The sequence below is a fragment of the Medicago sativa genome, chromosome 7, assembly GCF_051527215.1.
Source record: "Medicago sativa cultivar Bolivia chromosome 7, Bolivia_mono, whole genome shotgun sequence".
In the NCBI taxonomy this organism is placed as follows: domain Eukaryota; kingdom Viridiplantae; phylum Streptophyta; class Magnoliopsida; order Fabales; family Fabaceae; genus Medicago; species Medicago sativa.
This window is the reverse complement of record NC_140755.1, coordinates 7,377,116-7,449,204: the sequence shown is the minus strand read 5'-3', so window position 1 is coordinate 7,449,204 and position 72,089 is coordinate 7,377,116. Positions and strand designations below refer to the sequence as shown.

The window sequence follows — 72,089 nt, the reverse complement described above, 5'->3', positions numbered from 1 at the left end:
TTCTTCAAACGTTGAAGTTGTTCATATAAAAGAGAATTCTTCCTTAAAAAAAACAGAGAATTCTCAAGTATTTTTGGGTAACATATTAGTTGATAGTTCTCCAGATATTATATTTTTATCTTACATTTTTGTGGTGCAAACTATTCATGTATGTTGTAGAACAAGACCGACCCCTGCGAAAATGTAGAAAATTTATTTTAGTTATTTTTTTTCAATGAATTTTATCTAAACCTCACTATTTTCTTTATTATTTTCATTTGCTCCTATTCAAAAGAACTGATTTAATTTATTAAGTTTTTTCGTTTCTATTGTCAATCACTCATTTTCACTAAACATGGCGTTGATATATATTATTTCACATAAATTATTTTAACATCAAATCTCATCCATTCATTTCATTTGATAAATTAGTTCACATGCATCAAATACTCTTTATCACCTAATCAAGCATTCCACTTTTATCTCCCCATATTTATTTATTTCTGCCATCAACACATACTCAAACTTCTTTGTTAATTTTTTTACAAATTGCATGATAAAACACATACTTATGGTTGTTTGAGTCACTCATCAACATCGATAATATTTATTTGCCTTTATTTCATACCCATATTTTTTTATTTATTTTAAAATTATATTAAAAAAAAATACAACAATCTCGGCTAAACTATCAATATCTATATCCGTATCCTTATCTACATCTACAATCTACATCTACATCTACAATATAAACAAGTGAAACCATTTTCATTCAAAAGTACATGTGGCATGTTATAGTCTCATTCTAATTAATGTCAGGTTAATTAATGCTAGAAAAATTCAAATTTCCATTACATGGTATATGCTTAGCACCTGGTATTTCAGTCTCAACACATACTTCCATATACTGCCTCTATTTTAAGAAATCATTCGATTTATTATTATGATCAAAATGATATCTAGAAATTTAATTGCCTGATATCAAATCAAACAAGAAACTGCCCATAAAAAAATCAAACAAGAAACTATCAACTGCCAAATAATGAAATTAAATTCAAATTATTCAACACTTATAACAGTCCTAAAAAAGAATGTTGACAATTGGTCTAATTCAAGACTATTGTTGAATTGTTTCTCACCTATTAAAATCAAATTAAAACCAAAATAAAATAGTGAAAGGTAATGATTCTTTTTGTCACAAAAAGGAAATAAACTAGCTCAGATCTTTATCTCCCATCCTATTCTCATCACTATTACTATTTTTCAAAAATGGTTTTGATAACGGTAAGAAGATCAAGAACACCTTTAGTTCCTACAATTTCATCAAATTTTATTGTTGATTGCATCAGACCGTTCCCCTTCATCATGGTTTGTGACCATGGTTTTGGATTTTATTGCTAATAGTTGGATTTTTAGCTGTACAGGAGAAAATAAGAGGGAGAATGTTAGTTATCAAATAATTTGTTGAGAAATTGATTTAGAAGCTGAAGAAAGGCATAAACGAAAGGGATCTTGAATCTTCTCTCATGATTTATAATTTGTTCCAATTCTCTCATGATTCATATTTTGTTCCAAATAATTGTCTACTATATATCATTTTTGAAAATGCTTCATTTGAGACATTATTTTCATCATATAACGATATGATCTTATTCATTAAATTTCTTTTGCTATTAATGTAACATATTTATTTTCCCATATATTTGTTTGTGGATAACCATATTGCTACTCAATGTTCCTCAAATTTACAAAGAACTTATTGGATTTATAACTAAAGTATATCTCAGTTTAATCGACGTTAATTCCTTCCAGTTTGGTTGTGTTTCTTCTAATTGGGAGGAAACTCAACATTATTGAAATATCTTTTATCGGTTTTGTTTAAAATGTGTTCATTATTTTGCAGAGACCTTTATAATATTGAGAACAAAGTAGTTTCCTATCTATATATTCAGTTCAAGGTCGCGCATCCTATATTAACTGTCAGGGCCAAACTTTAGTTTTTTTTGTAATTTGTCATTTACTCATTTTATACCACGAATCATATGTAATAAGTGTGTATTTTAGTCTTTTTAAGGCTTTTGTTTATTTTTCTTCTTTGTGTTGTTTGGATTAGTGTTACATTATAAGAATTTTGAATTAGGGTTTCATTTTTCTTTGTTACAGCTTCTCTTCTGGATTCTTAAGTTTCTTTTTTGACATATTCTAGATTCTTACGTTGCAAAAGTTTTTCTGAATTTTATTACTATGATTATTTCGGAATTTTGCTAAAAAAAAATCTAAATTTTTATTGCAACTTTATTTCTGAATTATGTGTTCTCGCGGAATTTCATATATTTTATTTTTAGTATTAAATAAATACAAACATTTGAAGAAAAAAAATTCCTCTTTTATTTTTTTTTGAGGGAATTCCTCTTTTATTTAAATGCAGTTTTGGTCGAACCAAACTGTACACCATCGATTCAGTTTGGTTCATTTTCACTTTTAAAAAATGCTAAAACCCAAACCTCATTTGACTTTGAAGAGCATGTAAATGGTAATTTAAAAAAATCATTATAACAATCAATATTTTGAATAAAACACGTTTACTCAATAATATAAGTATTGTACTACCTCTCATACAAACAAAGTTCTAAAGAGTGTATATACACATTAATCAAAATATATCTATTTTAAAAGGGGCACTAGCCAACAAATGTGTATTTTTTTTTTTTATGTTAATTTTAAACCGAACCTCCACTAGATAAAACTAGAAAATTAGGTGTAGAACATATACAGTGGCTAGACCTATGGGTTTTTAGATGCAATATTGCACATGTTAAAGCAACTGAAAGTAATAACTTCTTATTGAAAACAACTATTATTTATTAAAAAACTACACATTTAATATAAAATGCACAACAATTATTTATTACTAAGACCCATTTAATATTTTTTGAAGTGTTGAGTTTGAGAGATTTTTTATTTTTTTAGTTAAATGGGGTTCAATTATGAACCAGCTGCATCACTTTATAAATGCATAAATAAAAGGAAACAAGAACAAAAGGAGTTGGGGGATGGACCAAAACCTTCTCAATAAAGCTAAGCAAAAAGCTGAGGGGCAAACACCAAACCAAGAAAAAAGTAAATAACAAGAAAATAAAAAGTAAAGAAAACCAAAAGAAAAATAAAAGGAACGAACTAAGAGAAAGTCCTTGAGTTATTCTGGTAACATATATACTCCTAGAGTTTGAAAGATTAAATCTTATTAAGTATTAATTATAAGAGTAAGTGACATGTACATAGAGACTCATTTAAGCAACCAAAAGGAGAGGTCCATTGTGGATGCTCTAACAATCAATTAACTTATTGATGAAAATTTTTGGTCGAAAATAATACAAAATAAATGCTTGCTGAACTTATCAATTTTTAAATATTATTGTTATTATTATTATATTATTATTAATAATAATAAATATTGATTTTTAATGTTTATTAGATATACTAATTAAATGTATCAATTAAGTTTGGTAACTAATTTTATATTTGATATTTTTTCGAGTTATCATGAAATTGGTATAAAGCTTACATCACCGCTTAGCAGTGACTAATCTTAGTTGGAAAACCTGTGGGATACATAAGACGAGTTCTCTCATCTCAGCCGAATATTTTCCATACACATGAGGCAGAAATTGAACTGCTATCCACATACTTACGAGGCTCTAATCTATTATCAATTTGACCATTTTTTCCTAGGGTCATAGCTTACATGTTAATTCCAGGTGTTCGTACAACCGGTTCATCCTTCAATATTCCATTGAAAATCAATGAAGCATTGATACATGAATTTGAAAAGAAAATATGAGACCTTAAAATTGATATGAAGGCAGCAGAGAGAATCAAACACGAGACCTTAAAAGTAGTCCCAGGCCAAAACAAGTGGGTTAGATCAAACTTATTCATTGTGTTCCCTTATTGACTTTGTTTATCCAAACAATTTGGAAAATATATAGATCTCCAAAAAAATCAAGAGCGAGGGATACTTGCTCAAACTTTGGACCCATTTGAGCACTTTAACAATATTATTCTATCGTTGTTTCCAGAAAACGAGAAGGAAAATATTAGCTTTGATTTGGTTTGTCAATCTGACCAAAATAAAAAGCTAGAAAGCAAATGGTATTCAATTGAGTTCTTGAATGATATTAACAGTTGCATATTTCAAACCACAAATTAAGATTTAAAGTTGGATGTCCAATAATATTGATGAGGAACATATACCAAGGTATTGTGTTTCAAAATGAGAAACCCCACATCTTCATCCAAAACCTTAAGACAATATGTATATTACTCATCTCATTTATATGTTCATAAATATCAAATCTTGCTGGCAATTTAGAATTTTTACTCACACATGACAAATTAGCATTTCTCCCTTAAACGTGAGACTCTCTATATCTATGATATGATGAAATAGTCAAATAAGGCCAGAGGCACAACATGGTAAAAAAGGTGGCTTGGTGGTGGTTTCATAGAGATGTGTTTTTTTTTTTCTCATTTATTTTATGAGAAGAGAGAAATTAAATTAGAAAAATTATTCGAACTAGAAAGAAATGACAAGGAAAACGAGTGAGTTGTGCGTAGTTTTATGAGTTTGTTGAAGGAGTTGGATATTACTGAGTAATTATTCTACCAAAAATATTAGACTCATAAAAAATGTCACATCAATTTAAAATGTACAATAAACATGTATTTTTCAACTCAACATAACACATAAACGTTTTTCCTTTGTCATATCCCACTAAAGACTAAAAGTGAAGGAACTTAAAATAATAGAGGTTAAATAAAAAAAAGTTATCGCCTTCACAAATAAAAATTGTATGAAAGCGAACAACTTCCAAAATATAATATTTAACATAAGAAAATTAAACAAATGACATTCAAAAGCTAACAAAACAAATCATCATAATTTCGGGACTGCAAGTGTAACCTACATTGGGTTGTATCTTTGCATTAGGCTAAAAGAAACTAGACAAATGATATCGACACCACAATTTCTCCCAAATTATTTAGGCACACGTTTGTGAGTCATCTCACTTATATCTTATTCAATATCTACTATTCCTTTCATTGTAGAACTTTAACTCTTATTTTAAACGATAACATATCTCCCTCAAGTGTGACATTCTCTGTGTCCGTAATTACGTGACATAGCCAAATAAGGTCAAACCGATGTACAACATGATCAAAAAGGTAGATTAATGGTAATTTACTAAAAGTGTGTTTTTGTTCCTTTATTTCATGAGAAGAGATCAAAGAAATTAGAAGATGAAAAATAAATTTGAGATTGAGAGAACTGATACCGGTTAAAAAAAAATAAGAATTGTGTATTTTGTCCATGAAGTTATAAAGAACGAAGTAAGTTGCAAGTGATTTTATGAAATTGTTGAAGGAGTTGAAGATTTTTGTGTAATTAATTTACCAAAAAGTTAGATTGCGTTAAAAAAACTAATTTACCAAAAAGTTAGATTCGGGTAAAAAAACGCAACAACATATAAAGAATTTACTAAGCACATATTTTGTTAACTCAGCATAACACTGAAGTGTTTATCTATGGTTAAATTCCACCAAAGATCAAAGGATAAAGAATTTAATATCTTAGAGATTGATTAAAAAACATTGCATGAAAGTGAACAACACCCGAACATAAATTTGATATAAAAATTAAATAATTGGCATCCCAAAACTAACGAAACCGTTTATCGTAATGTTGAGAGTTCTAAGGGTGTCTACAGTAGGTTGGACTATCACATTAGGCTAAGTGAAACCACACAATTGTGATTGACATGACATCATTATCCAAAACCTTAAGGCATTAAGTGTATTGGTCATCTTCCTTATATGTTTATCAACGTCTACTTTGGCATCCAATAATGTGGAACTTTAAGTCACAATTTACACATGAACATATATCTCTAAAGTGTGAGACTCAATGCGTCTGTAATTTGTTGATAGTCAAATAAGGTTAGGCGAAGGCACAACATGGTTAAAAAAATGGATTAATGGTGTTTTTGCGGAGGGAAGTTTGTGTTCCCATCTTTCATGAAACGAGAGATATAAATTTAGCAACAATAAAATAAAATTAGAATATGAAAAGAAATTTGAACATGAGAGAAATGATAAGGGAAAAAAATAGTGTGTGTTTTATCCATGGAAGTATCGGAAATATAGCGAGTTACTGACAATTTTATGGGTCAGTTAAAAAGTGTTGGAAATTTAAGAGTAAATATTTCACCAAAAAATAGACTCGGTTAAAAAAACGCCACATCTTTATAAAATGTTTAATAATCATGTACTTTTTCAATTCAGCATAACACATTTGTATTTTTCCATTCGCATGTTCGTTCACCCAAAGACCAAGATATAATATTAATTGGATAAAAAAATTGTATGAAAGCAAATGACATCCAAAAACTTATACTTGATATAAAAAGTTAAACAAATGAAATTCAAAAACTAATTTTTTTTTTAATTTTTAGAGTTCTGAGGGAGTCTACAATGGGTTGGACCATCACATTTGACGATGAGAAACTCCACAAGTGATATTGACAACACATCTTTTCGTAAAATCTTAAGACATTAGGTATATTGTTCTTCTCGCTTATACGTTACTCAATGTATATTATTGCACACAAGTTTAACTCACTATAATGTTTAGAGTTCTGAGGGAGTCTACAATGGGTTGGACCATCACATTTGACCATGAGAAACTCCACAAGTGAGATTGACATCACATCTTTGCGTAAAATCTTAAGACATTAGGTATATTGTTCTTCTTGCTTATATGTTACTCAATGTATATTATTGCACACAAGTTTAACTCACATATGAAACATAAACATCTCTCCCTTAAGTGTGAGACTATTATATATGTGATCTGGTGAGATATCACATAAGGTCAGAGACACGACATGGTAAAAAAAAGTGGGTTGGCGGCAGTTTCATAGAGGGGTGTTTGTTTCTTTCTTTCATGAGAAGAGATAAAGTAAATTATAAAAGAAAAGAAGATTAAATATGAATTTGAACTTGATAGAAATGAAAAGAGAAAAAAAAAGGAGTGTGCGTTTTATTCGTGAGAGCATAGGAAACATAATGAATTGCTGGTGATTTTATGACTTTGTTGAAGAAGTTGAATATTACTGGGCAATTATGCTACCAAAATATTAGATTTATTGAAAATATGTACATCTATTTAAAATGTCTAACGAATATGTATTTTGTCAACTCATCATACATATACATTTTTCCATTGCAAGATCCCATGAAATACCATAAGTGAAGGAATTTGAAATGACAAAGGTTATTTTTTTGTGTGCATGAAAGCTAATCACATTCAAAAACTAAAATATAAGATGAAAAATTAAACAAATAACACTCAAAAAATAACGAAACAAATCATCACATTAGGCTAGGATCCTACAATGGATTGTATTATCACATTAAGCTAAGATCAATCACAGAAGTGAGATTCACATCCTTTCTTCTTTCAAAGTCTTAAGGCATTAAGTATATGAGTCATTTCACTTATATGTTTCTCACATCTACTCTTGCATACAATACGGAATTTTAACTCACACTTGAGACATTAACATCTCTCCATTAAGTGTTAGGATCTTTGTGTCTGTAGTCCACCACCAAGAACAACTCTCGATCCCCCACAACGTCGAACCCGGATGTGCTACCACCGTTGGGCTTTCTGTGGGAGCCTACGTTGATGTAGATCGACAATTTGGATAAAGAGAAACCACACAAGTGATAATGATACAACCAAAACTCCATCTAAAATTTTAAGTAACACCTGATACATCACAATATTCCCTCCATCAAATATAACGACATTCTAGCCCGTGCTTGGCACGGGTGTCCATGCTAGTTAACCTAGAAATACATACATTCTATAATATTATATAACCAATTCGTTGGAACAAGCATTTCACTTAATACAATTCATATATCAACCGGTTTTAATCGTTTTAGTTCTCTCACATTATTATTTATAATTTTTCTGATTTTTTTTTATTTCTTTGATAGGGTAAGAAGAACAAAACATCACAAATCATTAGCCGTAAAACAACTTTTGTATTGTATATCGTCCAACACAAATATAATAATGTATATTTACTACATTGGCATTTATAATATATATTAAAGGCTTAAAAAGAAACGAAATTATTTTTGAACTTAACTATTAAATGCAGTAACAATTATTATAAATACACTTTCCAACTTTAGGATCCGAACACAAATAATTTGGACAACCATCGTCAGTATCACATTTACGAGATGCTGTGATATGAATCAAGTATAGAGCAATATTAGCATAAAAGAAAATGAAATATTGTGTATAAGGTTAATAAGAAGCTTAAAAAGGTGCTTACCATCGACATTTATTATAGCAATAAACAGTGAAAGAAAGAGGACCATAACATAAACCAAATTGAAAATTCCGGCCATATTTTACCTCTTTTGTATGTAATAGAAACAAAATGTGTGTTTAACTCATTTATAATGTAAAAACCATCGTACAGTGATTACTTTTTTTTTAATAGAATTGTCACTTGTTACAAGAGATATCATATGTAAAATTAATTTTGTTTTGAGGGAACGTAAAATTAAAATTATCATAACATGTCTGGTAAATATTTCAATATGACATGCTTGACCCTTCATCTCACTAAAGAGATCTAACATACAAATATTGTTGGCAATAAGATTTCGTCCATTTCTTTATGACTTTTCATGATATACAATGGAAAAATAACAAAAGAACAATAATAGTTTTAAGTATTTGAATAATTAATTGTAGAAATAATATACAATTGAGGCGACCATATATTTATAGACAAAATTACGCAATTCGTCCCTTAAATTAATTTTAAAAAACTCTTTCGTCCTTTATCTTTTTTTGTCTCGATTTAGTCCTTTATGTTATATAACGTCAACATAATTATATCTTTTTTTATTAAAAAAATCAAAAAACTAAAAAAAAAAAAAACTAATCAAACTCATAAACAAATCCAAATCTTCATCATAAAACCTAAAAACTCAGAATTCATTGATAAAATCTCAGAAAATGATAAGATATTGACATTTTATAATATAAAGGACTAAATTGAAACAAAAAAAGAGATAAAGAACAAGAATGTTACTTAAAATTAAATTAAGGGACGAATTGTGTAATTTTGCCTATATTTATACATTAATTTTTTTTGGAATAAATTTATTTTAAATTGTTGTATTGCGTGTTAATTGAAATATTATTTGTAATTTGCATATATTTATAACAAAATATATATATACACAACATCCCTCTAAAAAAACAAAAAACACGACACCTTTTTATTTTATAAAATAATGGAAATAACAGTTTTTAAAACTATCCCCACTCTGTAACTCTTTCACCAAACCAACTATATAACCCCTTATTTGTTAACTTTCATATCTTTAGCATTGAGCATTCTTATTTATCTGATAAGAGCAAAGCACATTATCTATTAAAATACATTAGTTATTTCCATGCAAGAAATGAGCTTTATTCTAGAAATTGATTATGGATCATACTAACAAGTGCATTTGGATCTCTATGTTTTTTTAACTAGTGGCATGGAAGCATCTGTTAGCATTCTTCAATGATTATATCCATATGAAATTAAATTATGTTCCTTGTTTGGATGATTTACCATAGAGTTTTGTTACGTAATGAGATATCTGTTAGAGCAAAGTTGATAGAATACAGAGATAAAAGAGTGAAAGAGAAAGAACAGACACAAGTAATTTATATTAGTCCCCCCCATAACACAGTAGTACTCCAGTTCTCATGCACTTTCAAGGGATTTACTATAATCTCACATATTGCAATTTCTCAAGGACACTTCCAAGAGACTTCCAAATGCTCTAGGTCACTACCAAGAGACTTCTAATGCTCAATCACTACTGAAAGAGACTTCCACTGCTCAAGCACAACTGCAAGAGACTTCCAATACTCAAGGACAACTCCAAGAGATTTCTTATGCTTAAGCACTCAAGCAAGATATTTCTATTTGTTTACCATATAAACACATTTGTTATTACACTTTATATACACTTAGTAGTGTAAACTGAACAATGTTGAACAGACTCTCGAGACTTTAGGATTTATAAGATATAAACTTCGATAAAAAAATTCCTAAGTGTTTTTGTGCTGTTGATTTTGATAGAGTAATGACACTGTAAAATAGCAGAGTCTTGTTGATTTTCTTCAGATCTTCAGTTCGTTATATAGGCAGGGATTTGAGAGACGTTGGTGAAGAGTGTCAATGCATTATGAGTTGTTGAGAAGCTTCAAATCAAGGACGTTGGGTCATTGTCTAATATTGATAATTTCGTTGAATTGTCATTAGAAAATCCTTTGTGAAATTAGAAGTATCCCTTCATTCTCTTTGTCCATGAAGTTCTTTGTCTGTTTTTACACGTGGTCAGAAGAAGCCAAAATTTTACTCAGATCCTTGATAGAGACATCTATAGAAGATGACAAATCAGATGTGGAGTATGGATCCATCTGGATCTGCTGAGTCTACATGACTTCCAAGTTTGATGGGGTCTTTTCAGTCTGATGATCTTCACAGAGTCTGATGAGTATATTCTTTAGCTTCTGAGAGGCGTCATTTTCTTCTGATCCAAGATATTCACTTTTGGTTGACCTTTCTTCATATCTTCTATCATACTCTAGTGCTTCTGATGCTCTTTTATATGTTTAATACTATGATGGATAAATTATATATATGATCCTGCACAATTGAACATATATTAGCATATCCAATTGTTCTTCAATAATTTTTATCATCAAAACCTTAAAGGAATTGTGCAATCCAATTTTGTTCCAACAATCTCCCCATTTTTGATGATGACAAACACAAGTATTTGAAAAAATTGTTGTTAATCTAATTAATAGGTAGACTTAAGAGTCAGAAGTTTGTAAGCTCCCCCTAAATCCTAAAGTGAGGTTTGTAAGCACTATTCATTAAAATAATTACAATATATTTAAAAAAGAGTTCTTAATAAACTAAGAAACAGAAATAAAATGAAACCCTAATATTTTGAAATCAGCATCTAAACTTCCATTAATCCTTGAGTCCTATTTTCTCTTCTGCTTGTTCTTCTTAAGTTCATCTAGAGCATCTTAAGACATAACTCAATCTTCATCTTCTTGACAATAGTAGGAAAGGTAACTCCAGAAACCTTCACAACGTTGAATATGACACTGGAAATGTCACTTAGAGTGAGATCTTTACGTCCAAATCCAGTAGCCAGGTCTTCATTGTAGTTCAAGCAACCATCATTTGGCACAAAGGTAACAATTTTCTTCCCATTCCTAATGAGTTGAACCCTAACACCTTTACGAATAGCAGAGTTGGATTGCTAAGTCTTGATATCAAACTTACTCAAACTGGACTGAGTAAGTGTCAGTTCAATCCCCATCTCAGTCTCTTGTTCCTGAATTGCATTCCTTGCAACTTTTTCTTTAGTCCTGAAACTTCTTTCAAAGGTTGCGCAGTGCACTCCATTCAGGGCTTCAGAGACATTCATCCATCCTTGTTTTGCGAACATAATTTTCATATTACACTCAGCCACCGTGTATTTCTTGTGAATTTGTCTCCAGCTTTTTATCTACATGTAAATCAGCCTTGTGTTGCTTAATATCAATATGGAGCACCAAGTTTTTGGTTTGTCTCTAGGTGATTTTGTTTGTTGTGAAAGTTTTCCTTAAAGATATAGTTGGGAATTAACAAGTGAAGGATTTGTAACGCAAAGGGATATTGTATTAGTTTCTTAGAAATTTCTGTCTTATATTTCCCTTTTCAAATGTTGCGGTAACTCATCCAGTTTTGTTACAAATTGGAGTTTTTGGGATTCTATGAGTGCATTAAAGATGAGTCAAAGACTATGCCAAATTGGCCATTCATATTTATGGTTGTTCTGACATGTCTCTTAAGGTTGCATTCGATTGTTTCTTTATTCTTTTTTTTTTTTTGGGTACAATTCTTTATTCTATATTTTATGTGATATCCATATTAAGCACAATCTGAGTATTGATGCTTCACTCAATAGCCATCAGCCATGCTCCTTTGCTTATTTTCTGATATGAATTGTTGAGTCCTCTGATGTGCTAAGTAACCTTTAGCACAACTTGTGTATTGTTGCTTCATTTTGTAGTTGTCAATGTTGTAAATTTTGAAGATATTTCAAAAGTTTAATTACTTTTTCTTTAAATGAGAAATGTGAAAAATATTTTAGTAGAGAAATATTTATTTTATTCTTATTATTATTATTAATAAATAAATATATGACGGTTTGTTATTCTCCCATCTTGCTAACCAAAATTCCTAAAATCTCTCCATGACTCATTAATCTTGTTACTTCCCTTTTATTTTGACTGAGTCATATATTTTGCTTGCAACACGTTTTCTTTCTACTCCAAGTTTAACCGTTACATGCTTGAATAAGTAGCATTTATTTTCTAATTTATCGGTTTCAATTTCAACTTTAATAGGAACTTGTTTTTACGTACATGTATATACAAGATATATATGTGCATTTGAGGAGAGAAAAAAAAAGTTGGTAGTGTATAGAACATGCATATTAGCTTATACTTTTCTTACTTTGTCCTCTAATAACAAATATACTTTACTCTTCTCCCAAATATTGGAATTCTGGGTTGCATCTCTGTGTTTATCAGATACAAGCTGTTCTGTCACCTCTGATGTGATTCACATCACGGAAGAACATGTTATATCCTAGAAGGATATGCGCTTATGAGGCGGATAAATCCTTAAGGACAGTGACTTTGTCACGCCTCATGTTATATAATGGATTACTGTTTGGCAGGTTATCTCCTTTCATTGTTTCGTGTTTGTTTACTTCGATTTCGCCGACGTCAAATCACCGCAATTTCAAGAAAGATAAGTTTAATTGTTATCCCTCTTGTTTATTCTCTTTAATATTTAATTGATGATTTTATTTTAACAATGATTATTATTTATAGAGAAAATTTATTCCTAATTTTTACAACAATCTTAAGGATTTATCTTTTATTAATTGTTGAAACTTGATACTCAAAATTATTTGCTCTCGTGACAGATAAATGGGAAAGGAATTGCTTAGCCTAAAAATGTTAACCGGTCGTCTCTGAAGCCGTGAGAATAGAGAGGGCCGATTTGGATATCAGGCGCAAGGTTCTTAGTGTTGTGATGTTAAATGCAAAGCCTTTCATAACCAGGTCTTTCGATCATTATTTTAATTTTATGCAATCATGGCCCAATGCGTTTTTGTGATGATTCATGCGATATATCTCTGATGATTATACATAGATAAAAAAAATTGTAATTTTGATTATGTAGCTGATGTGTGCATAGCATAAAATATTCTCAATAGGTGTCTGTTTTAATTCTGTACTAGTTTTAATTATTTGGATTGACATGTTCAATTGTATGTGCATGATATTTATTTGTAATCATATGGGTTAGTCTCAATCATTGATCCATATGCTTATATTAATTTGCCAACAGTAGAGGACCGTGAATATAAAAATAAAATCTTTTTATGTGGACGTTGCTTGTGTTTGTAAGGTAGTTATTATTGTTATTGTAAATTAAAAGCTCTAACTTGCGAGGCTTTCATATAATAGATATGGAACATGAGACCAGAATTTAGATTGAGATATATGGACTGATTATGGTTAAGTATGTTTGTGAATTTCTTTGTAGTGAATTTAATTTTTCTATGAAGAAAAGATAATTATTTATTACATGGATGGTCATTATGTTATTGTAAAATTTGTCAGAGTGTGCTTGTTTACCATGTCTTATATTTATCACAATTGGCACTTATAGTGCATATGTTTGATTTTATTGTATAGAACATATACTTTAGCTATTATTAACAAGCATATGAATTGTTACTATAAATCGTCTGTCTCGTTTTATCTCGATGATTTGTAATTGTAAGATGCTTCCTGTCATGGTATTTTATTGCATAACATGAAACTCATACTTATCCTGCTTAAATTGTGCTTATGAATACTTTGATAATGTAGAGAATCATGTGTGTAGTTTTGAGTGTGTGTCATTCTCTTGTGTAAGTTCATAAGGATGTCTCTAAAATACATTTTAATGATAAATTTATGAAAATATATGTTTATGGGGATTTATTTTTTCATTGTTGAAGTATTGTCACTTGAAAATCATTCAAGTAGACCTAAATAGAAATCTACCTATTTCACGCAATGTGGGGGTATTGTCGCCTGAAAGTTTTTCAAGTAGACATGTATAATAAAACTAATCATAAATTTATTTCTCCCTTTGTGAAGATGTTGTTGCTTAGGATTTATCTAAATAGACCTGATGAAGTATACTATGATATTGTTTACAGAATGGATAAACCTTGTATTAAAATAATACATAGATGTCAAATAGATATGAATCCAATGAGAATAAATCTATAAGTAGATTTATCTTATTGATGATCACGTTGTCGTTTAGTAGACAGTGACTGATATTAGTTTATTGTGTAATCCAAGTTTATTTATATAAACTTGATGAAATATGAGGTTAATTGACTTAGAGACGTCTTAGTCAATATTTGTGAATTTAACGGATCCGTATATAAAACCCCTTGGGAAGAAATTTAGGGAAATGAGACTTTGCCACTCGAAAACGACAAGTAATGGGAACCCAACCTTTGTGATTGGAGATCCCATGAAGAAGGTTCAATGGGTAAAAACAAGTAACTTTTAGCACTAAAATAACTTTGTCTCTTTCCTATAGTGTATGATAATGGATGAGATGTGCTAAATAATATAAAATTGATGGGTAAGCTTTAAAGGCTTTTAATGATTACCATAAGCCCTTATGGGTGGTGTGTGGTTGTAGCATACAATAGATGGAATCACCTATATGAGTGTCAAGTGGGGCCGCTTGCATGAGACCATGGCGGGTCTCTAAAGCACTCATGAATACCAGGCACGCGCATGGCCTATTAGCGCACAACAGCGTAACAGTAAGAATTGTGGGGGTGTAATGTGATTGTGAGACCTCTTGCATACAACAAGTGTCTTGGGTTCCATAGCTTGCTAAACCAATTCACTGTGTGTTAAGTCTCATTAGTCTAGGACGGGTTCCATAGCTTGCTACACCGTTCCGATGCATTACATCTACGATGTTTACCCAGAAAATTTCTCTTTGTCCTTTTTCAATTTAATTTTTTAACTTTTAAAATATGTGGGGGATTGTTGTAAATTTTGAAGATATTTCAAAAGTTTAATTACTTTTTCTTTAAATGAGAAATGTGAAAAATATTTTAGTAGAGAAATATTTATTTTATTCTTATTATTATTATTAATAAATAAATATATGCCGGTTTGTTATTCTCCCATCTTGCTAACCAAAATTCCTAAAATCTCTCCATGACTCATTAATCTTGTTACTTCCCTTTTATTATTACTGAGTCATATATATTGCTTGCAACACGTTTTTTTTCTACTCCAAGTTTAACCGTTACATGCTTGAATAAGTAGCATTTATTCCCTAATTTATCGGTTTCAATTTCAACTTTAATAGGAACTTGTTTTTACGTACATGTATATACAAGATATATATGTGCATTTGAGGAGAGAAAAAAAAGTTGGTAGTGTATAGAACATGCATATTAGCTTCTACTTTCACTACTAGAAAACTCAGATTTAGCGACGGCCGGATTCCGTCGCAAAATATGCTAAAATCCGTAGCAAACGACTTTCTGACGGATTTCGCGACGCTTCTAAAATCCGTCGTAAATATGGGGGTCGGAAAAAGTTAGCGAGGGAAAATCAATTCCGTCACTTATTGCGGTGGTCTTCATTCGGTCGCAAACATAAAATTCCCGTCGCTAAACCTCAAATTAATTAGATACTTGTAACCCAGTTTTCCGTCACAAATTACCGACGTAATAAATCTGGAAATTTCCGTCACAAATTTCTGAGGGAAATAACCGTTGCAATTTAGTGAGAGAATACTCCCGTCGCTAAATATCTGGAAATTTGTACAGCGTCCCACTAAAAGCCGACGCTACTACGCAAGGACAATGATTTTGTGACTTTTAGACATTCCATCGCAAATAGCAATTTTTTTTTTTTTTGCCTTAAAATTAATTTAGGAAATATCTCAATTCTTTCTCAAAACACATTTGGAATATAAAAAAAAGTTGATGAAAAATCACAACATAAAATACATTAATATTTAATGAAAAACCTTTTTGGTGTTCACAAGAATCACACTACTTATCTTTTGCATCAAAATATATTGAAATAATTACTAAATAGTATTATAACATTTACTTTAAACTAAAAGTTCTCAAAATAACTACTAATCAAGTTCTCAAAATAATATGATAAATAATCAAGTAAGTGGACCCATATGTTGATCCTAACTCGAAGGATGAGGTCAATATGGAGGTAGATGTGAATGACCTTGTGCAAAAGACTCTGAATTTCTGGAACTACTCTCGGTGCAATCGCGAATCCTCCTGTGACTGCTCTCGAAGCAAACGTGACTCCTCCCGTGATGCACGAATCAACTCCTCATTAGTCTTCAACCGCTCCTTGAGTTCCATGTTTTCAACTGACATTTTAGACATTGCAGTCCTCATATGCTCATATTCAGATGGTGAGATGCCTTCGGATGATCTGAATGAAGAAGATTTGTATTTTCCTGCCTATGCTCCCAAACCATATATGTGTCCTTTCTTGTCGACTCCTCCAACTACGTCTAAGAAGGTGAAGTTGTCTGCCTGATGGTCATTAGACACATCATCCCACTCTGTTTGCTGTGAGTTCATTTCAAAAATCAGTCTTTCATATTCATCCTACAAAATTAGTTCAAAAGAATTCTTACATGCAAAAATATGAAATTAAATTAATTACTACAATTACCTCAATTAAATTCATATATAAACCAACCAATAAAAACTTAAACAAATTAAAACTAGGTTTTAATTAATAACCAAGTTATCATGACTTCTTTCCAAGTGAAGAAACATAAGATTATCATGTTCAGATGTCAGAACCTGATAAACAATAATAAGCATGCATAACATTAAAAACTATAGCACAAAAGCAAACAACATACAACAATATACATGATTAGATAACAAAAAACAATTATAGCACATGATGGCAGAGTTATAGTATAGCAACATGCATCAATACACATGAGGACAATTATAAATACTAATTTTAAAGTACAGTTAAAACTCTATAAATTAATAATGTCGGGACCGGAGAAATTTATTAATTTAGAGAGTTATTAACTTATCGATAAATTAATAATTATTAATTTAAAGAGTTTTTAAGTAATTATACTGTACATACCAAACAAAAAGACAAATTAGTCTATGCCTCTTAGAATTACGTTGCAGCGAACCTTGGGACTCAACGTAAATTAGTAACTACTGTAATCAATAATGACTTTTGAAGTACAGTAAATGTAAACAAGAGGAACAAATGTGTTCAATGTATTCTTAATATATATTTTTTTCAGTTTCTATGAATTATTAATTTATGATTTTCTTGAGACCGAAAATTATAAAGGGATCTCCCGAAAAATTATTATCTTATTATTTTATCGAGTTTTTCAATTTTTTACATTGGCCCAAGTCGGTACCGGACAAATTTATTATTTTAGAGAGTTTATTAATTTACCGAGTATTAAATTAAAGAGTTTCTACTGTATTTTCAATTGTTTTATGTTTATTTAACAAAAGGCTAGAAATGATAATCTTATCGAATTGTAACTTACCGCAACCATCTGAGATTTGGAGAATACCCACTTTGATGGATCACCTTTCATTTTGTGTCTTTTGATACACCTCCCAACAGCTTGGAGTCATGTTTGAGTCAGTTTTCTATAGTACAAAATAAATAGATTAGTATTATTATTAATTTAAATCATTATGATTTACTGCAAATATAATTTGTTTACTTACTAATCTTTTAGAATGCTCGGTTGTTGGAATGGACCCACAAGTGTGCAATGGACTATCAGAGGATCTTCCATTTTGCTTATTAACTTCTTTCGAGTCCTTCCATTTACCATCTTCCCAATTTTGTTCCAATCTTTCAAGCAATTAAACAGGGATCCGTTACCCTTTGTCTATTCCTTTTCGTACCCGATACATTGTATTCTGGTACCTAGTAGATGCCTTATGATGATACGTCTTCTTTATGTCTTGCTCATGCTCAGCAAGCCGCTTATATATCCTCTGCAATACAAGCAATGTAAATAAAATAGGATAAACCGGACATCAAACTAGGAGCTGCAAAGCAGTTGAGGCTGTAGGACTTACGCTGCAAAGATACAATTTTAATCTTGTACCTTCTTTTCAATATTAAATACTAGAGTAATAGACTACATTGCCTCCACGTTTTTTTTGGAGGAATTAGAGGTGGAACTAAATTTTAGTTAAAATCAAAAATATATTCACAAACATAGATATACATTGTTGTATCTGTGACATGTGAACAATTTCATAACAGCAAAGTACATGACTCCTTGAGTGATAAAACTAACATTGAGAATACCGAACATAAGTTGCAGGAAGATCAAATAATAAGAGAGTAATGGAGTATCTTCCTTATCTCTAAGCAAATGACCGGAAAGAGAATATTTGAAAATAAATATTTTCTTACTAAAAAAGTTATTCAAATTCCAAAGAGTTTATTCACAACAAGGTAAATTAAAAATTAGTAACTATATGGAGAATTCCTACTAACCAGCTACCAACAACTAATAGTTGGAGTTACGTTAATATTATTCACATTCTCATGATATGGACTAACAAGTGACTTAATTTTATAATTTCACAATCTAACCATTCATATGGTCCCAAAGTGTTAAAGAAAAAAAGTAGGCTTTTTTTTTTTTTACTAAAATAAAAAGATTTTCAACCAGCAACAAAAAATTTTAACTCAAATTATTGTAGTTTAAGAAACCAAACTGACTAGCGAAATATAAAATTAAAAACTAAAATGGTTGTTTAGTCTATAATAATCCAATCAGTTAAGAAAATACAACATATATAATACACAGTAAATCCTAGTGCTAGCCTAAAGTGCATATGGTCCTAAATTTAAAATTGTTCTATAATCAAAGTTATATATTACAAGGGGGTTAAAGCAGGGTACTCGTAGTAAAGGAATTTATAATTCTCTAATACTGAAGGGACGGTGTCCTGTCGATTTTGGGCACTGACGTTTGTTTTTAGATGATAAAATATCATGCCTTCACTATACTTTATTTTCAATATGAACTACTAGAGTAGTAGAATACCATTCCTTTACATGTTTTTAGAGGAATTTGTCGTGGAACTAAATTTTAGTTAAAATCAAACATATATAGGTAAACATAGATAAACACTGTTATCTCCATATCATATAGATATTTTATAACAACAAATTACATGATGTCTGGAGATAACTTCAACCGACAATTCCAAATAAAAAATGGACTGGGCGACAAATCTAACATCGAGAAGGTTAAACATAAGTTCCAGAAAGAGAAGGACAGTACCTGAAACTCGTTATACCACAAGTTCGCAGGATCCTTGTCATATTTCTTTATCTCTCCATGCCATGCCCAAGTCCCTTGAAACAAACATTTCATAATCTTTGTCATGTCACGTGTGGGTTGAATAGCAGGCGCAAACCTATAAAAACAATATTAAACAAGTAGTAAAGTACAAAATATTTGTAGGTGTTTGAGATATGGGATGATGTGTCGGTTGCCCTTTAGGTTGGGGGAGGTTGGATATTTGAAGATATTTTAGATGTAAGATGGTGTGTAGGTTGCCTTGTAGAGTGGCGTTGTTTGGTATTTGTAGGTTGCCTTGTATAGTGAGGTGGTTGGGTGTATGCAGGCCTAGATGCTTGAAATATGGAAGAATGTGACAAAGTAGTTTTATGCTTACCTCTCTCTCTCTTTTCCCCTAACTTTGTTGATGCCTATACCAAAACCTCTTCCACTGCCCCTTGTGTTATCATTGTCTTCCATCTATATACATATAAAACTAGGTAATTAACTACTGTACATCAAAAAATTAAAAGGCACACACAAAAAGTATATGGGAATTCCTTGAACCCAAGACCACCCATTCTCCCTAATTACTCATTAAAAATAAAAACAAAAACAAAATTAACTATCCAAAATCTGTTCTCCCTGACTACTAATTAAAAAAAAAAATCAACTATCCAAAATCCATATACACTAGTTTGAAGCAAAAAACACAAAGGGGATTAAACTGTAAACGACAGACCAAAAAATCTTCACTAACTAAAACATATAAATCTATAAAATAATCCAAATCACCACCAAATTGACAAAATTTCAGAAATAAAAATCAAAACCTTAACAGATATGTATTCAATTCGTGGATACCCAATTCAGTTTCATAATTTATAGCATAAAAACAAGAGAAGGAGATAAAATAGTTTGGAACCTGCTTGCATCAGCCAAGTGAGATGAGCTTAGTGAGCGATGGGCTTGGCGAAGTGAAGGATTTGAGAACCTGTTTGCGGCAGCAAAGTGAGATGAGCTAAGTGAGCGATGGGCTTGGCGAAGTGAAGATTTGAGAACCTGTTTGCGGCAGCAAAGTAAGATGAGTGATTAGCCGATCGAAGTGAACTGATGAGTGAAGGTTTTGGGAATTAGATTGTTGAAGTGATGATTTAGGGCAAATGAATTTGGGAATTATAGAGGGAAAATTAGATTAGGAACCGAATGGGGGACATGTTTGGAAGTTAGATTGATGAAGGACGAATGAATTTTAGTATATGTTCCAAACCTGATGAGCTATTGCTGAATGATGGGTGAATGAGGAAAGATTTGAGTTTTGTTATGTATCTATTTGTTACAATAATGAATGATGTGAGGGAGAAATTGAGTTTTGTTATTTCTTTTTTATAATAATAATAATAAAATTCTTTCAAAATAAAATAATAATAATAATGATGATGATGATGATGATTATGATGATGATGATGATGATGATGATAATAATAATAATAATCTATCATAGTATATAATTGTGAGCAAGAATGTTCTATTGTTTGTGTTATTGAAAATATAAGAATTTTTATTATATATTTTTAAATAAAGAATTTTTTTATATTTGTTATATTATTGTTAAAAGATTAACGTATTTGTTACATATAATAATGAAACCATCATATCTATTTGGAAAATTCAAGTATGTTAGTGGAAGAAAATGAGAGATTTTTCATAAGAAACTGATATAATAATGAAACCATCATATCTATTTGGAAGATTTTTTTTTCTTATGATTTTCAAGGCGTTTGTTAGTGGAATAAAATGAAAGGTTTAAAATAAATGTTATAACATAGTACTAATTAAAACAAATTGAACCAAATAAGCAATTGTTGGTTTTTTTTTAGATTCTTATTTTGTTTTAAATATGTAACAAACTGGTATAAAAGGGATTATTAATTGAATTAGACTAAAACTAACCCTACAAGCACTGCAACTTAATTCAATGGTCAACAACAATGAGTTCAATGACTAATTAATCAATGCAAAAAGAAGTTTCAAAGATACAAACATACTCATTCCAAATGCCACGGTAGCACAAATTATATTGATCTCATCTTTATTCCATTGCCTTTGAACACAAGCACGTTGATCAGGATCCATGCTCCCATGATAAAATGCACATTTATGCCCACATTCCTAAACAATGAATTCACAAGCCACACAATTAGATGCCACCTTCTCATTTACATAAGACTAAAAGTGCAGGAGGTCACGAGAGTGCAGTCGTGGTTTATTAGATCTCATATCAGATAGAGACAGTGAAACACAAAGTAAATGCGACCTTTTCAGAAGAAAAATCACAGACAGCAGAAGAAAATACCAACCTGTAATTTTTCAGCGACCTTTTCACAGTCCATTCGTGAAATACCTATGCTAAATAAAGATTAGAAAAATAAAAGGTCCACAAACATACATGTACACTGACGAATAAATAGGCACGATGCACATACACATGAACACTGTGATAACATGTACCCCAATAACGTACAAAAATGGAACACAATGTTTCACAATACTTATATTTCCATGATAAAACTTTTCAACTTTCAAAAAGGAATATTGTGATGAAAGCTAGTTGACTCCTATGGCATGACGTTACATCTTATTTTTTCTTTGCAAAACTTGGGTTGTAGTGTTAGAATAGTAACATTTATATTAGAATTTTTAACATTTGAGTATGTAGTCTACTCCATTTTATTTGAGCTGATCAGATTAGAATAATTAGTTACTAATCCGGTTTAAATCGTCCAAACAGCGGTAAATTCAAATACTTACTGTGTAGCATCTTCTTGATGCTTATGCAACTTCTCATAAAACTTGACAGGCAATGACTCCACAACATTGATAGGTGCAGGAATAGATCCAATAAAAGATACATAAGGATGGGAAGATAAAACCACAGATTGCTGGTGAATTTCATCCAGAACCTAATTAAAATATGTACAAAAGATTCAAATTGTATAAATAATATTATTAATCTTGATCAAAATATTAAGCATTAATAAAGTTACCTCAAATAAGGCTTCTGCAAGTACAACAATTCTCGATATGCTAGCTCTAACACCAGTGTCGTCATTTGAATTATTAGTGTCACTGTTTTTGAATCGACACATACAACGAGCACTTCTATGTTGACCAGACAAGATACATGATCTCTCACGTGCAGATTGATTTTCATACTGGCCACCCAACCTCGGAAGAGAACGGACCCGTGACCGTATTCTTCTTCTCTGTTCAAGGAAATTGGACCTATGCTCCAGTAGATCCTGATACCTACTTTATCGCAATCGTGATGTCTCAACGCCGTAGTTTTGATTGCTAAACATGGAGTTAGACAAACTCGATAGAGGATATCTTGATGTAGAAGAACAAACATCACTATAATCCGATGGTGACACTCTTGAATCTGCCTCCAATGTTTGCCTTAGAGTATTCTGAATATCGTCTCTCAGTTCTCTCTCTTGTTGCAGAGGGAAAAAGGTAACGTCAAATAATGTTGATCGACGAAGGACTCTGTCACGAAGTCTACCAACACTTAGTTCGACTAAAATGAACATTCTCTTCAACTTGTTCTCGAGCTCCATTTCTCTGATCTAAATGTAGTGTAGTCTCAGTATGTACTGTCTACGTTTGAATTTTCGGAGAAAATAAGTTTAGGTCCAACTCATCTCTTGCACCAACGCCACCGATGCAAGGCAAACCTGATCCTGAGGCATTTGACCTTATATTAATAGGAGTATCTTCATGATACCGTGTTGTTTCATTTATGTTAATCAAACTGCTACAAGGTCCTGGATGTAGATTATGCTCAACATCATTGTCAAATATTGAGAGTCTTGTAGAAGAAACAAGACAAGGCCTCAATGACCTTGAATCGGTAAATATGCGAACTCTAGAGCTTTTATTACCAGGAGTGATGCCAAATCGAGAAAGGAATCGACTAGTATGACTCAACAAATTAGTTGAAGAAGTGTTAACATAGCTGCAAGTATTGTCACTGTCACTGGATTTAACCTTTCTAAAAGAATTTGATTTCACCTCATCTGAGTCAGATAGATTTCCATTATCAGCATATGTAACATCATTGCCATTTACTTTATTCTGATCACAAACCACATAATGAGTTACAATTAGGACAACATAACAATATCCCAATCAAACAAAATTGTCCTTAATACAAGACAGTCCTATTGAAATGGCACTAATGGTTATTTTACTGCTATCTCTAAGGGGATTTGAACTCTGTCTCTTGAAGTTTCAAGTTCAAATTTTTACCACTACTAGTGGGACGAAGGGAGGAAGAATATTTTTTAAGCAAAGCTTAGTTAATGAAAGCGATCAAACTCGAGACTCCAGATCGATTAGGACTCATGATCTATTCGACCTTATATGAAGCTCATTGACCACTTAAGCTATAAGTAAAACACAACTCCTTTATCCACATTGTACCACATGATAGCGTACCCCATCTATTTTTATACATAGGAAAAAAACAGAAACTCCTTATATAAAAACGAACACAACAAATCAACTTACCAGCATCAATTGAGGCCCACCTGAAGGAGAAGGCATACCAAGGATCTTTTATCCAAGAAAATATATAGATATAGGTTCCTTTTATTTAACAGTGTACTTTTTGAGGTCTTCCAATGTCAATATCCCTCTAGCCTTCTGAACATCTTTAACTAAATTAATGCCAATTATTCCACCATACAAAGCTTGTGGACCAAACTTTGCAATTGCACTTAGAGTTTCTGCTAGTTTCTTATTGTAGAATATTTCATCGGCCTTCAAGAGTTTTCCATGTGGTGCAAAGCCACTACTATGACCAACGTCATTCAATATATTTGACTCTGTTTTTTCATATGCATATGAAGGTATGGTGATAGTTTAAACCCTCTACTAGCAAGAATCAAAATGGCATTACAAGTCTATACCATGGAAGCTTTCCATGTTGTTCCCATGCCTTGTAAAGTCCAGCTAGTTCTCCTCGAACTGCTACTGAGAGGCCACCATTCGCCTTCAAAGTAGTGTTGCACTTGCCACCATACATATCCTGGAAAAAATGGATGTATCATATGGTATTGAAGAGTGATTTCAACAAATTTATTCACTATAGAGTTAAATTTTTCTGAAAAATTAATGAGAAGAGAAAATTTTGAGGTTTGAAATGAAGATAATTAAGGGTCTTTTTACTTCTGGTGTTTCCTGTTTTCATTTCCATTGGTATATAAATATTAGAGAATACATAATGGAAGGTTTTGAAAATGTTGCAAAATAGATTCAACATTTTTGAAAGAATATTATTCTCTGTGGTTAGCTTTCATATTGTCTCTATCACAATTAAAAAGAAAAATTCCTAACCAAATGTCAATTATATCATCCATTTACTAGACTTTTCTTAATAGTTTCCTCTACATGTCCTTTTCATTTCTCTACACCACATGATTTTTCCAAACAAATGTCTGCAAGTATGCAATTTAGACTATAACATAAAGTGTTTTGATTTGTCAACGCGGTCAGCATAACCGCGATTGAGGCTACATCAGATATCATGACATGATCGCTCTTGTCCACGGCCTATATTTAAAATCTTGGAAACTATATGCAAAGGAATAATTATAGTCTGTGATTGAAAGGTACCTTGGGAGCAAGAAGAGGAGCAGTTTCTCTCATATCAAAAGCCTTTGTTGCACCATTAGCTAACCTAAGAAGCATAAAGGCACCACCACCAATACCACTTGAAGCTGAAATAACAACCCTTGAACAAAGAGCAGCAGCCACATCTGCATCCATTGATTGTCCACCTTCATGGATAGCATCCATTCCAATCTTTGAGCATCGACGGTCATCAATTGCAACAGCTCCATGATAAGCAATGATTAATTCGTTTCATCTTTTTGTGAGTCCATTTTTGGCAGGAGCAGAGGCCAAACTGGGAACAACGAGGAAGCATGCGATGACATGTCATAATAACATAACTGCAGCCATATTATAAAGAATTAAGATGTTAATGAATTGTATATTTTCACTGTGTGGTACAAGACCAATTAGATACAGGTTACAACAATAACTTGGTTTGTCAAAAAAAAAAAAAAAACAATAACTTGGCTGATCACAAATTAAAGTCAGCACTAATTTAGAGAGATATTCTCTAATTCAAAGTCAAATATTGTTAGATGAATATCTGCATATATAATAATTGCAGCAATCAGTTCACTGATCTTACACATATTGATATATAAAGGCATCATCAAAATTTGAATTCATCTAACGTGTGCTGGTGTGTTAACATGCTAGTATCCTCTATTGACTACTTTTCTGTTCTAAACAAATTTCAGAACCAAAATAAGTGCTTTAACATTGTGCTTCTAACTCACAGAATGAGGGAAATAATAAAGCAAAACATTAGTTCAAAAGATAAATTAAGCATCTCATTAAAAAAAAGTTCAAGTAAAAAAGCAAAACTGTTCCATAAGGCCAGTCATTGAGGCTCATTGGATTCTGAAGTAATAGAAGAGAGTATAATAAAAAAAATCAAAGGTAGGAATCCAAAAAATAATAGAGTGCTAAAATGTGAAAATAGTCAAGAGATTCTTTTAGAAGGGATATTGTCTTCAATCCTAAACAATTGAATTTGTTGATAATATTGATACAAACAAAGTTACATTTATAAAATGTTACTAATACCAACAATGACAGTACCAATAACAACCGGAATAAATTTTTATATGGAACAAATTACCCTTTAACTAACCACACTATACTATCATCACCAAAACAAAAGTATTATTAATAGGAAAAAGACAAATGGGAAATTTTGAATATAATGGACTAACAAACATAACTAGGAAGCAACATCGTCAATTCCAAAAATGTCACATTTCTAAGACATTAAAAATTACAGTTCATTCTAAAGTGAAGGTAAAGTTTGCAACTTTATCCAAAATGCTGAAAACCCAACAAGTAAAAAATGCATTTTGATAGAAGAAAAGTACATACATTAGCAAGTAGAGCACAAGAAGTGTCAATGGTAATTGGATCCACCATTGATTTTCTTATTGAGAATGAACCACATGCATATGTTACTGCAACAACAACTTTCCTTGCTAATTCTCTTGGCTTTGATGTTCCTCTTCTTCCTCCACCTTCCCTCATTCTCTCTCTCTCTCTCTTATTTTTTGTGTTAAGCTTGTCGTGTGGCCCTCTGAGCCTGAGGAGTGCGAGAGGCTTTTGTAATTGTAGAGAGAGAGAGGAAGGGGTTCTTTGTTTGAAGATTCGTTTTTCAGGAGAATAAAAGAAAGGCCAAGGCTTCGGTGAGCAAGCTAATGAAGTCCCTTACCGTAAGAGACCTTCATTATACCACAAGATATATTACTTTTTAATTGGATGTCCAAGATTAAAGAAAGGCAACCTTTTGCAACAGTGCTACATTGGTTTTAGCATATTATAAGGTTATTATTAGATGAATATTTCAAATATTGGATTTTTTTTTCTTTTTTGGTAATAAAAGGAATGAATATGTTTTTGTATTTCACTTAGTAAAGATTCGAAAACGTTGTGGGGGAAATTGCAACCCAGAAATGAAAATGTAACACTTAATTCTTTATAGATTTTTTTTTCTTTTTTCTTTTCAAGTTTCATAATTAATAAAAATAATAATTTCTACATCCCCATGAGTTTAACTCAGTTGGTAAGGATATTGCATATTATATGCAGGGGACCGGGTCCAAACACCGGACATTCCACCTCTCCACATTTTAATGTGTGGGCTCTAGCCACTACGTTATTTGACAAAAAAAAATATCAATTAATTTATTGCGTTCACATATTATTTTTTCAGTATACATTACTTTACTACAAGAGATATTCCCTAAATAAAATTACTACAAGAGATATTTAATGAGAAACTTAATATGAATTTGTTATATTTTAAAAATAATTGTGTGATCTTTTCTTTTGAAAAAATATTAATAAGTATTTGTTATATTAATTTTTTTTTCTGTTATGTTCGAATTTAGCATTGGACATGCAACCATGTTAAAACTCTTAGGGAGTGTTTGACCCCAGTTGGGTCCCACAATACTCGAGGGATTAGTTTATGCAAGTTATGCAAGGATGATACCTGGTTTACACAAAAAAATAAGTTGTTGTGGGAGAATCTATTATCTTAATTATGAAATTCAACAACTATCAAGAACACAATTTTGTTTCATTTTAATCATTTGACACCACATCATATTTTTACCCTTTTTTTTGGACAAGAAATTATATTTAAAGAAAAGATGAAAATAATTGTCAAAAGATTGTGGTAACTTTATTAAAAAAATATTTTTTTTTATATAGTCATATCTAAACAAACAATATTGTTTTAAATTTTAATAAAAAAATAAACTCCCATTAAAATAGAATTATCCCACTATAACAATAACAATGTTTTTTTGTTTGTTTTAAGTGATAAATAAGATTTCTGTTAAATAATAAATTTAAAACAATATTTCTATTTTTAACGGGATCCTATTTTTTTTATGTGAAATTCTGTTAAAATAGACACATCAGATAATAACCTTGTTTCATTAAATACTGCGAATAAATAACATTTCTGTTTTCTGTATAAAAAAAAAATATAACATTTGTGTTTATTATAAAATTGGGTTTCATTTCAGGCATTTGTTAGTGGAAGAAGAAAATGAAAGGTTTTTAAAAAAAAAAAAAAAAAAAAAAACTTCTTTCAAAAAAAAAAAAAAAAAAAACTGTTATAACTTACTACTAATAAAAATAAATTGAAAAAAATAACAATAGAGGCAGCATGGCGTGTTGGTAATTTGCTCATTCTGTCAATGAATGGTTGCGGGTTCAAGTCTCAGCTAGGCCAAAATTTAAAACTATTTTACACTTTTGAATGATTAATAAAAGAAGGCGAAATCCCTTTGTGACGGAATACAAGTAGGTCACTAAGCTTTAGGGGAATCTTCGACGGAATATGTGACGGAATAATTAGAGATGGAATAAAACCGTCGCTAAATCCCTCACAAAACTTGGTAATCCCACATTTCTTACGGAATTATGACGGATAACTAGCGAGGACACAAACCCTCGCAAAATCCGTCGCTAATGACATCTTAAAAGTATCCCTCAGAAAATCCGTCACAGTTTGCGACGGAATTTATACCCTCACAAATTTCCGTCGCTAAAACTGAATTTTCTAGTAGTGTTTTCTTACTTTGTCCTCTAATAACAAATATACTTTACTCTTCTCCCAAATATTGGAATTCTGGGTTGCATCTCCTGTGTTTATCAGATTCAAGCTGTTCTGTCATCTCTGATGTGATTCACATCACGGAAGAACATGTTGTATCCTGGAAGGATATGCGCTTATGAGGCGGATAAATCCTTAAGGACAGTGACTTTGTCACGCCTCATGTTATATAATGGATTAATGTTTGGCAGGTTATCTCCTTTCATTGTTTCGTGTATGTTTACTTCGATTTCGCCGACGTTAAATCACCGCAATTTCAAGAAAGTTTAATTGTTATCCCTCTTGTTTATTCTCTTTAATAGTTAATTGATGATTTTATTTTAACAATGATTATTATTTATAGAGAAAATTTACTCCTAATTTTTACAACAGTCAAGACCTTCTAACATTCATTTTTTCTTCTTCTTAGCTTCTACCCTATCGTGGTTAAGAATACTTCCGTTTGTTGGCAGTATTTGATGTTAGCTTCTGTTAAGTGGTTAAACCTTGAGTTGTGACTTCTTAACGGTTAAGCATTTCTCTATATGGTTTTCTTTTATTAGTTTTCTGATAGAGTTTGGACATTGTTTGGATTTGGTTTTGTGGTGCATTTCGTACTCCTATAATTAATGTGTTGGAGGAGTTATATGGACAAAGTTTTCTACCGATGTTAGCCTTTGGAGTCTGTGAGTGCTAAATTTCCCGTGCATGCACCATTGGTATCTTCCTGTTCTTGAGTGGCTATTCATACTTGCTGGAAGTTTGTTTTGCTCCTATGCATTTGAAGTATTATTGAGGTTATGCATTTGCTGGAAAGTTGTTTTGGTTAGTAGTTTGTCTACAGGTTGTTTGATGTGATCTTTGTGTTAATGATCCTTTTGGTTGCATTATGCAAGTGGCAACATCGATTGTAGAAAATTTTTGGTTGAAACTCCCTACCCTTCAGTGTCCCTTGTACGAAGATTGAAGAGAAAATTTTGTTTCCTGATCTTCTTTATTGGAGATACAATGCTTACTAGCTTCATATTTGTTTTGTGGAAAGCCTCAGTTTGATGATTTGATTGACTTCATTCGGGTCATTGTTGAAGGCTTTCTCTTATGGTTTGCAGATTTGTATCAGTTACATTTTCCTCTGTTTGGTATTATCTTTGTAATACAAACTCAAACTAAGAGTTCTCTTACCTTAAGTTTGAGGGAGTGTTGAAATATAGGTAGTTATACTCGTTTTAGAGTTAGTTAGGGTACTAGTTTAGTCATTATATTAATTAGTCACAAAGTTGACTCATTTATATCTCTCTTTCATTTTTGTATATATCATTTCAACTATCATCAATACAATAACTTTGTAAGATTTTACTTTCTATTTACATGGATGCCATATTTCTCAACATTCTCCTATCAATAACATTTTTTATCGTGGACTTGTTTCATCATGTCCATTGATATTATATACAATTTTCAAGTCATTGGATTCGTTGTGTTCTCATTGAGACCAAATTCATACGATTGATTAGGAAATTTAAGAAATTTGCAGGTATGTTTAGGGAAGAAACTTGAATCTTAAAAATCCTATAACTTAATGTTTGATATTATTTCATTATAAATAGTATTTGACTTATTTAAATATTGTTAATAAATCATAAGACATACATCATTAAAATGTTCATGTGAACTCCCATTAGCCACATATATTGGAATTTAAAATCATGGGAAAAAGTGTGGACCAAAAATCTTTTGAGAAATTATATTTGAATAACAAATTTAATGGAGTTAAAAGCGTATTTAACCTAGATACATACATAAATTCTATAATATTATATATTATAAATGCTGATGTAGTAAATATATATTATTTTATTTGTGATGGACGATATACAATCCAAAAGTTGTTTTACGGCTAATGATTTGCGTTGTTTTGTTCTTCTTACCCTATCAAAGAAATCAAAAGATCATAAAAAATATAAATAATAATGCGAGAGAAGTAATAAGATTAACACCATTTGATATATGAATAGTATTAAAGGCTTAAAAAGAAACAAAATTATTTTTGAACTTAACTATTAATGCAGTAACAAATATTATAAATACACTTTCCAACTTTAGGATCCGAACACATATAATTTGGACAATTATCGTCAGTGTCGCATTTTCCTTCAAAAAAAAAGAATCATCAGTGTCACATTTACGAAATTCTGGGATATGAAACAAGTATAGAGCAATATTAGTATAAAGTATAAAAGAAAATGAAATATTCTGTCCAAAAACAAATGAAATATTGAATATAAAGTTAATAAGAAATTTAAAACGGTCTTCCAAAAAGAAATTTAAAAAGGTGCTTACCATCGACGTTTGTTAGAACAATAAACAATGAAAGAAAGAGGACCATAACACAAACTAAATTGAAAATTCCTGCCATATTTTACTTCTTTTGTATGTAATAGAATAAAAATGTGTGTTTGACTTATTTATAAGGTAAAAATCAACGTACACTGCTTACGTTTTTTTTTATAAAGAATTGTCACTTGTTAGAAGAAACCATATGTAAAATTAAAATTATCATAACATGACCTGTAAATATTTTAATATGCCATGATTGACCCTTCATGTTACTAAAGTGATGTAACATACCAATATTGTTGGAAATAAGATTTAGTTCATTTTTTTTATGACTTTTCATGATAGACAATGGAAAAATGACAAAAGAACAATAATAATTTTAAACAATTGAATAATAAGTTTTAGATTAAATGGATGAAAGATTGCATTTGTACAAATAATTTGTTAGTTCTGGTGGCTAGATGTCCTACGGAAAAAGTATCGATAAAGAGACCTAAAGCAAGGAGACCCCTTGCTCCTTTATTATTTCTCTTGTTTTGGGGGTCTCACGAAGTCAACATGTAGGATGCACATGCTCAAAGGCTATGTGATGAGAGATGGGTGTATGAAGGTATCCCACCTTCAGTATGTGGATGATACCTTGTGAATTTAGGAGGAAAATATTGAGAATTTGTGGGATGCGTTGAAGGCTATTATGAGAGACTTCGAAAAAGCACTTGGATTTAAAGTAAATTTTGTAAAAAGATGTCTTATGCGTATAAATGTCACATAATCATTATTAGAGGTGGGGTCAGACTTCCTAAGTTTTAGTCGTAAAATGATGTCATTTAAGTATTTCGGATCACCAATGTGAGCTAAGCCTAAGAAGCTTTCAACATGAAAACTTTCCTCCACTTCACCCAACAAATTTTCCTACCTCCCCGCACTACCCCTCCCAATTTCAATGTGTTTGTTTCTCCCACTTGTGTATTGTTTGTAATTTTGTGGCTTTATTAATTAAATATTTGCAGATTCAACAAAAAAAAAAGTTATTCTCCTATCAATAACATTTTTTTATCGTGGACTTGTTTCATCACGCCCATTGCTATTATATATATAGAGTTTTTAAGTCATTGCATTCCTTGTGTTCTTATATTGAGACCAAGTTCATGCGATTGATTAGGGAATTTAAGAAATTTGTATATATTTTTAGGGAAGAAACTTGAATCTTAAAAATACTTTAGCTCAATGTTTGATATTATTTAGTTATAAATAGTATTTGAATTATTTAAAATTGTTAATAAATCATAAAACGTCAATATCATTAAAAATGTTCATGTGGACTCCCATTAGCCACATATGTTGGAATTTACCATCATAGGCAAAAGTGTTGACACTAAATCTTTTGAGAACTAAGATTCGAACAAAGAATTTGTTGAGTTAAAAGCATATTAACCTTCCTAAAAAAAAAAAGAAGCATATTAACCTAGATACATACATTCTATAATATTATACATTATAAATGCTAATGTGTAAATATACATTATTTTATTGTGTTGGATAATATACAATACAAAAGTTGTTTTTACGGCTAATGATTTGTGTTGTTTTGGTCTTTTTACCCAATCAAAGAAAGATCAGAAAAATATAAATAATAATGTGAGAGAAGTAATAAGATTAACACCGGTTGATGTATGAATAGTATTAAAGGCTTCAAAAAAAAGAAATGAAATTATTTTTGAACTTAATTAACTGTTAAATGCATGTAACAACTCAGTAATTCAACACAGATGTAGAAGTGAAGTACTCAAGTTTTATTCAATAAACTTTGGATTAAAACAGTACAATGAAGATAATGTAGTACAATTTGTTAGAGTGATTCCAATCATTTTTCTTGACACTTTTTGTGCTAATCATTTCTTCCTTTTATAGAGGGTTCAAAGAATATTTTCTCCTAGCTTTATTCCCTTGATTGTTGGATCAATTGACACATGTCTATTTTCTCTAACCACTTTGTTGATTCCACTTTGATGACTTAGCTTTTCGTCTATTGTTATCATAACAATACAGTGACAATAATCATAAATACACTTTCCAACTGTAGGATGTGCACACAAATAATCTCGACAATCATCGTCAGTGTCGCATTTAACTGTGATATGAAACAAGTAAGAGCAATATTAGTATAAAAAGTAAATGAAATATTGTGCATAAGGTTAATATGAAATTTCAAAAAGTGCTTACCATCTCCGTTTGTTAGAATAATAAACAATGAAAGAAAGAGGACCATAACATAAATCATATTGAAAATTCCGGCCATATTTTACCTCTTTTGAATGTAATAGAAACAAAATGTGTGTTTGACTAATTTATAATGTAAAAATCATCGTACACTGCTTACTTTAAAAAAAAAAAAATTGTCTGTTGTTACAAGAAACCATATGTTAAATTAAAATTATCATAACATGTCCTGTAAATATTTCAATATGCCATGCTTGACCCTTCATGTTACTAAAGTGATATACATACAAATATTGTTCGCAATAAGATTTAGTCCATTTTTTTTTTCATGACTTTTCATGATAGACAATGGAAAAATGATAAAAGAACAATAATAAAACAGAATAAGATTGAAATTGTAGTGCTTTGATGTCTATTTATAAGGGGTTGATGCCTCCCTTGAGAATGAAGTTAACTCTATTTAAATATCTTCTAAATTTAAATGAAAATCCTTCGAACAAAAAAATTGTTCGTTGACACGATAACTAGGATGAGATAATGAGTCACTTAATATACAAAAAATGAGGCTTGCGGAATTATCATTTATCAACATTGGATCAAGGACCATAACACTTAGTTCTTACGGGGTCATCTTGACTCGACTTGATTCATTCATAATGAACATGATTTACATAAACAAATTGAAACCAAGTATCCAATATGGATTGAATCATGAGGGTGAAATCAAAAAGCTATAGAGAAGTAGGTGACAATGAAATGTGAAGATTGAAGAAGAGGGTACCAACTGCTGGTTTGTGCAATGCCACTCGATTGATAATCACAAAGATGGGGAGATATGTACTTGATGGCAGGGTAATCACTGGAAGCAACGTTGGGGAAAAGGTTTACATGCATAGGTTATCATTGAGTCCATCTGATACAAGGATTCCTTTGAAGTTTCAACGTCGACAATTCCCCATATTGGTTTCATTTGCAATGATCATCAACAAAAGCCAAGGACAATCACTCAAACAAGTGGGCATATATCTTCCTCAATCAATGTTCTCACATGGTCAGCTTTATGTCGCAATGTCAAGGGTTACATCAAGGAATGGATTGAAAATTTTGTTGACAGATGAATATGGAAATTGTATCAACACTACATCAAATGTGTTATTTAAAGAAGTTTTTCGGAATGTCTGATTTATGATTTCTGAAGAGCAAATAAACTGTGGTTAAATAAGGCCAGAATCTGATATAAATCTAATAAAAATTAATTGCTCATTCGTTATGCATAAATATTGTTATAATTATATCATCTCTGTTATATTTGTGTTATTGATGATAACAATTTCCGCATGATTTCTTTTCTCTAATGCACAGATACGTTTGCCCATCTGATTGCCTTCATGACCTGTGTTTCGCACAAAAAAATTTGGATGGTGATCTTTTCTAAGAGAGTAACCTAAATGTTGTACAAGAATTTATTCCACAAAGGTTACACAAGTTTTATAAAAATACGCTAAAAATAATTTAGTGACGTAAGGCCTAGAAATATTTTCAGAAAAATTGTAAAATTAAAGATAAAAGAATTAAATGATTTATATATTTTAATTAGTTAATGATAAGTATTCTCATGTGTTTGCCTGAATACTTTTTATTTGATCGACAAATGTTAGTTGAGTTGGTAGGGAAACTCGTATATTGTTAAAACATAGGCTCAACTCTCATTGCCGATGTAAGGATCTCTTTAGAGGGTGATCTATACCTTTCTAAACAAACTGTGAGGTGCATACCCTGACCTTGACAAGCGTCGGAGATCCAACTCACCTTAACTTTTGTATCTAAAATTTTCTTTTTGAGATAATTATTAATTAACCATATAAGCACTAAATTATATGTATTTTTCTATATGATATACATACGGTTGCATGGACAGAAAATGAATTCTGCGTGAAGAAGAGAAGTGTTGTGTTTGTAATGGTAGTGATGAGAGTGCCCTTCCTGCAAGAAGATTGTGGGAGACAATGCAAATAGTACGAAATATGTGTGTGTGTGGTAGTTAGTTGGCATCTTTAAAATGGAAACAAGGTTGGAGACTCCATATAGACAATTTGACCCCATACTCAAAATGGGAGATAACTCTCACAATTTTAAGATGGCTGATGGGGTTTTAGAAAATATATATATTGTCATATTAATGTTTGAGTTTATTCAAATTATAGCGGCCATAAGTTCATAATGATCTAAATTAAGAACTTGGCAACAAAAAATTTAAGTCATAAACAAAGTTTAACCCATATTTAAGGACTAAAAATACATATTTTTTTACTGAAAGTTGATAAGGTTAAGTCTCAATTTTATTATTCTCAGTTTCATTCCGACATTAAATTAAAATTGACAAAAGAATGATTTTTTTTTTTTATTACCATGACCATTTGCTCAAGGGATGCAAGTCAATTACTATTTGAATTAATCTATTGTTGGTATAAAAGTTGATTTCTTTATTAAACATGTTGTGACATTTTATATTAGAGATATACTTGTTTGATAAATAATATTAGTATAAACTTTGTTTTTACTAATTTTAGCATAAAAAATTTGAAAATCGTTATACTTACTTGAAAATACCTTTGGATATTATTCCATTTTAAAATAATAATAAATTTTCTATACTAAAGGATACAATGCCTACATTGAAAGAGATCATAAGGAGCACTTGAAATCTTGAATCTTTCTTTTTCTCTTAACAAAGAGGGCCTAAGCTCAAGGGTGAAAAAGTTACAATGCAACTAGACGCGGAGTACAAACGCCAACAACATTAGCTATGATCGTTGATCAATTTGACCAGGATTAAATTCAAAAAATCTTCAAGAATAGTCGCTAACGCACCCGATATAAGCTAGTGAGTTAGCACCTCGATTAGTTTTACAAAAAATCTTCAACAATCTTGATCCCTACTAACTTGAGTGTCGGAGCGCTTGTAGGTACACACCCCCCGCCGTTCTAAGAAGCACTCTTGACGTATTCTACCACCACTCAAACCACCGCATTTAAAGCACCGACAGTCACATTCTGATCAGGTACGATCAGAAACTAAAAGTTGAATAAATATTTTAGAGGGACTAAAACGAAAATCAGGTACGATCAGAAACTAAACGTTAAATAAATATTTTAGAGGGACTAAAATGAAAATTTGATATATTTATAAAGAAAACTTATGTTCATAAATATAATGTTTTTTGAGTAAACTACTAGAATTAAGACGATCTTTATAGTTGGAGACGAAATTAGTGATGTGAAACCGTTGAACCGATCCGACGATAACCACACTCTTTATTTTACTAATATTATCCTACCTCACACAAACATATGGTTAGGTCCAAAATTAAACATAAAATACTTTTTAATTCATTCACTTTCTCTCATATTCATCTCATCTCATCAGTTAGACTCTTTCATTTCTACTAAAAAAGAAACCCTAGTTGTCAACCACACCAAACCTATTGTTCATCGCCACCGGTCACCGATGAGATCGTTCATCTCTTTGTTAATTTTATCATGTTTATGCTATTGATTTATACTCGTTATATTTCATTGTTTACCATGTTCATTTTCTATGCCATTGATTTATACACGTTACGTTATATGTCATTGTTTAGTGAATATTAGAAAATGCCATTCAAAAAAGAAATTGGAATTTGACGATTCACGTTGGAATTAGATTGATTTAGTTTGGATGCGTTTTTTTAATTTCATCGCGACCATAATTTCATGCTGTTTTAATTTCAGTTGGATTTTGTTATTTTGACTATGTTTTAATTTTAGGATGTTTTTTTTGGAATTTTTGTGTTTGTTGATGAATGATGCATGTATGGATCATGAATGATTGAAATATTTGAGTTTGATGAAGTTGTTTTTGAAGAATGATAGATGAATGAATCTTGACTCATATGTATGAAATATTGAGTAAGGTTAATTATAAAAAGTTGTTTGAAAAATAGAGAACATGAAAAAACAAAATATGAAATACAATTATACAAAGTTCTATGAAATATTTTGTGAGAATATGATTTTTTTTTAATTGTATTTTTAAATAAACCAATTAACCGAACCAATTCAAACCGAACCAAACCGGTTAGTTTGGTTCGGTTTCTTTTTTGAAAAACAGTGAAAACCGAACCAATCCAAATCGATGAAGGTTTCATCGATTCGGATATTTTTTTGACTGAAAACCAATCCAAACTGAACCGTTGCACCCCCTAGTTTTTTGAGTAAACTACTAGAATTAAGACGATCTTTATAGTTGGAGACGAAATTGGTAATGTGCTTTCCTGAATATGCTAGTTTTGAACTGAATACCAAAAGGATGAGAAGTGGCCTTTCAATCAAGTAGCCTAGCTCTCGGCAAACTAGCAACAATAATGTGTTTTATATAAAAGTAAAAATGGAATAGTTCGTTTACAGTTCATTCGTTTCCATCCACTTTTAAAACAATGAAATGTGGATTTTATTTCACTCCTTCGTAAATCACCTGAACAAAAGGTATACCTTTATTCCCTTATTCCTTAAAAAAAAAAAAAAAAAAAAAAACTGCATTCCCTTATGTTCTGCTCCGATTTATTATTCCTTAAAAAAAAAAAAAAACTATATTCCCTTACGTTCTTCTCCGATTTATTTCAGTCACTTTAAAATATCTAAAAGAGGCTTAGATGTTTTTTAGCCACTGTTCGAACATTGTTTCGTCGTGTTGTAAAAATTTAGTCACTTCCACTTTACACATGCCCTATTGTTAATGTTTTCTATTAAAATAGAAACACATATAAAAAATTCAATATAATTAAATTAGTTTGAGGATATTAAAACATATAGTAAAATAACTTATTTGAGTGCTAGCGGGGTCATTAGATAGAGGGTACTTCTTCAAAAAAAAAAGATAGTAAATTACTCCCTCCGTCCCAAATTATAAGCAAAAAAACCCATTTTCATTGTCCCAAATTATAAGCAAAAAAGACAAATTTTTATCATATTTAATTATATTGTTTCAAAAAATTATCTTTTCCAAGGAAAAATTCAATGCAAAGTGCATTCAATTTGCTCTCTCTTTCATTTTCTCAATAACCAACAACCAATGAAAATTGATTTTACATCTTCCTATAAAACTTATTTTAAGGATAACACAAGAAACTATGTTGTAAACTACTATGTTTTGGTTTTCTTAATAAGTGTGATTTTTTTTGTGCTTATAATATGGGACGGAGGGAGTATAGAAATTAAAAAATTTAATTGTGATATTAAATTTAAAAAGGATCTTATAAATAAATAAATAATAATCAAGACGGACTTATATTTGTAGACGAAGGGTAGTAATATTCTTTCATGGAAGCTAGATTCAAATTGAATACCAAACGGTTGAGGAGTGGTTTTTCAATTAAGTAACCTCTCGGTAGTAATGTGTTTTAAATAAGAGTTAAAATGAAATAAAAAAAAAAAAAAATTACCGATCATTAGTTCCACTCCACCACTCTCCAAACAATGAAATGAAATGCGAATTTTATTTCATTTCTTCATAAAACACCAAACAAAGGAATAAACTCTATTCCCTTATGCTCTGCTCCGTTTTATTTAAGTCGCTTTAAAATATCTAAAGAAGTTTAAACGTCCTTTAGTCAATATCCGAACATTGTTTCAATATGTTGTGGAAGTTTAGTCACTTCCACTTTACACATTGTAAATGACTTATAACTTGATAAAAAAATACATTATAAATGTAACTATATAATATGGAAAAGATAAAGTATCACTTTGTGATTTGTTTATTACATCTCTAATTAGCTTTGATATTATTATCTTATTTTAAATCTTATTTGAGTGACTATATGAATATTTTTATCCCTACATAATAAAACAATTTTAAAGTTAAGTTTATGTACAACTTCTAGAAGACTACATATATAACGAACTCAGATTGTCAATAGAGAAACACTTGTGTTGACCATGACCAAGAATTTTGGTTTGGTCACACACACACAAGTTTTTCTCCTTCTCTCTCTTCTCTTCTCTCTTCTACATGTTCTCTTTCTTCTCTCTTCTCTCTCTTCTCTCTTCTCTCTTTGTGTGTGACCAAACCAAAATTCTTGGTCTTGGTCCACACAAGATTTTCTCTTGTCAATAATGGTCATCAAATAAAATACAAAAAACCAAGTCTTTATTGTTCTAGATGTAGACGTGGGAAAGGAAGTGAGATGGGTCTATAAAATGTAAAGGCTTTCTTTTTAAGGTCCTTTTTCTACTTTTTAATCCCTATCATCAATTTTCAACTCTGCAAAGACAACTAAATTCTCATATTAATTTCATTGTTGGTCTTGCGTTAAACTTAAAGTTAAGTATGTCGTCTTCTTTTTTTCAAATCAAAGTACGTAGCATTAAAGGGAGTACAAGAGGTATTCCCAACCTAACATTAGATAAGAAATTAACCAATACTTTGGATCAAGCTTAATGGGTTGATCCGCCAAATTGAAAACAAATAACGAGATTTTTTTTCCACCTAAAAGATCAACCAAGATCAGGAAAACAGAAACCCAACATCAATAAAATGTTGGGATGGGAAAGGAAGTGAGATGGGTCTATAAAATGTTAAGGCTTTCTTTTTAAGGTCCTTTTTCTACTTTTTAATCCCTATCATCAATTTTCAACTCTGCAAAGACAACTAAATTCTCATATTAATTTCATTGTTGGTCCTGCGTTAAAGTTAAGTATGTCGTCTTCTTTTTTCTTAAATCAAAGTACGTAGCATTAAAGGGAGTTCAAGAGATATTCCCAACCTAACATTAGATAAGAAATTAACCAATACTTTGGATCAAGCTTAATGGGTTGATTCGCCAAATTGAAAACAAATAACAAGAGATTTTTTTTTGTCACCTAAAAGATCAACCAAAGATCAGAAAAACAGAAACCCAAAATCAATAATCATCCAATTCAGCTTTAGGTTTCCATAGTCGTCTTTTTGCACCATCGTCCCACTCTTTGATGTTGTACGATATATGATTTGTGGATGCAGATTTTATCTTTGCTTAGTTCTTTTCCTTATCAACTCGAACCACCCTCAATTTTTTCGCACCAATCCAAACCTTGTCTGGTATCGGTCCTCTCTATAATAAATGGCGTTGGTTTGATATAGATTGAATTGAAAGATCATTTTGGCAGCTTTAAGATCGAAACTAATGGTATTAAAACATTAAGATCCATAATGTTTTGGATGGGAATTCCTATGTTTTCACATATCAATTCAAGGGTCTCTAAACCAGCATGAACCATGATCCATCTATTTTGGACCAAGAAATTTCCTATCTCAAGTTTCACTGCAAATCATACACCACCCATAAGGGATATGAAATTCATTAAAAGCTTTATAGGTTTATCCTCTCAATAATGCAGTGTCTAGCACTTCTCACACACACCATAGGAAAGGGACGAGAACAAAAATTAATTAACTAATTTTTGGTGCTAGCAGAACTAACAAGTGACTTGTTCTTACCCATATGAACCTTATTCATGGGATCTCCAATCACAAAGGTTGGGTTCCCATCACTTATTAATTTCGAATGGCTTAAGTCACAATCCCCTCGATGTACACAAATTTATTTCATCCCAAGGGGCTTTGTTTAGTAGCTACTTTATACACAAATGATGAAGACAATTTCTTTCATAACATAAGATTGACTAAGACGTCTCTAAGTCAATCAACCTCATATATTTATCAAAGTCTATAACAATAAACTTGATCTCTATAGTTATTTTTATACGTCTGCTTACATTATTATTAAGCGATATCACTATCAATGTGGATAAATATAAATCTATTTGTAGATTTATTATACAGGTCTGCTTGAATGACTTCAAGTGACAACATCCCCGCAATAAGTAAAGTAATTGTACATTTTGATTTATTCTCATTGGATTTCAGTTTCAATTAACATCATTGTATTATTTTGATACAATGGTTCATCAACTCTAAACAATATTTCATAAGTGTTAAGCTGACTTCTTTGATATACGTCATCAGGTCTACTTAGATAAATTCTAAGCGACAAACCCCCACATTGGGTAAATATAAATCCTTGTGTGGATTTTATTCAAGTCTGCTTGAATTATTCTTCAAGTGACGACACCCATTAACAATAATTAGTCATAAAATTTCATGATCATGACCACATTTTATCTAACCTCAATCAAAATTTCACACATGAACAAAAATAACACAAGCTTAACAAGTAGTATCAAATATCAATACAACTCCACAATTCACAAATGAGTTTGATTCAACCAACTAGTATGATCGTAACTGAATATAGTAAACAGAAAAAAGAAAAAGAACTCATTTTTCAGAGTCACAGAATCAGAACAACGTACTTAGTCTCTCTATAGTCTCATAGCAAGCAGAATACTCCCTTCAAGCCTCTTTCCATTTCCATCACTCCTAAGCATAGGAAACGACCCAACTTTTCGTCGATAAAAACCTAAAGGAACCGGAATCTTCACCCTCCCTACCACAAGTTTACCACTAGAACTAGAAGTACCAGGATCAAGCAAAGAATCAAACCTCTGTACCTCAACATTCAGAAAAACTATTACCACATACTCCCTCCGGTCACTATTATAAGCAAATTTTGACTTTTTAGGTTCATTCAATAAATGATGTATGTGGTCTACAATATAAACCACATACATCATTTATTAAATGAATCTAAAAAGTAGAAATTTGCTTATAATAGTGACCGGAGGGAGTATAGTTATCGCTCGAAACTATGATGCCAAATTTTGATTAGACTTACAAATCTTGAATCAAATGAATTTGTTACTGAAAAAAGTTAACTCGTAAGAAGACAAATTGAGGCAAAATCATCTCAAATTAGCAGAAAGTAGACAATTTCTAATAACATCTGTTTATTCCACATTCAATAGAAATTGCAAAAACAACTTAATAATACTACTAGTAAACTAATTAAAAGGAGAAGAAAAACAGAGTGATCTACAACACTCTGTTATCTTATTAAAACCTAAATTAAACTAGCTTAATTTTTCATTAACTAATAGAGCCAGAATTAACCAAACTAGGCTGCAGCTGCAATAGACATGAGAAAGCACGCAGTGAAGAGGAAGCAGAAGCCAAAGAGAAATGCAAAAGCAGAAAGCATCATGATATAGCGGAACACGATGTTACTCTGATTGATGACGAGAAGGATAATAGAGGCGTTGGTACTTGACGAGAAACACAGGAGTGAATAGCAAAAGGAATAGATAATGGTATTCATGATTTCGGTAGAGGTAGCCTTTGGGAGATAGTCGAGTACGTGAATCAGTATGTTTAACAACATCAGCTTAACAACATTGACGGCCATAGTTAGGACGATTGTTGAAGAAGCTGCTGACCTGAAATTATTAAGCATAAGGATGAAAAATTGAAAATATCAGATCAAGAAACAAATGCAGAAATTATTTATTTGTAAAAAAACAAAAATAAGAACACTAACACTTTCGTCCCTAGAGCAGCGATGACCGGTGCCGGTGTAGAGGTGATCGGAGTAAGCTTCTGTTCAACTTCAACAATCGGAGCTTCAGTTGAAACCGACCCAGCAACTGGTGCAACAACAGATGAAAGAGCAGCGGTGACCGTCTCCGTCACCGGAGTCGGAAGTTTCTGTTCAGGTTCGGTAGTCATTGCTTCAGTCGCCGGAGATGGAAGAGTTGGAACAACGTGCATTGTAACAGATGGAGTGATTGTGACTGAAGATTCATGCGCGGTGGAAGAAGATGGAAAGGTTTTTTCTGCAGTGGTGACAGAAGGTGGTTGTTGCGGTGGAGACATGGTGGTGATGAAAACGGTTACACAGAGAGAGAGAGAGAGAGAGACTAGAAAAGGAAGATTCTAGAAGTAATTAAATGAATGCAAGAAAATGGGAGAACGAGTGTGACTGTGCGTGCGGGAGTAGTTTAAGACTTAAGTAGCGCTTTTGCATACACGCGTACCATTTTCATTGGTTGTATTATTATTTTACTACTACCGTTTTCATTTATTTATACAAAATAAATTTAAAGCAAGGAAAAATGGATAATTTACACACATTTTATCTTCCTATATGTAACCAAAAAAGATAATTTTATCATTTTCTAATATTATTATTATTATTATGATATAAGAAGTGTTTTTATATAAAATATGTAAGAAACTAAATGCGAATATTTTTAAGAGTCGGTATTTAAGCATTGAGTTTTAGAACACTATTCTCCTCCGCTAAACTCACCTTTACTTTGTTTCAGGCAAAGGTTACGGTAGGAGAACTCTTTAGGTCTCCTACTGTAGGAAACTTGAACTTTTTTTTTTTTTTTTTGCAAAATGAATAGAAGTCAGCTGTTGGATTATGAACCTCTATGATAGTTAGCATAAACTGACAACACCTAATATTCTACACCATATATTTCCAAGTATGTTTTTACCCTTCTGTTTCTCTCCTTTTTTCTTCTCTCGTCACTGCGACACCACCGCCGCATCGTTATGGTGTTCCAGCTTCCTTAAAACATATTAATTCGTCTTTCATCACAATAACAACTAACACTACAAAATTTGAATGTCAAAACAACATGGTTTCAAAACTGAGAGATAACAACAAATTGATTATGAACATAAGAGGGTGATTTGTAAAGGGACAAGCTTCTGATAAATGCATGTTTGTCCGTTTGAGGAAAGAACAGTGTGGCATAAGGTTCATATGAAGTGACTCATAGTTCCTTAGATCATGATCCAAATATTGATTATTATTATTAGGGTCGCAAAACTTAAAGCCGTTTTTCTGTGATGCATTCAGTTTCTTGTTTGGATCACAGTCTGGCGATGGAGATTTTCATAAGCTTTGAGCGTTCTGGAAGAAAACGAATCAAAAATTTGATTATTATAACTTTTTCATTTTGGATCTAAGTTTGGAAGATGGAGATCGGCGTCGACGGTGATGTCGGCGGCGTCGACATCGGCGTTAATACTTGACAGGGAGCTTAGTTAGCTGACCGTGAGAGAGAGGAAAAAAATATTCTGGTGTAGACAGACTATTGTATTATCATGTAGTTGTGTTTGATCAAACGATAACCACTCTGGTTGTCCTGTCCTCACCGGAAAAATAGACACCGTAGTCGAAGAGGTTTCATGGGTCACTTAACCAAAGCTTTCCGTCAAAATCAAATTGTTGCTTTTGAAGATAATATGCTTAAGAAAGGAGATGGAATATCAAAATCGTTGATTCATGCCATTGAAACATCGCTGATTTCTGTGATGATATTTTCTCCAAATTATGCTTCTTCATCTTGCTGTTTAGATGAGCTAGTTAAAATTGTTGAGCTTCGCGAGAAAAATGCACAGATTCTATTGCCTATTTTCTACCAAAATTCTGAATCATAAACAAAAAATTGACTGCTACAGTGCCACCGACGGTGTTGTTTGGATCGGAGAAGATGAACAATCCATATAAACAGGATACCATGTGGCAAGGAACATGTGTTGTTTAAAAGAGGGCTTTTAATCTCAATCATTTAATTCTGATCTAAGGGTCAATAAGCATTCCTATTATTCTCACATAAAAAAATCATATTAGTTGTAAAAAAAAAAAAAGAGGTCTCCTACGGTAGGAGACCTAAGAAGGTCTCCCACCCTAAACGACGCCTTTGTTTCAATCTATCTCGTTCCTTATATTTCGTTATATTCTTTTTTTTTTGGTTACATGAGAAAAGAAAAAGAAGAAAAAAGAAAAGAAAAATAAGGGATTACATCCTTACAAAGGACACCACAAGAGCATCAGCTAGCAAAGCTAATGACAAACTAGAAGGAGGCGTTTGGAGCATAATTAAAGGATCTACGTTATTAGCTCCCAACTTTGCTAGCACATATGCACAAGCATTCCCTTCGCGAAGGGTGTGATGAAGCGATATTGCCCAATCTTTTGCCATGAAATCTCTAATAATCTCTAGCTCATTCAAATAATGATGAAACTGAGATGTTCCCTTTGTGACAAGTTGAACCACATGCAAGTCTGAGAAACACATTACTTTCCTATATCCAGCCTGCCAACATAGTCTGATGCCCACTAAAAATGCTTGTATTTCTGCATGGAGAATATTACATAAACCTACACTCCCATAGAAACCAAATTGAAATGTTCCATCATGGTTACGCACAGTGGCGCAGCCAAGATTTTTCTAGAGCCTGGGCGAAATTTGTATCCCGAATTCATATATGACATAATATATATATATATATATATATATATATATATATATATATAGTCATAAATAGAAATAAAAGAGGTTCATTATTTTTTAACAAAAGTACAATTTGAAATAAGAGAGAAGAAATATAACCTGACAATGACGTGTTAAATAAAATTAGGAGGTAAATGCCCTTGTACTTCAACAAAACGGTCTTCGCGGTGTGAATTAATCAAAACGTTTCACAAAACGTATTAAAAATTATCATATAATGTATAATAACTTAGATTAATACTTTTTTTCATAATTATAACATGTTTAAAGTAAATATAATAATAAAAATAGACTACATTTAGTAAAGATAGAATGTTTGACAGATTGAAAAGAAATTAACTAATAAATAACTATTCATAGCATATCTTTAAACAAAGTTCATGATCAATTAACTACATTTAGTTCACATCATAAATTTTTACGAATAAAAAAGAGGCATTAAAGTGCCAAAAATGGTGTAAAAAATAATAAAAATGGTGAAGAAATAAATAAAATTAAAGTTGGCTCAGCTGGATTAAATATGGACCAATTGATGTATCAAGGGGTCCAAATTTAATCACTAAAGGGTTCATCACAGCCACAAGATCTAAATCAAAGAGTTAAAAAAACAAGGGTGCAGATATGAAAAAAGGGGTGCAAAAGCAACAGCATATAGGACAAAACTGCAGGTGGGACCCGCGGTCAACAAGGAAGGAAGGAGGTCAACTCCTTCTTCTTCCTTTCTTCACGTTGAACAACAACATGAAAACACCATCATGCTTCAAAAATTAAAATCTCAATTCTTCACCAAATCTCACAAACTAAAATACCATTTTGCTTGGATTTTCACGGTGATCATGAATCTAAGCTTATATTTCACAGTGAATGTTTGTATAGAGAGAAAAGCAGAGCCTGGGCAAAAGCAAGTAAAGCAGAAGCAGAAGCATGGAGTCGCGACTAATGGGTTGGGCTTGTTGCAAGTAAATCAGAAGCAGAGCCTGGGCACTAGCCCAGCCTAGCTGGGGGGTGAAACCGCCCTTGGTTACGCACCAAGCCACCAAACCCTGCCTTTATATTCTACTCATTCTAAAATATATCAAAAATACTTTTAGATGAACCAAATTGTCTCAAATATTAACTTCTTTTTTCTTAGGAAATATTATTCTTATTCTAATTTCAAACGTTAAATTTTTAATTAACTTGAATATTTAATAAGCCTAACGTGTATTTTATTTAGGCTTAATTACCTTTTTGGTCCTCTAACTATTTAATTGGTATCAGATTGGTCCTCTAACTAAAAATTGATTTATTTCGGTCCTCTAAGTTTCTCACAGTTATTACATTTAGTCCTTTTTGTTAGTTTTATTCAAATAAGCGTTAGGGTTTGTGTTATGTGGGTACCCGACCTCCTGTTTCACACATACATATGAACCATAACAGTTACTAATAATATCAGTCACTATTTAATCATAATATCTTAACAAGGCATAGGACCAAAATGATACTAATAAATAAAGTTAGAGGACCCACATAAGACAAACCCTAACGTGTATTTGAATAAAACTAACAGAAAAGACTAAATGTAGTAACGGTGAGAAACTAAGAGGACCGAAATAAATCAATTTTTAGTTAGAGGACCAATCCGATACCAATTAAATAGTTAGAGGACCAAAAAGGTACTTTAGCCTTTTATTTAAATTGGCATTTTTTTAGGTGATTAAACTGGTAGTTAAAAAGGTCTAAATTCTAACCTCAAAGTAACTCATTATGCCAACAATATGAACTAAGCTTGCAAAAAAGGCTTCGAGTTTTGATTAGCATATACGGAGGATTAGCCTCCCTGCAAAGAGATTTTGTGATCCAAATAGTAGGATATGCATGTGATTTCTCTGTAGTAGTTATGCTGGCATCACTAAAATTGAAACAAATTTAATCTGAGATATTCCAATAAGGCTCCGTTTGGATAAACAGCTTATATAGATGCTTATAGCATTAGAACTTATAACATTAGAGTTTACATCATAAGCTCTTATACTTGATAAGCTATTTATGTTTGGATATGTACATTAAAAAATACTTACATAAATTGAAGTGTTTGAATGCGACATTACATAAGCAATTATCAAAATTTTAAATATTTTTAATTTAAAAAAATCAAAGAATCGAACCACAATTATCAAGATTTTTTATAATATTAATCAAGATGTAAAAAACAATATTGTAATATATTAATTATAATTATAATTATAATTATATAATATACATATATAGATAGATAGATAGATATTAATGTACAGTTTGTTACCAAAAAAAGACAAGTTAAGTTTGTTTTTTTTATTCAGTTTCATTTTGTTACGTAACAAAAAAATAATAAAAATCATCCTTCAAAAAAAAATTCTTAGTTACGTGTGTTACTTTAATAAGATAAGTATATAGCAATTTTGTTACTCATGCACCGCTAAATAGGGGTGTTCGCGGTGCGGTTTGGTTCGGTTTTGAGTATAAAAGTCATCCAAACCGCGAGATAAAAAAGCGTGCGGTTTGGTTCGGTTCGGTTGATTTTTAAAAAGTCATCCAAACCAAACCAAGCCAAACCAATGCAGTTTGGATTGGTTCGGTTTGTGCGGTTTATCGCAAGATAAAAAAATATCACATTAACTCTAATATTGCCAACTTGTTACAAAATAAACATAGGACATTTTATTTTGCTGTTTATATGATAAAATATTAGGTAACACTTATATCAAAATATGTAAAATTAAGAAGAAACATGAGCATGAAACAAATTATTGGGAAGTAAAGGAAATAAATTCATCACTGGAAATGAATTGAAAGAGATGGAAAGGAATTAGAATCGAACTTGATGGTGCAACAATGGAAAAATCGAATCAAAAGAGATTATTCTTGAGCTATGTAATTGGGCTAGGACATGTTTAAGTGATATTCATTATTATTGCGGTTTGGTTTGGTTTGGTTCGGTTGCTGAGATGTAAACCGCAACCCAAACCGAACCGCGCGGTTCAATGCAAAAGTCATCCGAATTTATCCGAACCAAGTGCGGTTTTTTGCGGTTTTGGTTTGGATTGGTTTGGTTTGCGGTTTTTCTATTGGGTTGGTTCGGTTTTGAACACCCCTACCGCTAAAGATAACTAACATTATAATTAAAATAAGTTTTGGAAAAGTGGATCCAGAGAGAATCGAAGGAGGTTACATAAATTCATAAGCTCCTTGTTAAGCCAGAGGGTAAGCTGAAAATTTAGGCTTATTAAAATATGGCATAAGCAGCTTATGAAACTATGATAAGCTATTTTTATTTATTTACCCAAACACCTTTAAAAAGGCTTATGGGAGTAGATAAGCCCACATAAGCTCAAAATAAGTCAATCCAAACGGGGCCTAAGTTAATTTGACCTATAGATGAACAAGCTTTTGAAAATATATTTTGTCATTGTGAGTTTTTCAAATTAAATAAATTACTAGTTCAGAATTTTCTAAATTGCTTAATTAGTAACAAAAGTTAAGCCATAGGCAAAGTTTGGCCAGTCTCTAAGGCCTACAAATATATATTTTTTGAAAATGGATAAGGTAATTAGACTCAATTTTTTTACATGTTTGGTATTTAAACACACCACTTTGAAGATATTTTGGTGTTGTGCTATATTTATATCCCCATCTAGGTTAAATTCCCATTTTTCCCATTCCATATTCTTCTTTAATTCAAAAGTCCGATATAATACCGTTAACGATGAGGCGGGATATTAAAGACTGGATTTTTCATTACCTCTGTTACCCTTCATTTAAACTATTTTATTTACTATTTTATCCTTTAATTATTTTATTTTATAATTTTAATTAAAAAAATTAAATCTCAATAAAATAGGAAAAATCCCACTACAATAGGAATAATATTATCAATATTATATATCAAGTGGATAAAGATTTTGGGCTGTATTTTTTATAATTCCAGTTATACCCTTGAACAAATTTTCCTATATTAATGTTATTTTTTGGTGGTATTAAAAAATATAAGTATTTATATTATACTTGTTGAATTACAGTTGTTATTAAAAAAGACAAATATAGTTTTTTTGAGTTTGTTATAATTTGAAAGTCACAAATATTTACACCTATAATTTTAATCAAAATCAAAATTTCATATAAAATATCTTTCATAATTTTATACATGTTTCAGTTGGTATGGACAATGCATAATATATGCAATGTCCGGGGTTCAAACCCCGGCCCCACATAAAAAAAATTATACGTGTTAGTGCAATAAAAAGAGTGTCTGTTTTTCCACAAAGAGTGTCTGTTTTTCCACTAGTATTTTATAATGCCAATGTGATAAGTTTACATTAATTTATAGGTGTTCCACAATAAACAATACAAAAGTTGTTTTGCGACCAATGATTGTCATGTGTTGTTCTTCTTAACCTGTCATAAAAATCGAAAGGTAAAAAATAAGTGAGATATATAATAAGGTTAACACAAGTCTGATATAAAAAATAAAATTATTGGCTTTAAAATAAATAAAATCATTTTTGAACTTAACTATTAAACGCAGTAACAATCATTATGAATACACTTCCCAGCTTTAGAAAAGGTACACAAATAATCTGGACAATCATCGTCAGTGTTGCAACTACGATATGCTATGATGTGAAACAAGTATAAAGGAATGTTAATATAAAATATGATGAAATATTGTGTGTAAGGTAATTAAGAAAATCTGGAAAGGGTGAGAAAATAGGGTTTACCATCGATGTTGATTACAACAATAAATAGTGAAAGAAATAAGACCATGGCATAAACAAACTTTAAAATTTCAGCCATATTATTTCTCCTTTGCATGTAATAGAAATAAACCATTTGTTTCTTTAATTTATAATGTGAAAAACACCATATTCTGCTTCCTTAAATTAATATATCTCATCTATTACAAGAAACCATTCGTCAAATTGAAATTTTAATAAAATGTCTTGCAAGTATTTTTAACATGCCTCTTGACCCTTTATCCCATCATACAAATTATCTTGGCAATAAGAGTTAGTCTATTTTTTTATCAACCTTTTATAATTATTAATTTTTAAGCAATCTTTTATTATTATGACTTGTATTTATTTTGTAGCCTTTCATTGTTTCTTTTTGTTGGATATCATATACCTAAATTTAAAATACCCTAAAATTAAATTAAATTTCTATAAAATATGTTGTATTGTGTGTTAGTTGAAATTGTATATGTAATTTTAATATAGTTTTAACACAAAAATTTTAAACCTTTTTATATTGTTATTGAAGAGTGAACCATGAAAACAATGAAAATAAGATTTTCTTTCTAAGCATCCTTTAGATTATTACAATTATTAAAATGAAGATCAGACATAAATTAATCAATTGATTTTTCCACCCTGTACATTTTGTTAGCAATATTTTTTGAGTATGGCGGATCCTAACTCGTATTTTTCTGTATACATATGTACAAAAATTAAGAAATTATTTATGAACATTCGTATGTTTGCATTTAAAATTTTTATTTATTTGATAAGTTCAAAAAACCAAATTATCAAGAGTTAAATATGTTTTTCATATCCATATAAATCTTTTGAATTTTGTTTTTAATATCTTTAATTATGATTGTACCTACTTTTTAGTCCCAACAAATTGCAAAACAATAGTACACATTTAGCATCAAAGTCAATGTCTTGCTAACATGTCAAAGTTGACTTCAATTTTGCGAGGATGTTTGTGAAGGCCACTGTAGAAAATTCTAGAAGTAGAAGTATTTGACTATTTGGGGGACTGATTATGTAGTGTCACTCCTATCTTCAGGTTCAATGAATATATTTTGGTTGCAGTTGATTACATAACCAAAAGGGTAAAATCAGTGTTTGCACCAAATGATTATGACAACACAGTAGTGAAATTTTTGAATAAAAACATTTTGCCTAAAATATGGTTTTAGTCCCTGCAAATATACCTCGTTTTGGTTTTAATCCCTGTAAAAAAATTGTTTTTGGTCCCTGCAAAATTTTTTGTTTTTTAAAATAGTCCCTGGAGGGACTATTTTCAAAAACAAACAGATTTTGCAGGGACCTTTTTAAAAAACAAAATATTTTGCAGGGACCAAAAACTACAAAATGGGTTCAATCATCATGTGCCACATATACAAATCATCACAAAAATGGGGTCATGGACTATTTTAAAAAACAAAAAATTTTGCAGGGACCAAAAACAATTTTTTTTTTACAGGCACTAAAACCAAAACGAGACATATTTGCAGGGACTAAAACCATATTTTAGCCAAACATTTTTAATAGGTTTGGTAAGGATGGAGGATCACACTTTTGCAATACACAATCACGGATGGTATTGAAACATTATAGTTTCAAGCACAAAGGTACCAGGGTCGTTCCTAGAGTTTTAGGGGCCTTGGACATAATATGAGAAAATGTTCCCTTATATAGTACGTTATATTTTTTTTAGTTTATTATTGTGATTTTATTAGCTCTTCATTTTGTTTTTTTTCCCGCTTTTCACTACCAAGTAAATTATTGTTAGGCAACATCTGAAAATAAATCAAATATTTTATAGACACCAAAACCAAATAAACTACCATAGAAAAGAACAATAGCACATTTGGAATAATCAAGAATGAGTTTCACATCGGTTCCATGATCTTGAACGCGGCTCGCATGATCTTGCAATATCATATTCAATTTTGCAATCCTTTCTATCAATTCAAGAAAGTTGACATTACAATATTAATATAATTTATTTTTCTGTAACCTTAGAAAGACAAGATTAAGATTAATTTCGTAAGTTTATTTTCAACTAAAATATAATTTGTTTTGTTATAGAAATTATCCCAATTTATTGGATAATAAATATCACCAATATTTTTAATATTAATGAGGCACAATATCATAAACAAAGGGCCCAAAAAACTATCGCCAATTTATCCTATAATAATTTTTTTGGCACATTATTAAGAAAAACCTGAAGGTGAGAAAAACACAAGAAGGGGGTTGAATTGTATTAGCTTTTTCTTCTTTTTAAAACTAAGTCCAGTGTTCAGAGTCTGATAGAGTTCAGAGTCATGAAAAAAGTTCAGAGTCTTATGTAGTGGATAAAGTAAAGAGATAGAGAGAAGAGAAAGACACAAAGCAATTATACATGTTCCTTCCACAATCCGGAAGTAATCCTGTCCCCCTTGCACTTCCAAGGAGAGTTCACTAAAATCAATATATGATTACAATTGCTCAGACACAAAAGCAATAGACTTTAAACTACTCAAGCACAAAAGCAAGAGGTTTCCTATGATCAAGCACAAACACAAGAGACTTTCTATGCTCAAGCACAAAAGCCAGAGACTTCTAAACAAACACAATCACACAGAAATATATTTGAGGTTGAACACGTGATATACAATCAGTGGTGTTCACAATACAAATCACATACAGACTCCTAAGACTCTAGAATTTCTATGATATGAAAGTTGTTAAGAAATTCGAAGTGAACTTTGATGTGAAACAATTTCAGCAGAGTTTTGGCCCTTGTAAAATTGTTGTGAGTCTCTTACAATCTTCAAGTTTTCACTCATTTACATAGAGGTGTGAAAGATACGTTGATGATTGTCAGCACATCAAAAAGAGTCGTTGTGAAGCTTGATAATCACCAATGAACTGTTGCTTGATTTTGTTATTGTCCTATGAAGGAACAATTTCAAATTCATTCCATGAATATAGAGTAACCAGCGTAGTCATAGCTGTTATCTTGTACTACTGCAGACATGAGGAGTGGAGTAGTGGAGATAGTGGTTGTACAATTGTACTATGTCCCTTTTCCTGCGCTCTTCGATGGATAAACATCCAATGCCTTCTAATTCGTCTGAAATAGCTGTTGCTCCAGGCTTCCATTCCTTCTGCAATCATATGTATTCAGAATAACAACTTTTAACAAACTTCATTTTCCAATCTTCAGACTTTGATGAACTCCAGCTTCTGATGGTTCTTCAAACTCTGATGACGTCAGCTTTTGGTAGACAGCTTCTGATGGTCTTCAGACGCTGTTTGTCTTCAGACGTTGTTTTGTCTTCAGACGCTCTCTTCTTCAGACACTATCTTGCAACACAAGTTTCCTTTTGTAAATTCCATTGCTCTCATTTGTTTTTGCAGAACCTATACTTGGTTTAAAGACATATAACTTTCTGTCTATGGTCCTGCATACTTGAACAAATATTAGCATATCCAATTGACATTTTTAATACCTTGTTATCATCAATACTCAAAGTGGTATTGTTAAACACATTTTGTTCCAAGAAAACCAATTTTTTATATGGAGGGTGTATATAGAAAACTTTGTGTTATATGAGGGTATATATAGCAAATCTAGCCAAAATGGCCTAAAACATTAACAGACTTGAGCCCAGCCCTCCATCATGTAAATATTTCGGGCCTTTCAGTGAATTTTGCTATATAAACCCCCAATAAACCAAATATTTCCATATACACCCCACTATAAAAAAATTAGGGCCCCTACTGACATTGGCCCTAGGCCGTCGCACCCCCGGCCTATGCCTAGGGTCGGATTTGAAAGGTACATCACCATACAATTTGCAAATTAATGTCTAAGTAGAAGTGTTCAACATATGGATACAACATCACAATGCAAGAAAAGATGATTTGTTGTTTCGAACCCATTATTAAACATTCCTTAACCTATAGAATCCTTCGGAAGCAACACATTATGAATCACAAGGTTATTGTTGGGTGTTTGTACCCTTTGATTCTCGGATGTTCCGACTCTTTTGAGATCTACAAGTCTTAAGGCGTCAAGCCTGCCTACACTCCAGTACCGGATTTTATCTGTCACAGTCCTTGTGACTTCTCGGAATGTTATGCTTGAAAGAGCTTTTATACTTGTTGCTTTGCTCAAGGAGTTGGTAGTAGGATGTTGATCTGTGTTAGCAGTCGATCCATTCGCTAGTTAAGCACCTGAGTTGCTCTTCACAAATGTTCACTTTTCATCTTTTTGTAACCTGGTTTGACTCACGTACGCGGGTTTGCTAGTTTGCTTTCATTATAAGTGATTGTTTTTTAGGATAGTTTCGTGCTGGTCCACTAGGTTTGATTTTTAACTTTGTATTCCCGTTTGGGTTGTACTTGAGTCACGTCTAATGTCCCTGCACTTTCTGTATCTCTTTGTTTTTTTTTATATATAATTTCAATTTATTTTCCCCTAAAAAATATGTGTAATATAATAATAAAAATAAAAAAATTAATAAAAAAATTGTTAATAAGGCTTAAAAGGCTTGCATGAACTTCAATTAGCCATATAAATTGGGATTTAACATCATGGACCAAACGTATTGACGAAAAATCTTCTGTGGATTGAAGTGAAAGGAAAAATTATACGAGTTACAAACATATTTAACTTCGATACATACATTCTATAATCTATATTTACTATATATAGAGAAAATATGTTTTAAACTAAATGAATTTGAACTTGTTATCGTGAGCTTAGCTCAGTTGGCAAGGATAATGCATAGTATATGTAAGGTCTGGGATTCTTAAGGTCTGGGGTTCAAATCCCAGACACCACCAAATCCCAGACACCACCAAATGAATTTGAACAAGCTTTTTCATTACCACTTTTATCATATCCCATGAATTCGAACAGGCTTTTTCATTACCTCTTTTATCATATCCCAGACACCACCAAAAAATGGATTTGAACAGGCTTTTCCATTACCTCTTTTATCATTCATTTAAACTATTTTTTATTTACTATTTTATCCTTTGATAATATTATCTTAAAATTTTAATTAAAAAATTAAATATCTATAAAATAAGAAACATCCCACTATAATTGGAACAATATTATCAATATTATATATTTTTTTGGTAGTGTTATATTATCAATATTATATATCAAGTAGATAAATATTTTGGGCTCTATTTTTTTATAATTCCAATTATTCTTTTAAATAAAATTTCCTATATTAAGGTTACATTTTGGTGCTATTAAAAAAGATAAGTATTTATATTATATTTGTTAAATTACTATTGTTATTAAAAAAGATAAACATAGTTTTTTTAGTTTGTTACAATTTAAAAGTCACAAATATTTGTACCTATAATCTTGATCAAAAATCAAAATTTCATATAAAATACAGTACCATTTATAATTTACAAGTGTTAGCGCAGTAAAATAAACAGAAAGACGGCACGTGAGTGCCCATCTTTTCGCTGGTATTTTATAATACCAATGTGATAAGTTTGCATTAATTTATTTGTGTTACACAATATACAATACACAAGTTGTTTTGCGACGAATGATTGTCATGTGTTGTTCTTCTTAACCTGTCATAAGAATAGAAAGGTAAAAAATAAGTGAGATATATAATAAGATTAACACAAGTCTGACATAAAAATAAATGGGAAATGTTAACTTGTGTCCTTGATGCATAAGTTAAGAAACCAAATGTAGAAAGTTTTTCTTAGAACTTGTGCATTCAATATATTAAAAGTTGCAAAAGTTATATTTTCAGTATAAAATTTATTTTTAATTTCCATTTTAAGCTTCTTAACTTGTGCCATTAGAGCACAAGTTAACATGACCCAAATAAAATTATAGGCTTTAGAAGAGATATAATCATTTTTTGAACTTAACTATTAAATGCAGTAACAATCATTATCCATACACTTCCCAACTTTCGGAGAGGTACACAAATAATCTGGACAATCATCGTCGGTGTTGCAACTACGATATGCTATGATGTGAAACAAGTATAAAGGAATGTTAATATAAAATATGATGAAATATTGTGTGTAAGGTAATTAAGAAAAACTGGAAATGGTGAGAAAATGAGGTTTACCATCGATGTTGATTACAACAATAAATAGTGAAAGAAATAAGACCATGGCATAAACAAACTTTAAAATTTCAGCCATATTATTTCTCCTTTGCATGTAATAGAAATAAACCAATTGTTTCTTTAATTTATAATGTGAAAAACACCATATTCTGCTTCCTTAAATTAATATATATATATATATATATGTCACTTTTTACAAGAAACCATTCGTCAAATTGAAATTTTTAGAAAATGTCTCTCAAGTATTTCAATATGTCTCTTGACCCTTTACCCCACTAAAGTGATCTAGCATACACAATTTGTTGGCAATAAGAGTTAGTCTATATTTTTTTATCAACCTTTTATAATTAATATTTTTTATAAAAACAACCTTTTAAGGTGGGGAAGGTTGCGGGTTGGTGGTGGCGAAGGGTCAATTTGGTGGTGTAATTTGAACTAAATTAGAGAGGAGGCGGGCCTTTCATATGTCAGGTGGTTGAAAGATAATATTTGTAGGAAGGTGGGGGATGGACGGTTCACTTTGTTTTGGGTGGATCCGTGAGTTGATAACCTTCCGTTAGCAACGTCCTTTAGTAAGTTGTTTGAGTTGGCGGAAAATAAGCTAGCCACGGTGGAGATATTTTTGTTAAGGTGGGAGCGGGGATGGAGAGGCGTGAAAGTGGTGGAGGAGACTATTTGCGTGGGAGGAAGGGTTAGTTGGTGAGTGTGCGGATCGGTTGTCTTCTATTGTTTTGCAGATTGGTGTGGCTAATAGGTGGGTGTGGAAACTTCATTCATCACAAAGTTATACGTGCTTATATTTATTTAACGGCTGGCGACAGTAATCACACAAAAGGTTTTGATCATTTGTTGTGGCTAAAAGCGGTGCCGCTCAAGGCAGGGACAAATCTAAAAAATTTAATATGTGGGGTCAATATCGTTTATCATAATATTTATTTAAAAAATATATAAATTCAAAACCAATAAAATGATGCGTTAAATATGTTTTAGCTCCTACAAAATCATGAGCTTTCAAATCTAATTCTATTTAAATTTTAATGATAATTTCTTGGTAGAGAAAATTTAGGGTGAGGGAATATGGTGTCCTAGTCCAAGGCGAAGAAATTTTAAAGATAATTTTAGTCCTCCATAATATTGCAGTATGTTGAATAATTCCTATTTTGAAAACTTTTTACAAAAAACTTATATTTCCAGTCATCAATATAGTCCCTATAATATGCAAATAGAGACTCAAACTTAATAAAAAAATTTGAGAGACTAAAATTAAAAAAAAAAAAAAACTCATAATTTTACAGAGACTAAAATATATTTAACCTTAAGTGATAACATCATTATCATTACATAAAAAATTGAAGATAACAAAAAATATACCGTTTTAAATCGAAAAATTGAACACCTTAATATCAAAGGATGATTATTACTCTCTCTATTGTATATGATTTTCTTCCTTCAGGTATTGACACTAAACATTTCATCTTCTACTTACCACTTTCATTTTTTTTATTGGAGCATTTACTTTTTATTTTAAAAACTAAAACACATACCCTAATTTTTGTTGTAATGCAAGACGAGTGGGATAGTAGTAATTGTTAATGAATATTATATTCTTAATTTATATGTATGCTATATTTCAATTCATCATTTCTCTGCTATTTCGTTTGTGTTTTATGTATCAAGTGGTTATCCTTAGAAAAAACTGTATTAAGTGTTATGTGGGGTCAACACAAAATATTAAGTGGGGTCATCAAATGAAAATATCACATCTTTTGTTATAAAAAAAACCATGGAGTGGGGTCAGCTGACCCCAATTAGCTTAGTGTGCATATGTGCCTGGCTCAAGGTCAATAGTTTTGTTTGGCGTCTGTTTCTGAATAGATTAACTACCAGGGATAATCTGTGTAGGAGACGTGTGCTTGAGGCCTCCCAAAATTCTTGTTCGGCTCTCTGTGGTGGCATGGAGGACAGGGATCACTTGTTCTTTAAATGTGATTATTACGGTCGTCTTTGGCTCTTGATTTCGGAATGGTTAGGTACTGCTATGGTTTTCCAAGGTGATATTATTTCTCATTAATTCAAATTACTTTGGAGGTCTTGGAGGTTTCTCTAGATACTCTAGGACAGTGTTACCATTATTTGGATTGAGGCTTCATTTGTTATCTGGAAAGATCGTGACAACAAAATTTTCAATAATAAGATGGACCAACTTGTGGCTCTTGCTGAAAGGTTAAGTTTTAAACATATTGGTGGTTGAGAGCACATTTTATTTTGTATGATTCCGACCACCTGTTTTGGAGGTTACAACCTTTATGTTGCCTACAGGTTGTTGTGTAATGCTACTTATGTGTTTTTTTAATTGCCGGCTTGTTTGTAGCCTAACGATTGTGTAATTATAACTTCTCAGTTTTTTCTAGCACATCTTATACTTGAGAAATTGTGTTGCTTTTCTTTAATATAATTTCGCTTAGTTTCTTTAAAAAATTATTATTACTTTTTTTTTGACGAAAAAAAAATTATTATTACTTGTATTTATTTTGTAGCCTTTCATTGTTTCTTTTTGTGGGATATCATACCTAAATTTAAAATATCCTAAAATCAAATATAATTTCTACAAAATATGTTGTATTGTGTGTTAGTTGAAATTGTATATGTAATTTATATATATTTTTAACACAAAAATATTAAACGTTTTTATTATTGAAGAGTGAACCATGAAAACAATGAAAATAAGATTTTCTTTCTAAGCATCCTTTAGATTAATACAATTATTACAATGAAGATCAGCATTAAATTAATCGATAGATTTTTCCACCATGTACATTTTGTTAGCAGTATGTTTCGAGTAAGGAGGATCCTAACTCGTATTTTTGTGTATACATATATACAGAAATTAAGAAATTATTTATGAACCTTCGTGTGTTTGCATTTAAAATGCTTATTTATTTGATAAGTTCAAAAAACCAAATTATCCAGAGTTAAATATGTTTTTCATCCATGTAAATCTTTTGAATTTTGTTTTTAATATCTTTATGATTGTACATACTTTTTTGTCCCAACAAATTGCAAAACAATACACATTTAGTTGCAAAGTCCATGGCTTGCTAACATGTCTAATTACAAAGTAGAAAATGTAATTTCTGAAAAATTTAAATTTCGTGTACTAACGATTTTGAATTTTCACATGCAAGCAACCAGGGAAAAAAGAAAACTTCACCTACATGAATTGGAAGAACAATGATTAAAATGCATATGAATGATCCAAGAAATGTAAGGAAAGGCTTAAAAAATTCATGATCGAAGATTCTTGAAATGACAATTTGAACAAATGTTATTGTTTGATTCAAGGGTAATATATCATTACATGGAAAAATGATATCAAAACGGTCAGCACCTTTTCTTGTGAAAGAGGTAACATCATATGGTAACAAAGAAATCTTGGGCAATCAATGGTTAGAGAATCAAGCTATACTTGGGGGGTTAAACAAAGAATCTCACCACAATAATTAACTTGGATTTTCCTTAGGATCCAATGAAAATATGCGTCAAACTAATAATGTTAAACAAACGCTTATTGGAAAACCTAACATAATTTTTTCTCTTTTAATTAACTTGAATTTATGTTTTATATCATAATTTTATTTCTGTTATATTCGCTAAGAAATTCAGAGCTCGATAAGGAATTCTTGCAAAAAAAATCTTGGATTTTTCTCTGACTCAAATCTCTAAGAGATGTTTCAAATCTCTAAGAGAACTCAAGGTTGCCTAAAGTGGTTTTTGGGTTTAATGTCTTAGACAATTTTGAGCTAGTTTTGTATGATAAAGCTGGAAAGAACTTGTCCTAGCATACTTTGTATGGACTGAAGACGATCCAAATTTCTTGAATGGGATGGGAAGGTTATATGCACACAAAAAAAAAAAAAAGATTGAAAATCTTGTGATTTTAAATTTTTTCAATCATTTACATTCATGCCTTAAACAATGATTTAAATTATTTTCAGTCATTTATATTCATGCCTTAAGTTTAAATGAAAATCTTGTGATGATGAACATGGTCCAAATTTTAGTGAATACAAAGTGCATATGAAATGAATAATATAGGTTTGTGTTTAAAAGTTCAATTGCATGGTATAAGTAATATTTTCAAGGGTTAATATGTGTTTACCCCCTGTAATTTGGGCGAGTTCAGGTTTTTCCCCTGTAAAAAATTTTGTTAAAATTCAGACCCTGTAATTTGAAGATTCCGTCGAAAACCCCCCGGTCGAATCTGGCACATGCCAGGTGCTGATGTGGCGTGCCACGTCACCTTTTTATGATGACGTGGCACGCTGACTGTATAATTTTTTTTATATTGTACACGTGGCATTTATTTTATTAAAAAAATATTATTTTTAATTAAAAAAATATTTTTTTAAAATTTTTTAAAAAAAAAATTTCTAAAAAAAAGGAAAAAAATTTTAACAAAAAAAATTGAAAAAATACTGAAAAAAATTAATAAAAATGAAAAAAATATCTGGAAAATTTTAAAAATAAAAAATAAAATCTGGAAAAATTTAAAAAATGAAAACATTCTGGAAAAAATTAATAAATTTCGAAAAATTCATATTTCCAAATTTTTTTCAATACCGGAAAAATGAAAAAAATTCATTTTTTTTCAGAAAGTACTTTTCAAAAATGTCCTCAATTTTCAATACAAATAATTTCCAGATTGTTTTTATCCTCAATTTTTAAATATTAGAAAATATTCTCAAATTTGTAACACGTCGTAAAAAAAAATTGAAAAAAAATCTGAATTTTCCTAAATTTTTAAATAAATTTGTACACAGATTTTTAAAAATAAAAATATTTTCAAGATTTTTTTTTGTTGAGAAAATTTGAAAAACTTCTTTTTCGAAAAATAAAAACAATCTGGATTTTTTTTTAATATTTACGATGTATTACATGTTTTATTTGTATTGAAAATTGAGGACATTTTTGAAAAGAAACAACCAGTCCCAAAGAGCTGATTAATCTTTTTTCAAAAATTTCAAAATTGATCATTTTCAAGATTAATCATATTTATAAAAATCATGTCCGAATAACAGGATACAATGTATATTGATTGACACCGGTATATAAATCATGTTATACAGTTGAAAGACAAGTACTTTCCGAAAAAAAAAAGAATTTTTTTCATTTTTCCGGTATTGAAAAAAATCTGGAAATATGAATTTTTCGAAATTTATTAATTTTTTCCCGAATGTTTTCATTTTTTTTTAATTTTCCAGATTTTTGTTTTCATTTTTATTAATTTTTTCGGTATTTTTTTATTTTTTCAGAATTTTTTTCATTTTTTTTTATTTGTTAAGAATTTTTTTCGGTTTTTTTTTAAAAAAAATTTAAACATTTTTTTAAAAAAATATTTTTTTAATTAAAAAAATATTTTTTTAATAAAAAAATAAAAAATGCCACGTGTACAATATAAAAAAATAAAAAAAATAATTATATAGTCAGCGTGTCACGCCATCATAAAAAGGTGACGTGGCACGCCACATCAGCACCTGGCGTGTGCCCGATTCGACCAGGGGGATTTTCGACGGAGTCTTCAAATTACAGGGTCTGAATTTTAACAAAATTTTTTGCAGGGGGAAAAACCGGAACTCGCCCAAATTACAGGGGGTAAACACATATTAACCCTATTTTCAAATACTCTTTTCAATATCCAATAATTTTGTGGTTGTCCTCGAATGTTAGCATGAATATGTGCCAATTTGCTTTATCAAAATGAAATTTCACCTATTCCTTGAAAACATGTTGATTATTTTAGAATCACTTTAGACCTAACCTTTGAGTCGTGTACACATTCATTTTATACAAATATTGAGATATGGTATTGTATTTAACTCTGTTGATTTTTATTGAATCTTTCTAATTACTTAATGTGTATATTATGGATATAGGTCAACGCAATTTTTTTTAATTTTGAGTAAAACCTTCTGGCCAAATAATCTTACTTGTGAGTGACTGGTCACTTATGAACTCTTTTGTGACAAAAATTATAAATTTTGTTCTTTTTGAAAATTATAATACTTAGCCTTGAAAGAAAATCAATGAATCTTTCCTCATGTATTAGGATGGGAGAGCAATTATTCTTGATAAGGTTTTATGCAAGTTGGAGAGTGCTTTGGTTTGGTCACTTTAGACCTAACCTTTTGATAGTGTGTGGGAAATGCCTCTTTTTCCTTTGTATCCTAGTATCCTAGTCTAAATACTATCAATAGATTTTTGCTTAAAAAAACATAGATACATACTTTCAATAATATTATACTGTATAAATGCGTAACAAGTTTACATTAATTTATTTGTGTAGATAATATACGATACAAAAGTTGTTTTTTTGCTAATGGCTTGTATCATGTGTTGCTCTTCATACCCTATCATGTAAAGAAAAATCAAAGTCCGATAAATATAAATGTAAATATGAGAAAAATTGTGAGACTCGCACAAGTATGATATACCAATAAAATTAAATGCTTTCTTTAAAATTAAAAAATTAAATGCTTGAAATGAAGAAAATCTTTTTTTAACTTAACTGTTAAATGCAGTAACATTCACTATAAATACACCTCACAACTTCAGGAGAGGAACAAAAGTTTTCTGCTGGACAATCAGTGTCTCTGTTGCAACCTCGAATTGCTGTGACGTGAAACAAGTATAGAGGAATGTTACTATAAAATATGATGAAATATTGAGCATAAAATAAACAAGAAAATTTGAAAATGATGAGAAAATTAAGGGTTCTTACAGTCACCGTTGGTTAGAACAAAAAACAATGCAAGAAAGAGGACCATAACATAAATAAACTTTAAATTTCTAGCCATATTTGCCATCCTTTGTTTGTAATAGTAACAAAATCTTTGAATGACTAATTTATAATGTAAAAAACACCGTATTCTATTTACTTAAATTAACACACACACACATATATATTTATATACATCACTTGTTACAAGAAACTATTTGTTTCTAAAATTAAAATTATTATAAAATGTCTCGTATGTACGTCAATATGTCATACTTGACCCTTCAACTCATTGAAGTGATCTAACGTGCAAATCTTGTTGACAATAAGATTGCTAGTCAATTTATTTTTCAACCTTTTATTATTATTTGAACTTTTTTTAGCCGTTTGTGATAGACAAGAGAAAAATATTAAAAGAACAATAATAGTTTTTTTTGGGTACAATTTGCTGTGTATGCGAGGAAACTTCCAAAAAGTTTGGAACTTCCAAATAGTTTTTTTTTTTTTTTTTACATTATTGTGAAGTGGATTCCAAGGTGTAGTCTTTGGCTTTTAGATGGCTTGGTATATCTATTATAAATCTTTAATATTTATTTTTCCAGCTCGAATCACTAATTGGGGAGCAACAACAACCAAAATTTATTTCATAAAGTTACGTCCACAACATGTATTAAATTCCGTAATAATGTTCTATCATAAACCATACATGATTCAATTCATTCATCTCTAAAACATTTTTAATAGTTTTTCTGATAATTTTTTAGGACTTTCTCTACCTCTTTTTATCTGACCCTTTAGGCCTCCTCAATTTCTCACAAGTCCCTTGTAATCCCAAAAATACTTTGCTCAGATCGTAACTCCCAAACCTCGAGGAGTAACTCCCAATCACTCAAGTTCGAAATTTACGACATTTACATATATTACACAAACAAAACAAATTCATTTCATTTGCATTTCAAATATCCTTCCTCTAAATTCATTCTTTCAACTCATTTGTGAATAATTGATTTGTTTTGTATTGTAATGTTTATTGTTCTAGATATGGTTAACAACATTGGTAGTTTGAGACTCTGTAGGCCGACCTTGCATATGTTTCTATGAAAAGAGCATGCTACAACTAATATCCCTAAATGGGGATGTCTTAGAAGGGTTAGGGACGACGCTCAAGCCTCAAGTTCACAAGCTTGAAAGAAATATAAGCAGCATGATAGGTTGTGTCACAATCGGCCACATAAGCCACCGCCACGATACCCATCGCCAACACCACAAGATCAACCACCAACACCACCACCACATGATGTTGAGATAGGATTTGGTGGTTTGCATTCTGATATGTCGCTTTTGCCTAATTTTGATAAGTGCATTGCAGGCAAAATATAGGCAGGAGAAGTAAGTAGATTTGATCCCTATAAATATTCTAACTTTTCGTTTCAATCCCCCTGAAATTTTTATTCGATTTCTAATCTCCTTAAAGTTTTCCATCACCACTTTTGGTCCTAGATTTTAAGTCAACTTATGTTCATAATTAAAAAAAAAATTACAGACATGTTTAAAATATTATAATAAACTTTCTAAAAAAATAGAACTTTTTAACAAAACATTAATCGAATATTAATTTTTATGTTTTGACGCTTAAAATTCAAATTTATTTCTTGTTTGATTATAGAATTCTAACTTTTTGGGACATTTATGCAAAAACTCTTTCAAAAATATGAAGAGGACACATGACATGACTTAAATGCAGTGACCAAAAGTAATCTATGTAACCCCCACCCCCAAATTTAATGTGAAAACATAATATTTATAGTTATTAGGCTAATAAATTAGGGAAAGGATCCACTCCAGTGGAAATTTTCTCCTCTTTTCTCCTGTGAAATAATCTTAGCCGTCCATTCATTTTAATGACATCTTAATTAATCTTAGCCCTTCATTCATTTTTTTTTTTGTACAAGTTCATTCATTTCTTTCCTCACCTTCCTCACGATGTTTTGTTTCCTTCCCTTCCTCACACCATTCATTCCCTCACAATTCACCAAATTCATCAGAAACAAAAGTATCATTCAAACAAATAATAACGAGATCAATGATTTGAATTGAAAATGATTTGAATTGAAAATTAGTATTTTGTAATCAGTGTAATCAAATTAAGATTTTTTTTCACTCACTGTAATCCATTCAAATGGTTGGAATTTAAATAAAATTCAAATTAGTATCCACCGTCGTGGTGCGCCACCGCCGCCGCACAACATAAGGAAAGAAGGATTTTGAAGGAAGATGGAAAATAGAGAAGGAAGGACAACCACTCTGTAGTCTGCCGCTGTGGTTCGCTGCCACACGTCTCCACCGTCCAACCACCGTCAATACTATTCTGCCGCCGCTATTGAGATGGGTTTGGGAGGAATGAATGGCGTGAGGAAGGGAAAGAATGGAAACAACAGAAAGGAAACAACGTGAGGAAGGGAAGGAGAATGAAGGGCTAAGATTAGTTAAGGTGTCATTAAAAGGAATGGACGGCTAAGATTATTTCACAGGAGAAAACAGAAGGAAATTTCCACTCGAGTGGATCATCTCGCCTCTAAAATATAGTCAATTTGTAGGGAGAGAAAAGCCTTGTCAGAGAATTCTGAGGGTTTTTGGGCTAGAAGATTTTATGTGCGAAGTAGAAGCAAGCTGAGAGCGAAATTGAACAGAATGTCGAGATATCCACCATTACGCAATTCGTTGGGCAAGCCAGAAGCAAAGTCAAAGCGAGGAGTTACATGGAGTTCCAAGGAAAAAAAAACAAGAGAAGATTTGTTGGGAGAGCAACATTTCGCCCAACGAAGTAAATATGATTGGAAGAAACCTAGGATCACTAGGCGGGAAAATTTTGCAAGGAGAGTCTACTATTTTCTGTCTTGTATATAAATAGTTGTGAACAGATTTCAGAACATTTCGTTACACTCATAGACTCGTTTTTAGAAAGAGAATAAAGAAGGGAACATAAAATCACCATTAGAGAGATTTGGAGGCTTGGATTCAAGCTTTGGTTGATTAGGAAGTATTTCAAAGCGACACGAAATTCTCTGTACGAATATTTTAGAGGTAGAATACTTTGACTACTAGGGGATTCATTTTGTAGGACCACTACCTTCACCTTGTGGAAATGAATATACTCCCTCCGGTCCTAAATATAAGCAAATTTAACTTTTTAGGTTCATTCAATTAATGATGTATGTGGTTCACATTATGGACCACATACATCATTAATTGAGTGAATCTAAAAAGTTAAATTTGCTTATATTTAGGACCGGAGGGAGTAGTATGGTAGCCAAGCATGGATCCGCTCTTAGTGGATTGGGGGGCAACTGCCCCCACTACTATTCTCATTATATTTGCTAATTATTTGATATTTTACGTATTGCCCCGTCTTAAAATAATTGATTGCCCCCACTACGTAAGAATTTATACCATAAAAAGAATTTCTCTCATGAATTTTATAAAATCAAATGTGCAAATGTATTTGAGATTAAATATTGAATGTTTTTTTTTCACATACATAGAGATATATTTTTTATAGTGTTGACAATAAAAAAAATTCTACCATACTTTTTAAATATAAATACACGTAAAGAACAATTTTAATGTGTAGATGATAAAAATACTCATTTTTCTAATATATAATAGCATTTGTGTTTATAAGCTCGAGTATTTTGCTCAATGATAAGACCTCTAAAGAACGTTAAAACACACTCATAAATCCTCCATTTTTTTTTGATTTTATAATCTAAATAGAATGCGTGAGAAAAGAGTATGGTGTAAAAAGAAATAGCCGTTGTTTTATTTATAGGGGTATATAACCGTTATTATTTTGTCACTTTTGCATTGTTAAAAATTTGTATAAATATTTATTATATAAAATCTTGCCCCTTCAAGTCAAAATTTCTGGATCCGTCCCTGATGGTAGCAATTGATTATGTGACCAAATGGGCATATGAGGTGCACTGAAAGCCGATGCTAAAAGTGAAGTGAAATTTTTAAAGAAAAATATAGGCCAAATACCATGTTTGGTCATTTTAGTTTGACATAATTCTCAAGTTAGTCATTTAAGTTTCAAAAGTTTCAAATAGATCCTTGTACTTTGACAGAATTTTCAAGTTAGTCTTTAAGTTTCAAATAGGTCATTTTAGTTAATAATTACTTGATGCTGATGTAGTCGTTAAGTTGCTGACTTGGATCAAAACGCTGCCTTTTAAAATCTTCAGGGTGTCAAAATGTTACGTTTAATGGTCACAATTTTAGCACTATAATGTCGTTTAATAGTGCTAAAAAGACATTTGTTGTTGCAAATAGCTGCCTTTCTAGCACTATAAATGATCATTTGTGACCATTAAACGTAGCATTTTGACACCCTGAAGCTTTTAAAAGGCAGCATTTTGATCCAAGTCAACAATTTAACGGCTACATTAACATCAGTTAAATGGATACTGACAGCAGGGGGTAACAGTGAAATAATTTATCAACTAAAAGAACATATTTGAAACTTTTGAACTAACTTGGGAATTCTGTCAGACTAAAAGAACCTAATTCAAACTTTCGAAACTTAAAGAACTAACTTGAGAATTATGTTAAACTAAAAGGATCAAAGTGGTATTTGACCGAAAATATATTTAGCAAGTTTGAGACTCTGAGGACTCTAATCAAGGAGAGCGGGTCACTTTTTTGCAATGCACAGTTGCAGAAAGTATCGGTGCATTACAATGTTAAGGCACAAGGTTGCTTCAACATCCCATTCGCAAACCATTGGGCATTCTAAGGTGTAAAACAGAGATTTAAGAGAAAATTGGAAAAATCGCAAACTCAAGCAATACTAAAATAATTTGGGGCTGGAAATTGATTATCATATCCTTATCTTTGCTTTAAAGAATGGAATTACCTCAATTCTTGAAGAATAAGAAACACATGGAACAATAATATTGTCATAACCAGGGACATGCATTTCTTAGGGTCTCGTGTGTTTGGAGACGGAAACCAATGTGTTGATGATTTAGCAAACACAAATATATCTTTGAGTTATTTCTTTTTTTCGACCTCAATTCCTTTGCAAGTTAGGGAGAGATTTACTAGGAACAAAAATAGCATTCAATGCTATATGTTTATCCCTTATTGAGAGGGTTTCGGTTTGGTCCCCTCATTGTAAATTTCTGATATATATATATATATATATATATATATATATATATATATGGTGTATAAGTAAGAGCACTATTTATAATTTATAATTTATAATGAGAGATGAGAGGGTTAAATCACAACCCTCAAATCCATCTTTATTGTGTTCCTTCACTTTCAAAAGTACAACCTATAATTTTTTTCATTCCCTTTATATATATAATTTTTTTTACCAGGTGTCAACGGATCATAACTCATATATAATTTGAGTAAGGAATTTGAAATGAGAAAATGGTGAGACGGTTTGGATTGAGTGTGCAAACTGATACACACACATATCGGAAGTGTGCAACAGTAATAAGAAACATTTGACTCCGGTCCTATTTATAAGAAACATTTGACTTTTTTGATTCATTGCATAAATGATATATTTGGTATATATCCTAGATAAGATACATTAATTACACAATGAATTTAAAAAGTGAACTTTTTAAATTCGTGAAGGAGAGTTTCTAAGGAATTTGTCTGCGGTAAACAATCAGCCAATAGTGTTTAACACGTAGATGCAAGTCAAACAACTACTTACAGTTCAAATGTTTCTCTACAATTCTACGTGGAGAGTTTTCGACGAAATATTTCATTGCTATGCTTCAGTCAATCGCCTTTCAAAACATCTCTGCATTTGTAAGAAAGGTGATTTGCGACGGAATATTCCTTGGAAAGTTGTCTGGCCCATTGCATCTTTCATCCGCTTGACTAGCAAGTGTGCTTAGTGAGGAAATTTTCCTCGGTAATCATGAGTCCCGCTACTACAACCCATGCTTTTCTGCCAAATGGTTTTTATTACCCCTTTTAATTATTTGACATCTAAGGATATTTTAACGTTTTTTATTTTTTTAAACAAAATATTCCTTTTATATAGTTTTATTTAAACAAACTAAATTATTATTTTTAAATGATTTATTACGATAAACAAACACAATAAATTTTGTATTTTAATCCGTAACAAATGGTCCCTATAAGAACGTTTTTTTTTTTTAAGGAATGAGGTCGTTTGTTTTCTTTTTTTGCTTTGAAAGATGGAATGGGGTTGTTGTTATAACTTAAAAAAAAACTAATTTATAGAGTATTGTATCTATTTGTTATAGACTTAGTGTTTGTTTGTTTTTTAAGATCTACATAAATCTAAAAACAACTTCAAATAAAATTCAAATAAAAAGATACTAAGAACAACCTTTAAAAAAACAAATTAGACTTTTTTATAGGGGAAAAAATTAAGTATCAAATAATACTTTTTTTATACAACCCAACCCAAATCAAGTCAATGAGCAGTCAGCAATAATTATGAGTACTTGATTAGTAACAAACTATTCCAAAATTCGTGGTCACTTATCTTGTGATATTTGTTACCAAACACAGTATATAAGACATCATAAACTAGCCCTCAAGCAATATTGATTAACCAGAAGCTCTCTCTCTACTATAGGAGAATAGAAGATCAACTACCTCTGATAGCAGAATCCAAGGTACATCGTCCCATTTAATTTATTCTCCTATAATTCCTTTTTGCTTTTATTTCTGCAATTCAGAAAAACTACGTATATATATAAGTCTATGCATCTCATGAACATATTCCTTGTTATAGCGATTGTGAAAAAGGCATGAAAGAAGAGATTTATGTGATGGAAGAATCCGACAAAAGGTACTCAATCCCTTTAATTTACCCTAACGCAGTTCTACTATTCTTTTGTGCTTTAATTAATTTCTTGAAGCACACAAACTGATGAATATTTTTTTTTGTTTTGTTTTTTGAATGGCAAATAGATATAAGGACGTAGCCATATCGTCAATGGGATCGTTCTTTTTATTGTTCATCTCCCCTATACTAAACAATTCATCAAATGATCGTAAAAGCTTGGCAAAATATAACGCGATCATCACCGTCTTGGTCGTCTTTCTTGTTTCCTGTTTTCAAATAAGGCTTGTTTCCATGACCGTATCGCGCCCTATTGACCACAACATCTTTGGGATCTTATTAATACTTGGACTATCAAGTGCAATTTCAGTCATAGAAGTTAGTTTTTTATCATGGATTGCTGCTATGATCGTTGCCATCTTTTGGGGCATCATATTAGCATGGCTTCTCAAGTCTAACTGGAAAGTGATCTCTAATGAAGATATTGTATTATCAAAAGAAATCAAGAAATTTATAACAGTTAGCTTTGAAGGAATCATGATCTTATCCATAGGTTACATTTGTTCCATATCCATGTTTTACATTATTGAACGCATATGGTACTATATTTTATATTTTTCTCAGTAATGATGGATTTGATAACTCATCAAGATTATCATGCCCTGTTTTTTTCCTTTCCCTTGTTGTCGGTCCTTTATTAATCTTTCTTTTACCGAACAATGGTTTTAGTTTGTGATGCAAGAGAGTTTCCTTAGTATTTTATTATTTTGGTTGAATTCTATTATTTTTCTGTTTTGTTTTCTATTTTGTATTTTCGGCCCATACAACTTTTATTTATTCAATAATATTTTAGAGAGTTTTTTTCAATTTCTGGTGGATTCTGGAACTCTATTTTCATAAGTTTGTCACTTGCAAACTTGTTTCTTTTCAATTTAAATTTAGCGTTTGCTTGCCTCCGCTTCCTACTGCGTCAGTTTGAATTGTGTCAATTTGAATATCATTAAAAAAAATATATACCCTAAGAATCATAGTAATTCATTCTCACTGTTAGAAAAATTCTAGCTGTTTTTTTTTTTCCTCTGTTAGAAAAATTCTGGGTAATTTTGACGTAATTTTGTATATACCCTAAGAATCATAGTAATTCATTCTCACAAATTTACCATCAAATTCACATGTTTATATATTTAAGTTATTAAGGTCGTTTCTTTACAACAGCAAAAAAAAAAAACAAGTTATTAAGGTCATATTACTCATTCGGGTAGTGTACAGAAGAAGTGAAATAACCAAGTCTGCTAGGGTTTTCTCTCCAACAGTGAGAACTGAGAAGTCTCTTTTAAGTGAGAAGTTGGTTTTTTTTTTTTTTTTTTTTATTTACTCTTCTTGTATCTCTACCAACCGCTCATCACTTTCTTTGATTGCTTAACAATTGATGTTGCGGTAGAACTCAATATAATCGCTGATGAAGAAGCCTCGCTGAAAGCGAACTCAATATAATCGCTGATGAAGAAGCCTCGCTGAAAGCAACTCAGAATTCTACCTTGTTGGTCGTTATAAATTTATAGAACCTGTGACATAATATATATAAATAGTTATAAATTGAAATAAAAGAGCTTTATCATCTTGTCAACAAAAGTACAATCTGAAATAAGAGAGATGAAATATAACTTATCAATAGTGTGCTAAATAAAATTAGAAGGTAAATGTCTTCTCTGAGACCTCTTTCTGACTTTTGTTGTGCACGCGTGTAAAAAATAATAGAGTTTGCCCGATTTTTATTTTTTTAAGTGAGTAAATGGGCTATTGGGTTGAGCCTAGTATCAAAAAAGTATCGATTGAGCCCGTGCGAGTGCCAGAGTCGCCGGGTGGTGTCTCCGCCACTGGTATCATTACTTATTTTACATATG

General features: G+C 31.1%; 1 protein-coding gene, 7 long non-coding RNA genes and 1 pseudogene across 9 annotated transcripts; 1 reads left to right on the top strand and 8 right to left on the bottom strand.

The window, feature by feature from the left end:
• Window positions 1-8,071: 8,071 nt before the first annotated feature.
• On the bottom strand, window positions 8,072-8,947 carry LOC146903922 (uncharacterized). The gene is made up of 2 exons (XR_015019901.1): window positions 8,391-8,947; window positions 8,072-8,298 (listed from the first exon to the last, which is right to left on the bottom strand). It is a non-coding gene; the product is annotated as an uncharacterized LOC146903922 (long non-coding RNA).
• A 7,280-nt stretch (window positions 8,948-16,227) lies between these two features.
• Window positions 16,228-26,880, bottom strand: LOC146903921 (uncharacterized; annotated as a pseudogene). The gene is made up of 13 exons (XR_015018354.1): window positions 26,628-26,880; window positions 25,269-25,606; window positions 24,162-24,681; window positions 22,637-23,726; window positions 22,401-22,552; window positions 21,950-21,998; window positions 21,638-21,761; window positions 20,515-20,583; window positions 19,987-20,069; window positions 19,590-19,725; window positions 18,007-18,282; window positions 17,820-17,925; window positions 16,228-16,848 (listed from the first exon to the last, which is right to left on the bottom strand). The product of XR_015018354.1 is annotated as an uncharacterized LOC146903921 (transcript).
• Window positions 26,881-30,582: 3,702 nt separating this feature from the next.
• On the bottom strand, window positions 30,583-31,364 carry LOC146903920 (uncharacterized). Its single transcript, XR_015018353.1, has 3 exons — window positions 31,204-31,364; window positions 30,922-31,014; window positions 30,583-30,792 (listed from the first exon to the last, which is right to left on the bottom strand). It is a non-coding gene; the product is annotated as an uncharacterized LOC146903920 (long non-coding RNA).
• Window positions 31,365-32,972: 1,608 nt separating this feature from the next.
• LOC146903919 (uncharacterized) lies at window positions 32,973-33,564 on the bottom strand. The gene is made up of 2 exons (XR_015018352.1): window positions 33,424-33,564; window positions 32,973-33,331 (listed from the first exon to the last, which is right to left on the bottom strand). It is a non-coding gene; the product is annotated as an uncharacterized LOC146903919 (long non-coding RNA).
• An 8,725-nt stretch (window positions 33,565-42,289) lies between these two features.
• On the bottom strand, window positions 42,290-43,351 carry LOC146903918 (uncharacterized). The gene is made up of 2 exons (XM_085727323.1): window positions 42,933-43,351; window positions 42,290-42,831 (listed from the first exon to the last, which is right to left on the bottom strand). The coding sequence occupies exons 1-2, from the start codon at window positions 43,265-43,267 to the stop codon at window positions 42,513-42,515; spliced, it is 654 nt and encodes a 217-aa protein (XP_085583449.1). The 5' UTR covers window positions 43,268-43,351; the 3' UTR covers window positions 42,290-42,512.
• A 6,466-nt stretch (window positions 43,352-49,817) lies between these two features.
• LOC146903917 (uncharacterized) lies at window positions 49,818-50,582 on the bottom strand. The gene is made up of 3 exons (XR_015018737.1): window positions 50,442-50,582; window positions 50,237-50,336; window positions 49,818-50,118 (listed from the first exon to the last, which is right to left on the bottom strand). It is a non-coding gene; the product is annotated as an uncharacterized LOC146903917 (long non-coding RNA).
• Window positions 50,583-55,827: 5,245 nt separating this feature from the next.
• Window positions 55,828-56,875, bottom strand: LOC146903916 (uncharacterized). The gene is made up of 3 exons (XR_015019255.1): window positions 56,564-56,875; window positions 56,359-56,458; window positions 55,828-56,048 (listed from the first exon to the last, which is right to left on the bottom strand). It is a non-coding gene; the product is annotated as an uncharacterized LOC146903916 (long non-coding RNA).
• A 110-nt stretch (window positions 56,876-56,985) lies between these two features.
• Window positions 56,986-58,976, top strand: LOC146903915 (uncharacterized). Its single transcript, XR_015019256.1, has 2 exons — window positions 56,986-58,016; window positions 58,466-58,976. It is a non-coding gene; the product is annotated as an uncharacterized LOC146903915 (long non-coding RNA).
• Window positions 58,977-62,805: 3,829 nt separating this feature from the next.
• LOC146903914 (uncharacterized) lies at window positions 62,806-63,535 on the bottom strand. The gene is made up of 3 exons (XR_015019657.1): window positions 63,342-63,535; window positions 63,130-63,232; window positions 62,806-62,970 (listed from the first exon to the last, which is right to left on the bottom strand). It is a non-coding gene; the product is annotated as an uncharacterized LOC146903914 (long non-coding RNA).
• Window positions 63,536-72,089: the final 8,554 nt, after the last annotated feature.

Coding starts and splice junctions, on each gene's coding strand:
- LOC146903918 (XM_085727323.1), bottom strand. CDS start 43,267: ATGTCTCCACCGCAACAACCACCTTCTGTCACCACTGCAGAAAAAACC. Junction 42,832..42,932: donor GCTGCTCTAGGGACGAAAGT/GTTAGTGTTCTT, acceptor TAATAATTTCAG/GTCAGCAGCTTCTTCAACAA.